Source organism: Bombus vosnesenskii, unplaced genomic scaffold (assembly GCF_011952255.1).
Source record: "Bombus vosnesenskii isolate JDL3184/JDL3185 unplaced genomic scaffold, Bvos_JDL3184-5_v1.1 scf7180000013447, whole genome shotgun sequence".
Taxonomy (NCBI): domain Eukaryota; kingdom Metazoa; phylum Arthropoda; class Insecta; order Hymenoptera; family Apidae; genus Bombus; species Bombus vosnesenskii.
The window spans coordinates 15803-87891 of record NW_022883057.1 but is presented as its reverse complement, the minus strand read 5'-3'; the positions used below and the strand labels follow the sequence as shown (position 1 = coordinate 87891).

Here is a 72089-nt window from a genome sequence, read left to right as displayed (position 1 = left end):
ATTACTTCGCTCACCACTTCCGATAGAGCAACATACTCTGCATACGTCGAGGCTTTTGTCACACACCTTTGTTTTTTAGACTTCCATCCAATTACATTTCCATACAATCTAATTACATACCCAGAAGTCGATTTCCTATCTATATGATCTCCTGCCCAATCAGCGTCCACATAACAATCTATCGTTTCGCACTTTTCATTCCTTTTATAATGTAGCCCTAAATCTCTAGTCCGGTACAAATATTTCAATATTCGCAAGGCATATTTAAAATGTGTCTCGTTACAACAATCTTGAAATCTACTCAGATAATTCACACTATAACTTATATCGGGTCTGGTATTTACACTAATATACAGCAATGCGCCAATTAAATTCTTGTATCCAATGTCCTCTCTATTTATCTCAGCTTTTTCAATTTTTAAGTTGGTCTCCATAGGTGTACAGTACAATTTGCTGTTATGTAATTTATATTTGTTTGCTAATGATTCTATGTATTTCTTTTGGCTTAATCTCATTTCATTTTTTAAATAATCATACTCTATATTTATTCCAAGATATTCTTTTACTTCACCTAAATCTTTCATTTCAAATTTATCAGTTAATAATTTTTTTACACTTTGTATCTTCCCTTTGTTTTTACTACAAATCAACAAATCGTCTACGTATATTAACAAATATACAACATTTTCTCCCTCTCCATAAGTATATAGGCACAGCTCTATATTGTTCTTCTTAAAACCTAATCTCGTCACATACTTATCAAAACACTCATACCAGTCCCTCGGACTTTCTTTTAACCCATAAAGCGCTTTCGATAATTTACAAACTCTATTCGTTCCGTCCGCATATCCCTTTGGTTGATTTACATATACCTCCGAGCTTACTTCACCATTTAAAAAGGCAGTTTCTACATCCATTTGCTCAATTATTAATCCATTTTGACAACAATATGATAGCAATATCTTAAAGGTCTGATTACTCGCCACTGGAGAATATATGTCATCGGCTACGTTTCTTTGTTGAAATCCCCTTACCACTAATCTAGCCTTATACCTGTCCTCTGATTTTTTCGTGTAAACCCATTTTACATCTAATACTTCTTTGCCTTTTACCCTTTCTACCAATTTCCAAGTTTTATTCTTATAGAGACATTCTATTTCCTTATCCATAGCCTGTTTCCAAACTTCATTATTTTCGCAACAAATCGCCTCCTCAAATGTACGAGGGATATCTACTTTACAATAATTTGCATGCATCTCGCAAATATTTTCCTTTTCTGGATACCTTACTGGAGTTTTCTTAATACGTGTAGATCTCCTAGGAGTGTTTGAGCTTTCAATACTACTATTATTTTCATCTTTCCTACCTTCTAACTCTTCCTTATCCATACCGACCAATGAATAGTTATCTTCGCTATCATTTCTATCTGCCTCTGATGAATTTTCCTCAAAACCGATACATTTAGTGTCTGTCTCTATGACCTCTACATGTCTAGCTATTGTTATTTTCCCACCTAATAAGACTCTGTATCCTACTTCACTATATCCTAATAGAATTCCCATATCTGCCTTCTTGTCCCATTTGGAAACTCTTTTTTGTTCTGGCCTTCTTACAAAAACTTTACTTCCATATAGATGTAGATTTTTAACACTTGGTTTTTTCCCGAAGAATATTTCAAAAGGTGTCTTTCTTTCTATAGTATTCGCTAATATTCGATTTTTCAAGTATGCCGCTGTACAAACTATTTCCGGCCAGTACCTTTTATGTACTTTCGCTTCCGCTAACAAGCAACGCGCCATGTCCATCACTGTTCTATTATACCTTTCCGCTGTCCCGTTTAATTCATGTACGTATGTTGGGCAATTATTTATTCTTATACCTTTATCCCTAGCAAATTTATAAATTCGATTATTTAAATATTCTTTACCATTATCGCATCTTAATATTTTTAACCTCTTGCCCGTTAAATTTTCGGCTTCATTTACGAACTGTACGAAAGAATCAAAGACCTCATCTTTTGATTTTATACAATAGATCCTAGCTATTTTACTATAATCATCGATAAATGAAATGAAATATTTTTCTCCATTGAATCCGGTAGTCTTAAAGGGACCACATACGTCCGTATGAATAATTTCCATTATTTCCCTAGCCTTAGTTCGATTATTTTTGAAAGGTAAGTTATGCATTTTGCTTTCTATACACACCCTACATTTCAAAAGTTCCTTTTCAAATTCATTCGGTATGCCAGTCACTAGCTGCTCTTTACCCAAAATCTCTAAATATTTAAAATTTACGTGTCCTAGCATCCTATGCCATCTTTCCTTTTTACTCATACCACTACGTTCGGCGCTGTTTACTAAGTGCTTCTTCCCTTTCAATATACTTTTTATTCTATATGTCCCATTCTCTTTGAACGCTACAGCTGTAAGTTTATTATCCTCATCTATTACTTTCGCAATATTTCCTTTGGAAATAACCGTATTCTTATTGTCTGTTAGTTTACCTAAACTAATCAAATTTGCGGACATTTCTTTCGCGTAAAATACTTTCCTCATATTTATTTCATTTTGTTTTCCGAATGCTTCAAAATAACTTATAACATTCCCAACTTTTGTCGCTTTTATCGGTCTATTATCGCCTAAATATATATTTACCGGTTCTTTTAGGTCGATAGATTTATCGAAATAATTTATATTATTAATTATGTGATCGGTACAACCGCTATCTAATAACCACACTATTTCGTTCTTACTTATTTCATTCGTCTCACTGCTGTTTGCTGCGTGCGCCGTTGCTGTCCATATGCCTGCTCTTGAGTTTCCATGCTCGCCCGTGCCGGTTGTTGATTGACGATGAAAGTTTCCACGTCCTCTGCTCGTATTGCCTTTGTTCCCTCTTCCTCTGTTTCGACCACGTGTTGGCCCATGCCAATAGCCGTTACTGCTTCCCGCTTGGACGCCATTTTGACACTCTCTCGCAAAGTGTCCTAATCTTCCACATCTGAAGCATCCTTCCTTTTTTGCAGAAAAGGCGTTGGTTTGCCTTTCTCCTCGATTGGATTTATTTTTCTTCTCTGCTATCTCTATTTTATTTTTTACATACGCTACCGTTTGATCCTCTTCTTTCAATGCGTCTATTATGTCCGCTATGTAGCTGTATTCTTCGGGTAACGTATTCAGCATGTAATTCAGCTTTTCCCTCTCACTTACTTGTGCGCCCGCACTTTTTAATTCATTGATTAATTTTTCAAAGTCGTTAAAGAATGATGCTGAATCACTGTAGTTCTCCAGTCTTATGTTTTCCAATCTCCTTCTGCATACGATCTGCAGTGCCGTCGACTCTTTCAAGTACATTTCATCGAACCTTTTTATTATATCATACGCCGTTTTTCCTTCCCTAACATACTCCAATTGTCTGTTCGATATTGCACTATAAATTATATTAATTGCCTTCAAGTCCTTTTTGTCCCAGTCTTCATCGTCTCTTTCGTTCTTCATTCTAGTTGTAACAACCTCGCATTCCTTATATTTGAGAAACATCGTGATTCTTTGCTTCCACATTCCATAATCCTCACCATCGAATATAGGTATCATGATTTCCGATCTCTCCATTTTAATTGATTCTTCCTTTTTTTCTTTTCTTACTCAAGCGTTCCTACGTGCTCGAAGTATATTTCTTTTTTTTTCTCTGAAAGTTTTTTTTTCTTTACTGAAAACTCACTCGCAAGATCGTAACCACGCACTAAATATCTTGCAAAACTAGTAACCACGCTCTGCTACCATGTTAAGGAAATCCGAGGATTTGGGAATACAAATTATTTACTATATTTCCCACACAACAGTTATACAACTATATTACTCTCTGAAGAACGTCTTGCACGCACGCTGGTCGCCAACCGACTATCCTCGATTCTTCTGAACATCTGGCAACAGTCTTTTGTCTCCACTAAGACCTTGACGCCCTCTGGCCCTTACACACACACTCTCATGTTCAGAGTAAATGTATCACTTCCCTAACAAACGTATTACGTTTTATAGTACAACGTTATATAACATAACGTTAGATGGTTTTGCGTTAAATCGTATTAGGTATGTCGGAGATGAAAGAACACCGCAGCCTTTGGAATTTTGGATAATCCCGCAACATTGTAACCTAGAGTCTACTATAGCTGTAATTGAACAATTGTAGTTATTCAATCCGATTGTAATTGTTCGAGAGTTGTGATAATGAGCTTGGGCTCGAGGCGACAGTCAGTCGCCGAACGTAGCCGCAGTCACGGGATCAACGCTTTGTCTAACAAAGGTATGGAGTAATTCTATAGTTCTCCTTAAAAGAAATATTCGTGGCGACACGCGACAGTAAACATTCCAACGGTTTCTGTCCCGTGGCTCGCCACACGCAGACCCTATTCTTCGAGTAAGATGATTGCCAGATGTCGATGCGTCTCCGCAGTACATGTTCAGCTAGCTCGAGGGCCCGTTATAAATCTTAAGATTCAGTCAACTAAAGTCCTTCAAACAGACAAACAGTCTTTGTCCCAACTACGGGAAAATAGGTGAGACCTATTTTTCAACGAGTGGCGTCTCCCACTAGCAACTTTCCCTCGAGGGCGGCTAGCATCTTTTTCTAACCACCGATATGGAGATTGACCAATTAGCAGCAACGCCAATTTCCCTTACTTTCTGAACGAAGGCTTTTCTCGACGAATCCGATGATCTCGTGTCCTTAGATACACCCCATTATAGTTTTCCTCTGTGGCATCATCGGGACGGGAAAGGCATTCTCGCTCACGATCTCATTAATGAAAGGAGTAACTCTTTACGACCAGTGAATATTACGCGTCCGACTTAGATTTTGTGAGTGCGTTCATCTATCATCCCGTCGACCGCGGATTCGTTATTGAACCTAGGATCATTGTCATTAGTTTCTCGAGTACCTAACTACCGCGGTTACTTGTCCGGTTCTATAATAATCGTATTTGCACTGGTCAATGTCTTCTCTATTGCATAACGACAACGTGTAACCCAAACGAAGATTCGTTTCACGGCCCTAACCCTAATTCTAATGTAAACCCGACAGGTAAAATAGTATAACCTTATAGCGCATTACGTTATATAGTATAACCTTATTACGTATTACGTTTTATAGTACAACTTTATATAACATAGCGTTATATGGTATAGTGTTAAAACGTATTACGTTATATAGTATAACGTTATACAACATAACGTTATATGTTATTACGTTAAAACGTATGTAGTATCGGGGGAAAGGGCCTAAGAAACATCGAGTTAACTATAGACAATGTCGCGAGAGCCGAGGCGCTGTCGGCTTCATTGATGTGTTACCGGTCCTTCAAATAAATAGTTTCGCCGAAAAGGCCTACGTGAGCCTGGCTGCGAGCGTCCGCGGAACACGTGTGCGGTGGGCCTAGCAAAAGACAAATGAATGCTACAACGGCCAGAGAGTCAGTTGAGAAGCATAGTGTGAGTTGAGCGGACACAGAGTGTGTTTCACGTAAAATAACAAAATAAAAAAGGAATTTGAGGTAAAAAATAAAAAAGAAAACTTTATTTTTTTTCTAACATCAATACACTTTACAATCTACTTCCGAACTCTAGGCGTGACTTTCTAAGACTGACTCTTATGATTTTACTTTCGATCGGATCCGATTACTTTCTTTTGTCATCCCTCAACATCCCCACCATCCATTCATTTGCTAGGCGTCCGCGATCGTTGCCACGTGCTCTTTCTTCTAGAACCTTCGGTGGAAGGACCGTTGGGATGTTGATGGTTCATTAGGCACTTCAGCGATATACATTGTCGCCGAGTGCTTTATCTCTATCGTCAGTCCGTCGGATTTGAAGTATGCCGGTCGTGACATGTGCATCGACGTGCGACGATATTATAATCGGTCCTTTTGTTCTTGAATATCGCTTATTTAAACTACACTAAACTCTATTTATATTCCTTTTGTTATTGAATATCGCTTATTACAATACATTAAACGTTGAACCTACCATCATTACTTGTCCATCAGTTTGTCACGACCGGCATACTTCAAATCCGACGGACTGACGATAGAGATAAAGATGTGGCGACAATGTATATCGCTGAAGTGCCTAATGAACCATCAACATCCCAACGGTCCTTCCACCGAAGGTTCTAGAAGAAAGAGCACGTGGCAACGATCGCGGACGCCTAGCAAATGCATGGACGGTGGGGATGTTGAGGGATGACAAAAGAAAGTAATCGGATCCGATCGAAAGTAAAATCATAAGAGTCAGTCTTAGAAAGTCACGCCTAGAGTTCGGAAGTAAATTGTAAAGTGTATTGATGTTAGAAAAAAAATAAAGTTTTCTTTTCTATTTTTTACCTCAAATTCCTTTTTTTATTTTGTTATTTTACGTGACAAGTTACTACATGTATTGTTGGAAATTTAATATGGAAAATTTTTAATTATTAACGCGTACTACTTAACTTACTAACACGTTGCTGATCTTGATTTATGTTTTAATGTGTATTTTTAGTAGGGTTACAACCCACGTCTCCACAATGTATAAAATAAGACAAACATTTGGACTGGGAACTAAGGAATTATTTAGTGAATCAATTAACGAATCATAGATTTCTTTCCTGAGAACATGCTTTAACGGTGAAGGTAATTCAATAAATACATGAGGTGAAAAAGATGTTTCGATTTTTGGAAATCTAAACGCTTTAAACGATCCACTTTTGAATCAGTAATTTATATAATTGTAAAATGCTTAGTTAAAATAGTTTTTGTAAATACAAATTTCTTTTTTAAATGACGCGACGTATTAGAAGATAGAAGATCTATGAATAATGAAATTGTTGTATTCAAGAGATTCGAACAATGAGTTAATGGGGTTCCTCGGTAAATATAGGCTTATAACTTGTCTTTTATTGTGGTTTATTGGTATTATTGAATGAATATTTAGAAAATGGAGTAACTATTAATCAATTAAGGTATTATCTACTGTAATGTCCAAGCCAATAGCATTCCTTTTGTAATAAATAGCGTTCCTACGGTGACAAAAATGTTTCTATAACATGTCAAATACCTTTTCCATTTCTTCGATGAAATATCATGAATGCTTTCTTCGCTATCATTTCTTACTTCAATTTCAAGTTCGTTTTTTTCGATGAATCTTTATTCACTCGAACAGTTTATAGTGAAATCTTCGACCGAACATTGTACATGAAACTTCGACACGCGAAAGGGATACCTCACCGGAGGGTCTTCGTTTCCGCATAAATTACATTTCTCTTTTAGAGAAAGTAAATCGAAGATCCGTTATTTTTGAAAGTAATTTTCGTCGAATCCTATATAGCTGTCAAAATAGTAGAATATGTTAAGGACCATCATATTCTGCTATCTCCATTTTGTAAAGAAATATTCATTTATCAAACACTCGTATTCTATAATCAACAATCAACATATTTACGAGTATATATACATTTTACAATTAAAAACTCAATAAGTTAGATATTGTATAAACAAAATAGATAAAATACCCGGATATATCAACAAACACATGGTTCAATCTTCAAATTCATGCTCAAGAATTCAGCCAATGGCGAGCTTGCAGTTTATCGTCATGGAAAATGATCAGGAATGGGTTTTTCAATTAGCAAAGCAGAAGTTCGACAAGCAAATTAAAGCGAATGTAACAGCTGTGCCGACGTATTGAGTCACACTAGTGCACCGGCTTGAATTACCACATAACGGGTGGTCATGTAATACAACTCGAAAGTGGCGAACTGGATGACGGAACGACGGACTGAAACGACGGGTGTGTCACGTAAACTTGAGGGTTGGATGATAAAATAAAATAGCTGAGTCGTAACACAACTATCAATTTTGCTTTTATTAGACTTTATTATGAATGCAGCAATCACAATGGAATACACACTGAATTAACACACATAAATCACAATTCACTCCAACAACTTTATGTAACACCTACTTACACGGATACGTTAAGTACGCGACTGATCCAAGGGTAGAAACCGGTAAAGATATGTTGACTATTCTAAGGATACAGAATAGGTAAGTTTTACTGACGATACTGTGTCTGAGGAAAACTATGAGTGGGTGTGTCTAAGGGCACGGGACACCGCTTCCGATTGGATAATAGGAAGGTTGGTGGACCAGGAAGGGTTTTAGCCGTCCTCGAGAGAAAGTTGCTAACGGAAGATACCAAAATTTTGTACGAGATATCTCTGATTTCTGTGTACTTAAAATTATTCATTTCTCAACGTTATATCATTTCCACGTTTTTATAGTTTCCAATTCCACGGCTAGTAAGTTTCGATTCCAATATTTGTATGTAGGATGGTGTGACGTTAGCGAAAGACGTGGCTGATTGTTTATAAACGTTGTTGAGATATGTTAATGTTGTCAAGGAGTGTTGTGAGCGTTACCAAGGTTTGTTAAAGGAAAAGTGAGCGTGGTAATGCTGTCAGAGTTGAATTAATCATGGTCGAGAGAAGTTCATCGTGTTGCTGTGACGTAGAAATAGTGTTAAGCGAATTCGTGAAGTGCGATATTATATTCAATTTTGTGAGAGTGTTACAATATTGTGTTTATCATACTGTCCTTTCTGTTAATTAGAATAAACATTCCTACATGTATGTAATATCGTGATATAATATATTTACAAGGAATGGATGATACAGATGTTAATCGGACAGAAAAAGGCGATTGTTGTTCAACCTGAACTATTCACACCAAACGTACAGAAAACAGATCAACTAAATAATTAGATAACGACTCGACTTTCACCAAAATGCAATCAACACTTTCTCGGCAACGCCACTCGCAAACTCTGTTTCTCGACTAACTCTGATCGTTAACTCGTCTTTTTCCCTTAGCGTCCCTTTGCCTATTTTCTTAGCCCCACCACGCACGTGCTCCGCAACCGCTCGTGGCCAGGGTCACGTAGGTCTTTTCTACGAAACTATGCACTTGAAAAGACCGATGACACATTGATGGACCCGACGGCGCCTCGGCTCTCGCGACATTGTTCATGGTTCGCCCGATATCTCTTAGGCTTTTCGTCCACGATACTACATGTATATCCTTTTAATCGCGCTATCTCGTGTTTTCCCAGTTCCCAATTTTTCCATTGCTCTTATTCTTGTTATTATTTCTTCAATCACGAAGGCATTAGTTTGTAATATGAATTCGTCTCGCCTTCTTCGTTTATATGGTAAATATAAAAACAGGACGAATGTATGTTACAATCTAATAATTTCTACCATTTACACATTTTTCAACATTTCAATTTGTATACCGAATACCCAGTTTGGTCGCCAAATAATTACACAGCCATACGATGCAAATCCTCCCGATTCTCCCTCAAATTCTCATTCCCCCCAGTCTTTCTCTGTCCCGAAACTCCTACCTACTTCTACTGTCATCCTTCCAAGGCAAGGGTACTTCAAGGAGATGGTATGCAAGGCCGTGTAGTCCGCTGTAAGTAGACGCAAATATACATGCGTACGCGCAATTACAATGACAATAACAATCTAGCAAAGAGGAAAGAATAACGCGACAAACGGTTCTTCTCGCCACGAAGAATGTTACGCCGGACGACTCTCTGCCTGGCCCAGGTCACACACCGCGGGCCAGACGGACACCAGATGTCTGCTCTTCCGTACGGCGTACCCTCAATAGCCTTAAGCACCCGTCATAAACCCGAGTCACTTGCCTGCTAAGGTCCTTCAGACCCAACAAATGTCTTTTCTAAATCAGTTTCCAAAGACTATTGTTTACTACGGCTTGACACGGGAAAGTTAGTTTTCTCACGTACGATGCTTCCTACTAGCAACTTTCTATCGAGGGCGGTTAAGACCCTTCCTAGTCCACCAACCTTCGTTTGTCCAATCCGAGGCAATGTATACTGCCCTCACTTCCTGACCCCAATCGCGGGGAGACGTAATCGCGAGGAGAGACGTCAACGGGAGTCGTAAATTCCCGTTACGATTATAACAATCGACACCACGAATTGATCGATCCCCTGATTTCCGTTGAGATAATAGGGGTGATTTAGTTTGTAGAACACTGTGATTCACAGAATTATAAATTATATATTTCCAACACTTAGATTACACTGTTGAGCATAGATAAATAGATAATCACTTATCGCACGAAGATAAGATAGATATGTACGTTAGAGCAGGGCTCTTATAATTGGATTTAGTGTATTAGTGGACGTAGCACTATAATATATTTAATAGAGGAGATGTATGCTGGGCAATACCGAGACCCGACAAAAGTTTGCGTGAAGTATGCGACTCTCGCGCTTTGTATAGACTGCCGCGTTAGGCGTTAGTTTTTAGACTGACTGTCGCTCTTTTTCTAATACGGAAGAAAAGTTCGGTGTGGGTGTGCCCCTGTGCCTAAAGAACGCGGATTCGTTGTTCCCACTTTCGTTAGGAAAAGTGAGGGTAACGAACCGCGGTGTCAATTGGTCATGACCTGCACTACTGCTCGAAGGGATGAGTAGGAAGTCTCCTACCATCGTGGTGGATAGATGACTGTGTGCGTGAGGAAAACATAGCTTGTTTTATTAGAGGGCTATTCGGATTTTCCTAATGGGTGCATACCCGCTTTCTCCGTGTTTTAAGTACGCCTAATAAACCCAAGGACCTCTCTAAAAACCGACTGTGTTTCGAGAATATTTTTAAGCTTTAGAAATTCTTCAAGACAAACGGATTGAAGACACATGGCGAAACAATACAGGGAAGTGAAAGTTATGGTGGGTTCTTAGGTTTATTGAGGGTCGAAGTGACGTTACGCAGGCCGGTTGTTGTCCGGTCGCGCGGGCTGGCGTGCAGATGTTTTAGGCGGCGTAACATATAGTATTACGTTATATTATATTACGTCATATCATATTGCGTAATATTATTTTATGTTATATCATTTTATTACTTATACAATGACATAATATAAAGTAATATATTATAACGTTACACAATATAATGTGATATAATATAACGCAATATAATATATCGTAATACAATATATCGTAATGAAATATATCGTAATATATTATGACGTGTTATGATATAATATAAAGCGATATAATATAGCGTAATACTACATCAATATGTGTTATTACCGTGTAATATATTATTGTACTATTTGCTGATGTCGTTAATGTGGTTTTTACATGTCATAAATTTATAGCTTGAATGTCGTAAATTAGTGTTTTAAATGTTCGAAATCAATAGCTTTAATATCGTAAATTAATGTTTTAAATGTTTTAAATTAATGGCTTAAATACTACAAATTAATAGTTTAAATGTTAGAAATTAATACTTTAAATATTGTTTGCATTCATCCACGGCGACCCGTCGTCACACAGGGGCGACGCAGTGAATTTTCGCATAGTTTTCGTTACACGTAGTTAATCTTTTGTGCACGACGAACTTAGAACAGGATCTAAAGAAGCTTCTACAATTCCTTAGAGAGCGAATTAATCCTCCAGAAGGTTGGTGTTTATGGAAAATCTCTGACCCGTACCGCGATAGCCGCGACACTTGCTACGATAATTATTTACAACTAATTAATTAAAGGGAAATTCCTGTCGAAATCGGTGTTGAAATCTTGCCTCCAGTTCGCTGTGGAGTGCCGAAGGGTACAGACGTGTCTCTAGTGCCCAGTGTAGTCCGAAAACAACACGTGTCGCCCAACCGTCGAAAGTGAACACAGCCAAGTGTTTCCTACCCTTTAGGGAGAAGAAAATTCCACGCACCTAACCCCAACCCGAATACTAGCCTCATAGCCTCACGACTAGTTATTCATTTTGAATTAACTAGCTCGATGATGGTCCAGCAATCGCGACCAGGCTCTTCGGAGCAGACTCGCAACTACCCTGCGCTACCTCCTCCGTGGCAGAAGTGTAGCAGAACTCTCAGCACCAACGACGCTAATATTACAAAGAAACGGAAAATAGAAACATCAACACCAGACATGAACGACACGCGGAACGAACAATCAACGATACAAATAAACACCCACAACAGGTTCGCCGTATTGCAATCCACTAACGACGCCATGGAAATCGCAGACCCGCCGCCAAACCTACAGGCACAGAGAATCCCCCCCCCACCAATATTTGTGGATGACGTCATCGACATACAAACAATGATCAAGTCCTTAGAGAGAGATATCTCCAAGGAGGACTACAACTTAAAAATAAATAACAATAAAGTAAAAATACTGCCGAGGAACCCAGAAGCTTACAGAAAACTCACCAAGATACTTAGGACCCTGAGCGCCAACTTCCACACCTACCAACTCAAACATGAAAGGCCTTTCCGGGTGGTCCTACGAAACATCCACCACTCAGCAGACATAGACGAACTCAAATACGAACTCTCAAAACTCGGCCACGAAGTCATCAACGTAAGTAATATAAGGCATAGAGTCTCGAAAGACCCGTTACCCTTATTTTTCATAGATATAAAACAAAAGCCTAACAATAAGGAAATCTACAATATCAGTCTTCTAATGAACGCAATAGTAAAATCCGAACCACCGCTTGTGAAAAAAGAAATAGTGCAATGCAAAAGGTGCCAAAGGTACGGTCATACGCAGAAATACTGCAACCATACTTTCCGCTGCGTTAAATGTGCAGGCACTCACTCCACTGACCAGTGCGCTAAATCACCGGAAACCCCAGCGAAATGCATCCACTGTCAAGGTGACCATCCTGCCAACTACAAAGGCTGCTCAGCCTATAAAACTCTATACACAACCGGTACTCTAAACTCAGAGCAAAAGAGGTAACCAACCAAACAACCAGCCCGCCGAAATACACGACTACCCCAATCCCCTCAACCAACCAAACACCCAGTCCTACCAAATTCATCACCACCTCAACCTCCTATGCCCAAGCAGTACAAGGCATCCAAAATAACCCGAATAGCCAAAGGGATCTTTCCCAAAATAGTGTCCCCAACCCACCTAACACAGACAACTTCTCTAGGCTTGAAAAGCTAATAGAGAAACAATCAGAGCAAATAAATAATTTGCTATCGCTACTAACACTCATCATGGATAAATTAATGCTCCCGACACAAAATAAAACCAAGGCGCGTAGCTCTCTGGAACGCCAACGGTCTAGCGCAACACAAACTTGAACTAGAACTCTTCCTAAAACACCAGCAAATCGACGTAATGCTCGTATCGGAAACCCACTTCACCGACAAAAACTACCTGAAAATAAATGGTTACAAATTCTACCATACCCAACACCCCAGCGGAAAGGCCCACGGTGGCACTGGAATCATAATCAAAACAAGTATTAATCACTTCCATCATTCCAGAAAGACTACCTCCAAGCAACAAACGTAGCAATAGAAGACTGTCATGGCACAATCATCACTTCAGCAGTATACTGCCCTCCCAGACACTCCATCGCCAAAGAAGACTTTGATAACTTCCTGGACACCCTGGGCTATAGATTCATAGCTGGTGGAGACTACAACGCCAAGCACACCCAATGGGGCAGCAGACTGGTTACAGCAAGAGGCAAAAACCTCTTAAACAGCATAACAAACAACAACTTCAACTACCTCACCAGATACGAACCAACATACTGGCCCACTGACGCTAACAAAATACCCGACCTTCTCGACTTCTTCGTAACTAAAAATATCTCATCAAGACACGTTCAAATCAACTCCTCAGCTGATCTCTCCTCTGATCATTCCCCCGTGATAGCAACAGTCAGTTCAACAATTATCGAGAATACACCTAATGGCTCCATTCACAACCAATACACCAACTGGCAGCTCTTTAGAGAAGTCTTTACACACTCAACTTCAGCCTTAATTTCACTAAAAACAAATGAAGATATCGAGGCAGCCAAGGAATACTTAAACACGAGCATAATAAACGCTATCCGCCTCTCCACACCGACAAAGACGTCTATCAGCGAACAAGAATATCCCCAATACATACTAAGAAAAATAGCAGAAAAACGTAGGCTAAGAAGAGTATGGCAGACCCATAGAACACCGGATGACAAACGTAAATTAAACAACGCAACTAGAAAGCTATCCAAAACCATAAAAAATTACAAAACGACTGTTTCCAAAAATACCTCGTCAGCTTATCCCCTATAGCCGACTTCAACTACTCACTATGGAAGGCCTTCAGGAAACTCACACGCCCCCCACAAATAATCCCACCAATCCGCCGTCCGCAAGGTGGATGGGCGCGAAGCCCTATAGAAAAAGCCGACCTGTTTGCTAAATACTTGTCTAAAGTATTCAAACCCCATTCCCCCAAAGCCGCCGCGGACGTTACTGAATACTTGCACATCCCCTTCCAAATGTCCCCTCCTATCGAACTCTTCATTTCTGCAGAGACTATAGAAACAATCAGTCGCCTAAACCCCAAGAAAGCAGCAGGGCACGACCTAATAGGCAATAAAGCAACCAAGGAACTTCCCATAAAAGGGATCGCACTCATCACATCGATTTTTAATGCTATCCTTCGCCTTGAGCACTATCCTAAGGCCTGGAAAATCTCATTGATTACCCTCATCCCTAAATCCGTTAAACCGATATACGAAACCTGCTCCTATCGCCCAATCAGTCTTTTACCTACCCTGTCCAAACTATTCGAGAAGATGCTCACGAACCGACTCCTTCCACTCCTAGAGAACTTGAAAACACTCCCAGATCACCAATTCGGCTTCCGAAAACAACATTCAACAGTAGAGCAAATCCACCGCATAACCCATACGATCAGTCAAACACTCGAAAAGAAAAAATATTGCTCAGCGGTTTTCCTAGACATCCAACAGGCATTCGACAAAGTATGGCATGAAGAGCTACTATACAAGCTTAAAAAGATCCTACCTCACCCCTACTACTCCATCCTAAAATCTTACCTAACCAATAGACAATTCATGGTTAAATACCTAGACGCCACTTCCGCAACATTCCCAATAGAATCCGGCATACCCCAAGGTAGTGTCCTCGGACCTCTACTGTACTCCATCTACACTGTCGACTTACCTATATCAAACGAGATAACAATAGCGACATCTGCAGACGACACAGCGCTATTAGCTACCCACGCAGACCCGGTAATAGCCTCATCCACTCTCCAGCGAAGTCTCGACTCCATGGAAAAGTGGTTTCACAAATGGGGCTTCAAAATTAACGAAAAGAAATCCTCACATGTAACCTTCACGCTCCGAAAACAAACCTGCCCCCAGGTCACCATCAACAATGCAATAGTTCCTAGCAGGGACTCAGTCCGATACCTGGGCATGACCCTGGACAGGAGACTAACGTGGAAGAAACACATCTCAGATAAAACGAAGCAACTAAAGGACAAACTAAAAGTACTCTATTGGCTCACGGGCCGACGTTCCAAACTAAACATACAGAATAAAATTACCCTCTACAAGACCGTAATAAAACCTGTCTGGACCTACGGAATCCAACTATGGGGAACAGCAAGTAACTCCAACATTGAAATACTTCAACGCTTCCAATCGAAAACGCTAAGATCCTTAATAGACGCACTTTGGTATGTTACCAACTAAACCATCCATTGCGACCTCAAGATACCCACAGTCAAAGAGGAAATAGCAAAATATAGCGACAGATATAGCAAAAGAGTCAACAAACACCGAAACCCCCTAATCACTGGACTCCTTGATACGACGGACCAGATTCGCAGGCTGAAGAGGCACTACCCGCTAGACCTAAACGCCTAGTGTTACGTTGCGTAACACTCTACCTAGCCGAGGCCACACACCGCGGGCAATATGGCAGCCAGATGTCTTCGGATACTCGCAGCGTATCCTCCATAGTTCAAGGACCTTCCATAAATTTCATAGATTTCCTAGAAAATGTCCTTCAAACAAAACAAACATCTGGTTCGGAAGATTTTCTTAAGACTATTGTCTACCACGGCGAAAAAGGGAAAGTTAGTTTTTGTCACGTCCACTGCAACTTTCCTCCCACTAACCACTTTCTCTCGAGGGCGGTTAAGACCCTTCGTTTAACCAATTAAAAACGAAGCCTATTCCCTCACTCTCCTAAATAACATCGGCACCAACAAATCCGATGGTCCCGTGCGCTAGACACACACATCCTTAGCTCTCCTCCGAGACAGCATCGTCTCCCAAGAGTACTGTTTTTGCATCCTTCGAACGGCCAACATCCTTCGAGCGGGTATACACACCCGCAGATCACTCAGTCACTCATCTCGTACATACGCACCAGTGTAACTATCCTCGTTATAAGTTGTGGAATAAACGGTGAAATATAACTTACTACTGTGTCATATTCATATCAACCACCTCTGTTATCCTAACCGAAACAGGGGAACGACTACTTCGCGGCGTCGATTCACCGAATCGTAGCGAGAATTTACGCCTCTCGCTGACGCGTTTTCCTCGCGACCGCGTCTCTCCGCGAACGGTCGTAACACCTAGATTCATTTAGTTATCCAAATTAAGCATATGCACTTACTTATAATACTTATATGTCGGAGATGAAAGGAAAGCCGAAGCCTTTCCTTGGAAATTTTGGGAACATCCTCTAGTACCTTAGCCTAGATTTTATTATAGTTGTAATTGCTTAAGATTTGTAATAAGCGAGATTGGGTTCGAGGTGACAATCGGTCGCTGAACGTAGCCACGGTCACGGGATGGATGTTTTATCTAACGGAGGTCTGGAGTGGTTGTATGTGTTTTCTGAGAAATGTAGTTGTGGCGGCATGCGGCCTCGAGAGCGGGCCTAGCCACGCGTGATGTTGCCTCGGAGGTGCCGATGCAATGGGACATACATTGTATTAGTAATCAAAACTCCAGGCAGAAACTGCCTAGCAACGGCGTTTGGAATTTTCTCGATGCTTCCAACGAGTGTGCCTAGCAACGGCGTTTGGAACCTTCTAGATGCTTCCAAACGGGTATAGAAAACAAAATGCAATCGTACAGGGAGAAAAATCTCCACGAGGCTGGCATTCTTGCGATTGCCTTGGAGAGTGATACATCGAGCATTTTCGACGATCGCATTTGCGTCTAAGTTAGTTTCGCTTAGTAAGGAGTTATCCCGGTGACCGTGGATTCGTTTGAACTCAAACATTGCTAATAGTATTATTTAATTTAATTATTCGTAGATCGTATTATTCATTAGGCTTAGTGTTTGTTAGACTTATTATTAGTTGTACTTATTATTTGTTAAGCTTAGTGATAGACCTGTATATACGTGTAAATAAAATCTCGGCTTTGTGAAACGATGGCTAGTCCACATGAAGAGTCGTCGCGCGCCCAAAATTCGAATCGTGATCCGACATATAAATTATACCTATTTATAATAAGTATTAACTTATTGTAAATAAACAGCCATGTCACTGCGCCACGCCAGAAAAATTACTGAAAATTCTCAACGCGAGAATTGATTGTAATTTCAACAAATAAATAAAAAAAAAATCTTGCCAGGAGTTCTACCTTTATCGTACGATCCTAAAAGTTCACGAATTTTGCCAGGGAAAAGAGTAATTAACGAATAATCGTAAAATTAGGGGGAAAAGTATGTCTGTCCTTGTCGCATACTATCGCGCTCCTTGTCTACGAGCGATGCTGCCATCTATCGAAGCCGACTGGAACTGCAGTAAAGTACCAGGAGTATAGTCGCAGAGTTTCGTCGCAAACTACGAACGCAGACGGTCTACCGCAAGCGTCAGATGCTCATAGCGAATCACGTCGTATCTTTTATTATCATATATCTTATCTCATTATCCCATCTTAATGTTTTGAATAAACCTTTTAGCATTTTATACAAATTCCGAACTATATTCCTCTGTAATTTATGAATTTTAGAATATTGTTAAAAAATAACGTAGATCCTACGATGTCTTCTTCGTACTTTGATTTTCGAATGATTGAAATCCCTTGCAAGTAGCAATCGAATTACGATTATCATTATCAGTGCGTTGAATTTTTTCAACAAAATTTAGGATACAACTAGATGGAGCTATAGATGATAAACAAAATTCCTATGAATTTTATTTGGACGTTTGCACTAGCATTTATTTAAAAATGTTAGTTAAGAAAAATTAATTTTACGCCAATGGAGAATTTCTGATAAGCTGCTCGTAAAATTTTGAATCGGTTCAACTAGTGTTCCATTATACTTGAGAATACTTGTTTTATTTAAAAAAAAAAAAAATTGTGCAGTATTCATGGAAGGCAAATTCCATGCTCGATATATTTGAACGGGAATAGCCCTCAAATACATCGATAAATTGAGCTACCGACACTGATATTAAGCTTAGCTTCTTAATTATATAAATGGTTCCGAAAAATAATGTAACAATTATAAACATACGTTATTAGCATGCGTCTGTAATTTCATTTCCGAAACAGACAACTTTTTTCGATTTGCTGTTTTAATTCCAGTTATTATTAGTGTTGCAATGCCACTTTATGTCATATCGATTTTACGTCGATAACAGTGAAATTTACATGAAAATAGCAAGAAAAAGCATTATATAAATCGCGAAAGTTCCATATTCACATAGGTCTTCGATAATACGCATTTAAAACATACATCTCTATTTCGTAATTAAATCCAATAGTCCTGTGTAATATCGACGTAACTTTCCCAGCGATACATTATTCCATAAGCAATCTGATTCTTCGTCCGAAGGGATCACACGTTTCATGTGTCTTACGTACTTCTCGTACGGACATATTTCACCACAATTAGGAATCGCATAAGTCGTTAATTTTTCTTCAACGCCACTCCAGTGTAACATCTATCGATAAAAATTTATAACGTTAGATCTTATATATATGTTACTTATATATATGTTACTGTTAAATAATTTAAATAATTAATTTCATCAGTCTTGAGAGAAATCTTCATTTTGCATAATTTAATAAAACGTACTCTAACAAATTGCTTGCCGGCACAATTTCGCAATTTTTCTACTATAATTGCCGATCCAAAGAAAGGCATTTCAGGTTTAGTTAAATCGTGTGCTTTGGCAAAAGCTGCAACATTCACTTCATGCCCACTATATACGTAAATTTTTGGAGAATTTCTAGTTTTCTTGGCATCCATGTTTTTTATAAATTCCTTTACAAGGAAACCTCCATTCAGTCGTTTCATTATTGTGTTATGAGACTGAATATCGTACTCTAATTTAACAAGTGAGTCCATTTTGCGTTGCACATCTTTAGTTGCCCATTCTGGGAGAGTAATGTTCATACTTTCCTGTAATATTAAAATTCTGCTTTTCATCATTATTACAACAGTCAAATTATAATTACAAATGAATTTCATTGTATAATATTATTCTACGTATTTATCATTTTGCACGAAATGAAATGAATTTATTTACTTATTCGTTAATTTACCTTTAATGAATTTTATATGAAATATATTATACGAAATTAATTGTCATTTTGTAAAAACGTAAAACATATTATGCAGTAAAATTGGATGTTTTTTTATTTTGAAATCTATTTTGCTATACAAAACGAAATGAATTTTCCAAACTACTTTTAATGTTTAATAGATGGGATTTGATAGGCTGTTGATGGACCATGACAAAGGTTGGAATTTCGAGGCACAGGCTGCCGTGCTAACGAAAAAAAAATAAAATTGTATGGCTTGATACAATATACTCCCCCCGTGTGACCATGGACTAGGTAGGAATGCGGTTCTTGGAAAAGTGTGCGATCACTGATTAATCGATACAATTGTATGTATTATCGACGTGCCAATTACCGTGACATGTCGGTATAATTAGCACGTCGATAATAGTTCAAGAGCGACCGCGCTTAGCAATGACCCCAGTGCTTGCCGTCTAATATCGACAGACGATTCCCAAGCAGTTTAATTTATGATTCTTCTTACAATATGCAAGATCTTTTACAGTCTACGACATCGAATGTTATAGTTTTCTTGTCTTGGTTCGTTGGATGTCAGAATCACAATTGATTTTCTTTAGTAAGTATTAAACAGAATGCGAAAGATGAACTTCTTTTACTCTTCAGTTTTGATATATTTCTAAACATTTTGTATTTTTCACTCTCGGTTAAGCTTGAAGTGCTCGGTAGGTACTTCGCTAATATCCATTTTGTAAATATCAACGTTTTACCGATTAACAAGGCCATTATTGTAATAACTATTTACTTTCCTCTATATATTTAAAATATTCAATTCTTCAACACTTTTCACACTTTTTAATTATTAACAAACTAGATTTAATGTTGAGAAACGTTAGGTTGATATGGATTTACGGTGTGGATTGTCACTACATATTTACTCTGTTACGCTTAACAATGCTTCATGTAACATGAAACAAGAAATCTAACGTTTCGCCGGTATTGCAGTTAATGACTATACATGTATATGTGGTATGAGTGCGACAGCCTGGTGAAGCCAGCTGTGATACTAATGAAATTGCTCGGATTTCTTTTCCTTCTCGACAAAACTCTTTTTCGGAAGGCTCAAACAGTGTTAGTATCAGTGTTAAGTGTAACAATGTGAATAACAAAGCAATCATAAATATATCTATGCCGACGATGTAAAATGAAGCGAAACGCCGAAACTAAAAGTAAAATAAAAGGATTTAAGACAAACCTGTGTTGTCAAGAAGTGGTGCAGCTTGTAAGTCGAAAAGATTGGATCCAAGATCATGTCTGATCCGGTGTAATTTGCAAGATACTGGAAAAGTTTTTTGTTCTTCGATATTGTTGCACGAACTGAAGATGAAACTTTAGTCTTGATATATTCCTTTAGGTATCTAAAAGAAACACAGTTTTACCTATTGTAATTAGAACTAAATAAATGGTGCAAAAAGACATCTAGAATACGTAGCACTAGCGTCATAAAGATTGAAAACGTACCAGAAAACTAAACTATCGAATAATTTATTATTTGTTTTACATACAAGTTACATTTCTTATTCTTACTAAAATAATAGATTTAAAAATGACAGCAAGTTTCAATGACCATGTAATCCGTCTATAAATAAAAGAGAAAAATTGTAACTTTTTATCGATGCGATACTATAACCATTGAATTGAATTGAATTCCTGACTTTTGCTTATTTATTATGATTTCCGTTTTGATTATATTAGACTATACATGATTAGCTTGTTAGAAAAATGACACATCTAAAAAATAGTCAGATCTGAGATGTTTGTAGAAAACTTTTAGAAAGAAGATACTGTTATAGAGATGTTATAATTTTTCGATAAATTGTTTCCAATAATTATTTAGCAAGAATAAAAACAATATTTTATTAGAATCCTCCAGAACGCCAAAACTATTATCTAAGTTATAAAAGAATTATTATTAAATAACTGAGTTATTAATAATTTCGTACTTGAAAATTTGTAAATCGATTATGCATACACGATATATATATATAGGTAACTGCCGGCCATAAGTTTTAGAGCACATGCTGATATTTAATACAAATTGTACGCTTTACACTGTTTTTATGAAATATTTTATTATAAATCCGTTATTCCATTCGCACTGTACGTATTTTATGATGTATTTATTTAATGTATTAATTTATTAGAGTTTTTCAATGAATAATTAATTAATAATTAAATAATTAATTGAACAAATAATTGATTAAATAAATAAATGTAAGAAGTAAGTGACTCAATATTGTTGGCCAGCAGTGCACGTATACAGCGTGTATGTATATATATATACGAACATATCTTTGCGAACGTATATTTAGAGTGCTTTATTTTTGGTTGAACAATTGATATAATTTCGTCGATTTTATATGTCGTAAAAGTTAATAGTGGTATTTTTCATAAATATTATAACAGTCAAATGCATAATCCTACATTGTGGCAAATACAATGAATAACGATGTATTTAAATTGATTTATACACTTACGCTGGACAAAGCATTGGAAACATTAGATTGTCTAGAATCAGTGGTACATAATGCGTTGCTATTGGAGATAACTCTAAGTGGCCCTCTTTGTTCAACTTTGGTGGATACAGACCGCCCAGAACTAATTGCAGAGACATTTTTGTTCGATCAATATCCGAACTGTAGGCATAAACGCTACCATATTTATGATGATCACCAAGAAATGCACGATACCGTTTTCTCAATATCGCACCAAGACGAAATTCTCTTATTTTCCCAGCCTAAACGAGAACAAACATATATTATATCGTAGACCTTTATGCTAGGGCTAATTTTATTTCCGTCTTATATTGGATAAGGTTCGTTTTATATCTTCGATAATCTTTATCATTTACCCTGCGGGGGCATTCGATAAATCACTATAACGGAATTTCACAGGTACAACACGTTGATGCTTCTACAATAGAAAGTATCTTTGCAAGAGTTTTAAGTTTAATATAAGCTTTTAAAAATTTTAAGTTTGATATGTATATATATATGTCTTAAAACTGTGTATACACACACACACACACACACACACACACACACACACACATATATATATATATATATATATTTATGTCGGAGATGAAAGAACACCGGAGTCTTTGGAATTTTGATTAATCCCGCAACATTGTAACCTAGAGTCTACTATAGCTGTAATTAAACAATTGTAGTTGTTCAATCCGATTGTAATTGTTCGAGAGTTGTGATAATGAGCTTGGGTTCGAGGCGACAGCCAGTCGCCGAACGTAGCCGCGGTCACGGGATGAACGCTTTGTCTAACAAAGGCATGGAATAATTCTATAGCTCTCCTTGAAAAGGAAATAGTTGTAACACTCGACAGTAAACATTCCAACGGTCTCTGTCCCGTAGCTCGCCACACGCAGACCCTATTCTTCGAGTAAGATGATTGCCAGATGTCGATGCGTCTCCGCAGTACATGTTCAGCTAGCCCGAGGGCCTGTTATAAATCTTAAGATTTAGCCAACTAAAGTCCTTCAAACAGACAAACAGTCTTTGTCCCAACTACGGGAAAATAGGGGAGACCTATTTTTCAACGAGCGGCGTCTCCCACTAGCAACTTTCCCTCGAGGGCGGCTAGCATCTCTTTCTAACCACCGGTATGGAGATTGACCAATTAGCAGCAACGCCAATTTCCGTTACTTTCTGAACTAAGGCTTTTCTCGACGAATCCGATGATCTCGTGTCCTTAGACACACCCCAATATAGTTTTCCTCTGTGACATCATCGGGACGGGAAAGGCATTCTCGCTCGCGATCTCATTGATGAAAGGAGTAACTCTTTACGACCAGTGAATATTACGCGTCCGACTTGGATTTTGTGAGCACGTTCATCTATCATCCCGTCGACCGCGGATTCGTTATTGAACCTAGGATCATTGTCATTAGTTTCTCGAGTATCTAATTACCACGGTTACTTGTCCGGTTCTATGATAATCGTATTTGCACTAGCCAATGTCCTCTCTATTGCATAATGACGACGTGTAATCCAAACAAAGATTCGTTTCACGCCCATATATATAGTTAATATAATTATACCTTTATAATAAGGTGATAAGTGAGAAGGAAGTACATAATGTATATAATATATACGACATAGCAATAAATCGCGAGACTTTTAAGAGAAGATTCCACTCGTTGAAATGATTTTCCGCAAGAAACAGAAATACTTTTCCAGTACTTTGCTGTACATTACGTACGGCTAAAGTTGAATTCAAATTACAATATCTAAATTAGTTTCCAGAAATCGTACCTTACGTAGATAAAGAAAAAGCATAAAAATAAAAAATCTATTACTATATTACTATATTTCATCGAATAAGTCACTTTATGAATTATTAGAATATAATATGTACTTACCTCGGTTAACTGACCATAACCAAGCGAGTCGTAAATAGGATTATAGGCTAACTTTTTATATAATTCTGATTTAGTTGGTGTTCGATCGCCATGTCTAAACACCTGCAAATTTCGTAAAAAAGATTATTGAAACGGATACTAAATGTAAAACATCTGTATATATCAATTTGTTTGTATATCCAAATATTTTTTTATGAAAATTATAATTCCTAATGTATTATAAGTCTTCGATCACTTTTGAAGCGCATTTCGAATCAGCCAGTATTTTGTCAACTTTCTTATTGCATATTACAAATATATTCCATATTTCTATTCACAAGATTAATTAATTAAGCTACTTTTACAACACTTGGCAAGAAGTTATCGATCAGGCACTTCATGTATATAAAGTGATGAGAAAGTAAGGGAGACCTCGTATTAAGTAAATAACAGTAAAATAGCACAAACTTCTTATGTAAGAGAAGCAAGAGGAAAAACATAATATTATACGGAAATCCTAGAAAGAAATTCCAATCAGATTCGTTAATTCTAATTTCTGAGGAAATTATTTCAGTTATTCCTAATTTTTTCCATGATTTCTATAAGTAGCATCCACTTCTTCGCGTAACATTTTGTTCCTTCTCTTGCTTCTCTTTCATAATAAATGGAATTTTCTGTTATTTTGTTGTTATTTACTTTATATTAATTTAATTTAATTTGTCGTTGTTGTATATAATGCAATCGAGACATTTTGAAGTGTAGGAACGGTCCGGAAAAAGCTAGGATAGGCGTGTAGGCTTATAGAAGAAATTTGTTTACTTATTGAAGTTCTATTACAGACTAATGGTAGAAGAAATGGTTGAAGTTGGACAAATTACTGGAGGATTAGACAAAATTGCTTCCGAATTTTGCTCGAATTTTCTGACTTGCCATTTTTTCGAGAAGAAGGGGGGTGGAGAGAATAAGTAGAAGAGGTGAGTACATGTTTCGAAGGAGGAGAATGTTCTCTACGTATAGGTCTCATCGGATAGCGACAGGTTCTGAGGTGACGGCGCTTGACTTTTGAGTGTCCGACTAACGATTCGCAGGCATAATAAAGCGCGCTGACTTTTAAAGAAAGGGGAAAAAAGGAAACAATTTCGCATCATTTCCTTTTTGCCGCTAGATTCATTTAGTTATCCAAATTAAGCATATGCACTTACTTATAATACTTATAAATTATACTTATCTATAATAAGCATTAACTTATTATAAATAAACAGCCATGTCACTGCGCCACGCCAGAAAAATTACTGAAAATTCTCAACGCGAGAATTGACTGTAATTTCAACAAATAAATAAAAAAAAAAATTTCCTTTTTGCTTGTTTCTAAACTGTTGTCGATCACTTAAACTATTTTTGAAAACTCGATGGTATTATAATTGTGTTGTTGCGCTACATCATTAACTATACACGATAATATTTCATTATTTTAAAACATGAATGTTTGGAGCAAATTTTGTATTACTGTGTCTGGTCGGAAACTTTTTGTCAGGGATTGTATAGTGGATCACTCAATTTTTTACCGATTATACTATATGTACATTGCACACGTACGAGAAAAGACGTATGCAATATTCTTCGTTGTTTCGATAAAGATATCTCCTTTCCCATTCTTTTTCTTTTTCTTTTTCTTTTTTTTTTTAATTCAAAGTTCAGTGATTTTAGCATTCTTTGCATAGTTCGAACTGAGTAAGGAAGTTTCAACTTTTTGCGTTACTTTGTCATAGTTATTCTCCCATTTCTCGACTTTAAACATCTTACTCCTTTTTTCAATAAAACCCCTTTTCAAGTCAATAAAAATGTTCTCCTTGCCTAATACCTATTTTTTACCATGTATTTAACGAAGCACACAGGTATTCTTTAACTGTTTGAAACTTTTTCTAAATTTTTATGAAGCTGACAGAGCTCACAAATTTGTTTAATCATTTCAGTTGAACACATTTTTACTGCCAAAAGGAAACTATAACACGTGTATATTGTAATAAAGCGATAAGATATGATTATTCTGAAAACATATTTTCATAATTTACGCAAAGTCGATTAGCTTATCGGCAAGATGTGTCGTTTTGAATCGTCATTTGTTTACTGATTCTTAAATTTCAGACGATATGTCATCTTTTGTTGATCAACGACCTATAATTTACAATTAAATTGTAAATTATACTATCTACATGACAGATGTTACACTGTTTACTTTACATATTTTCCGCCAATTTTTCACGTGATCGACCGACAAGAAACAGTGTCGGCCATTATGAGTATTATACATATTTGAATTACACGCGTTTTGAACGTATTGAACATGTATTTTCTTTTACTTTCTAACAATTTGTTAGGAAATACCTATTTATACAGATACATGAAAATTGTATGAAAATTGTAAGAAAACATGTAAAGAATTTACAAGAAATCTGTTTTATTGTAACATGGTAGTATAGGTTTTGCGATTGATTCTTTACCAATTCCATTTATTCGTGATGGCTTGAATCGAATTTCATAAAATAGTCGGTTCTACATTATTTTACTTGTAGCAATAAAAAGTTATTTATTTATTACTTTTCTTTTAGTATTATCATTGATTAAGTACGCGATAGACCACACATTCGATGCTTTGGTTTGGGGGTCACCTGATTTCCTTATCATTTTCGATACTCATGTGATATTACTGATTCATTACAGCGATGATTTGCGTTGAGACTATGGAATAATCAATAACATATAGAACCAGATATCGTGTATCGATAATTTCTTCAACCGTGTTATGGCACAAGTGACTGGAACAATAGTTTCCTGCATTATCCATTGCTGTATTATATTATGAAATGCTTAAATCATTCTTTATTTGTAACACTATTAACTAAATGAATATGATATTTTCCGCTCTTATTCACGACATTTTAAACCTTTTAATTATAATTTCTTAAATGCAAAGAGCTACTTTTAATATTCGAAACAACATAGAAATCAACTTTTCTTTTCACAATTTTTTAACGAAAACATGTCTGAAAATTTGAAACAATATTATTTTCTTATTTGAATATTGTTTTCATTTTCAATATTATCTTAATTTTGTGATTTGTCAAGCTGTTTTCTTTATCGGAACAAAAAATATTGCATATGTCTTTTCTTGGGCATTGATCAATTTATTCAATACATCAATGTGCCTATAGTATAATCGGTAAGAAATTGTGTCGAACGTTATATATAATATCTTTTACTTAAATTGAAATAAGATGCGGACAATTTACTTGTTGCAGTTTCTACTACTATATAGAATACAAATCTTATATCTTTTAACATTTATCTTGCGACTGATATCTTGTTACACTTAAGTAATAAATGGTATAACGTATAAATGGCATGCTATAAACTATGCAATCTATGTAAATACTCCCTTCAATTGTTGCGAATCTTATTTATGAAACAGAACTTTTTTCTATTTATTTATTATGATAAAAATTAATTATGTGTAAACATGGCGCGCATATTTAACGTCCATTCCTATTGGAGCTATTGAATTTGTTTCGCATTAAATTCAATTCTGAGAAACAAATTTAATACGTTGGAATAATAGTTGAAAGGTTATTAATAAATCGAAAAATCAAAAAATACTTTATTCTAAATACCTAAATTTACTAATAGAGACACGAAACAAATTTCGTTAGAAAACACAGCACTATAAAAGAATATCGTTTAGAAGTATATTAAACAAAATTGGAAATTTTTGTATATTACTATGTAAACTACATATATATCGATGGGTTACATTAAAAATTGGAATTTTCAGAATTTAATATTTTAAGAGTAAAATTAAAAAATGCTAAAACAAATATATACACACATATGTTTCATGATTACACATTATTGCGTTACAGTTATTTTATAAAACATCTCGCAACTGAATTTTAATTAATTATAAAATGTTTAGCTACTTACAACTTGCACCAACTCCACTTCATAATCTTCTTTCTTCGACTTTGTTGACTGCAGGATCAAAAAGAACCAAAATAATTGTACGCATACTTTTATACGAATCATTTTTTGTATAATACAGAGATAACTCTTAAAATGATGTTGATAACAATTAAGGAAGAATATTAGTTTGTTTTTATATGAAAAAAAGTAGGATGGGACAGAATGCTGAGCGGAAGATACTATCTATTTACCGCGAACGCAATCAAATTTATAGTCTATTGCTCCAGGCAACCAATTGTTCAAATAAATGGAAGAGGGAGATAAATCGTCGCAATCTGATAAATTAACATGACATACTTAACCAATTATGAGAGCAAAATTACTTCCGTATCTCAAGTGGAGGCATTTCTGATTGCACTTGAAGGGAAACGTTTGAAAAATTTGATAATTACATAGATAAATGAACACATCATACATCGCAATATTAATTACGAAATCTGATCAAACAGTTTGGTAAATAGATGAACAGATATTCGTCTTTACTCATAACACTCACACAATTAGTTTACAGGATGTCCATGGTTTACATTAATACTGAAAATAATTTTTTGTTGATAATATAACTAATCCTATAAAATGTATTTGCTGATTCTAAAATCCCACGTTGAAACATAAATATATTTCAAATAAATAAATAATTGTTGTAGAGTTTATAGTTTTTAGAATTTATTGAGTTGAATATATTCTGCAGAACTTTTTTCGAAACATATTTCTTGGAATTTTTCCTATATAATTTGTTTGCTAATGATATTAATGGTTTGTCAATCCAGATGTCTGTCTTTATCTGCATACAGTGTGGTGTGACTCATTACTATCTCGATATTTCACTTAACATTCAATAATGAAATATTACCGCTCGTTTTTATGAAAACAGAAAGGATTGACCAATATCTTGTCGTACCTGTCTCTTTCAAATACATTATCCTTATCGGTAAGAGAAAGAATCTATTATCATTAATATCTATCTATGGCAATAATACCTATGTATAACTATTTATCGCATACAGTATCGTGCATTAAATTAACGGTAAGTCAATGTGAATTTATAGACAGATAGAATACACTGTATCATGAAACCCATGATATATTTTACATAGTAGCTGTTACGCCATGCGGCTTACCATAGGTCATATTCTTAACTGTCGATCGCGGCACTATAATGTCGCGGACGGATCGTCGCGGCTGCCCGGCAAACAAACATTGTAGTAGCAAGCGCATGGTTCATTAAGCAGGGCGACCTCCAGAAACGTCGACTCGTGGCCGTTATTTTACCTCGCGTAAAAGAATGGAATCGATCAGTTCGTGGCGTCGACTATTTAATCGTAACGGGAATTTACAACTCTCGTTGACGTGCTACCTTGCGATCGCGTCTCTCCGCGAACGGTCGAAACAGTAGCGGTTATAAATTTCAAACGACAAATTTTTGTTTGGATTATGCGCATGCAATATAAGCGCCATCTTTTCATTCGGTTTGTTGTTTTAAAATAATAAAAATGTATGTTTGGCCTTCTTAATCTCGAGGTTTTGGTCGTCGAATATAAATAAAACACAAATTTTCCAATATTTCTTTCTTCTGAGCTCCTATGGTCAGTGATCGTTAGTTTAAGACGATCGGTCTAACAAATAAACAAATTAGTTTTGACACTACTTCGACGCTGTGGTGCAAAAATATCAAGATCAGTGTATAGTGTCTTTCGTTATCTTAAATTCATTTAAATTTTCAGCGTTATCGAGTGGAAGTTGTAATATTGCGGAAGTAATGCAAGACATTTGCTAAGATAGCAACATTTATTAATAGAACGGAAACAATTTGCACGTCGACCAGGAGCGGCGTCTTGTGCACCTCGTTGCACGATATGGTTTAATCTAGTACGACAAAGCTCGTGAAAGCTCGTAAGATCATAGATGAAAATAAATAGTATACATTAACAGAACATTATGTTATATGATGTATGACACATACGATAAAGTATGAACTGTAGTTGTGTGGCGCAATACGATATAACTTTCCGCACAATATCATTGAAAGAAATTTAGTTACTTATTATTGCTAAATAAATAAACACAAAATAATAAGAAAGAGGAGAGGGGCAATGAGAGAGGATATAAATAAATAAATGATAAATATAATTATTTGTAACCTAACTGGACTATATATACATAAAACATAGTAAATTAATTGCTTTTAATAACAGTAATAAGATAACAAAAATATGTATGAGTATTAACTTCTTTCCTGCTTTTCTCTTTGTCAACGCTTTGGCTAGCCAGGATTACCCAGCCACCAATATTTGTGCAGAACGGAGATTAGATCAATAATTATTTTTACAATAAGTAATTTCTTTACCATAGGATTTTCTAAATACGTGATAAATAATTGGTAAATTATCTTTATCTTGAATCAGACTTATTGAATCAATGTAGATTGTAAATAGTAAACAGTAAATAGTAAAAGATGTCACACGATATATATCCAGGCAAGTCATCAGACATTTACGTTAAAAAAGCCTGATGCGTTCCATTACACTTACAGAGATGTTATACTAGACGTTGGCTTGTAACAAAGTAATTTGGTTTCAAGTAGCAGGCGTAGAATAAGCAGTTATTTTGGTATAAAGGCTTTCATAAATGTCTTTTCAAGCCGGAATTTCGAAATTCAAAACATACTTGTATATTTTAGGTAGATTCAATTGTCCTGCGTAATACAGACGTAACATTTCCTTTGATGTACTATTCCATAAGCAATCTGATTCTTCTTTCGAAGGGATAACATGTTGCATAAGTCTTACGTACTGCTCATATGGACATATTTCACCACATTTGGGAATCGTATAAGTGATCAACTCTTCCGTAACGCCACTCCAGTGTAATATCTGTCAACGAAATTTATAAGATTAGATTTTACATGAATCGTACACGACAAACATTATTTAAGAACAAACACTGGAACTCGAACAGTGCATGACGTTGTATAGAGGGTGACAAGGAGTAAGTGGCCAAATTTTGGTACGGTATTCCACTGTTTCTACGAATAGGAAAAGGTTGTATAAACAATAGTTGAGAAACTCTTCCTTTCCGAGATATACACACTAGAGTAATTGTCAGAGGTAGAATTTCAAATATTGTCATCATTTCTTTCGCTAGAAGTAAATGTGTTAGGGCAAGCTTTTTTTACGTTGATATTGAAGGCAGCGTGTTTTATGGTAGATCAGTGGATATCTAAACGTGTCATAATGTCATAGTGAAGAGGCAAGTACTATCAGAATGATTTATCCTGCTATCGAGTGAGCAGATATTCAGTTTGCATATGGACGAGCTAACGGGAACGCCAGAGAATTTTAGCATCTCCATCAGCAGATTTTTTCTTCGAGACGATGTTCGGTTACAAATACTTTTGCTTTGGAGTATCGTAGACTTAGGGAATCTGCATCTTTTTCGCCTGCTACAATTAACCGAAGGCGAAACAGACAAGTTCGAAGAACTAAAGTTGGAGATCAGATACTTAAACACGTCGAAGTGAATCCAACACTCAGTAGAAAACAAAGTTTTCGTTTAACAAAGTTTAGTTTTTCGTGACACAATATGGCAAATTTTGTGAAAGAATATCACTATATCCTTACCAGATTCAGCAATAATTATAATGTGAACGGTCTTTAAATATGTCGTTAAGGTGAACATTCTGAAGATTCTTTCCTTATACGTGCTACATTCGCTTGGTTTTAGTTTCGAAGATATTAGCAAAAGTTTCTGTTTCGGCGACGGTATGATTTTGATAATCGAATAGCCTCTGTTTTCAATATCATGATTGAAGTGTTTCCGATTTCGAATAACGGTAATATAACATGAAGCTTAATATGAATTGTACCTGTCTTATTGTTTAATACTTCAACTTATTTCACAGTAGCTTCACAGCGCGACGGCTGAATAATTATCTAACCCATTGATTCTTCTCTCTTACGTGAGTTGAAAAGAATTATTGAAAATGAGACAAGTTCGTTTATATAAAAATGAGGAGACCCTGAAGCGTCTGTCTATGACAGAATAAGCAGTAATCGTAACATAAATTGAACTAAAGCTTTTTGCGAATATCTTGGAAACTGAAACTGAACGACTGTAACACGTATAGGGAGAAACTGCCACTGAGGTCGGTAAAGTCATCCACTTTGTAAATATTTACCTATACAAGCGAGGACAAGAACTTCTGCCACCGGATTATCAACTACGAGTGATATTTTGTCAATGATATGTACCTGTAAAAATGAATTTGTAGACACGGTCAAGGTGCTACTGTCGATTTTCATAACCAACATCTATATGGATGAATGCAAATCCACACGCCATTACCAAAAGTGTCCATATCCCGGAAAGGAAGAGTTTTCGAAGTTATACTTGATCTTCTCTTATCCTTAGGAACAGTAGAATACGCCACCAAGGTTTGACCATCTATTTCTTTGTCACCATGTACAATTAATTTCAACACATTTCAAGTAAACTTTTATTTTATATAGTTTAACAAAACGTACCTTAACAAATTTTTGACCAATGCTGTTTCGTAATGTTTCAACCATAATTGCAGATCCAAAACTGGGGATTTCAGGTTTAATTAAATTGTGTGCTCTGGCAAAAGCTGCAATGTTTATTTCATGCCCGCTATATACATAAATCTTCGGAGACCTTATATCTTTCTTCATATCCATGTTTTTAATGAATTCCTTTAGAAGAAAACCTCCATTTAGTCGCTTCAGTAACGTGTTATAAGATTGAATATCATACTCCAATTTTACAAGTGTCATTATTTTCCTTTGTACATCTTCGGTTGCCCACTTGGGGAGGGCAATGTTCATACTTTTCTGTAATTCAAAAATTTTCAGTAATTGGAACCTGTTCGTTACCATTTATACGGCAATAAAATTATGATTATAAAAATGCAATGAATTCTGTATATTTATACTGCGTGATTAATTATTTTATACAAAATTGAATGAAATGTGACATACGAAGACAATTAACAGATTGTAAAAACGTAAAATATATTATGCAGTAAAATTGTATGTGTTGTTATGATAAAATGTAATTTTCTACGAGAAAAAAATACATTTTTCAGATTCTTTTCTCCGAGTAGCTAAGTTTAATACTTAATCGCGAATTTTGTTACAATATGTAAGATCATTTACGATATCGAACATTATTACGATTAATATTAACGTAGGATTAATATATTATTGCTAATGTATTAATATACTATAATAATTTTATAGTTCATATATAATAACATAGACTATAGGATGAACATTACACGGTTTTAGTTGCCTACTTTATTTACGCCTTTTATGTGTATTTTCATATCGGTGAAATTATGAACGCGTATAATTTTTGCGTCATGGTGTAAAAATATTGTGATCGTACTTTTCAGGCGATAAAATAATTAGGAAAAATGTTCATATAAACATTTATGTGACTAATATATAATTGCAAAATTGTACAACTGAAAATAAAATAAACGAATAAATCAAAATTTTAAACTGAAGTTAAGGCATACCTGTGTCGTAAAGAAGATGTGTAGTACATAAGTTGAGTAAATCGGATCTGATGTCATGTTTAAACCAGTGTGCATTGCAAGATACTCAAAAAGTCGTTTGTTCTGCGATATTTTCTTCTGAATCAAAGGTGAATTTTTCGTTTTACGATATTCATCGCGGAAACTGAAACAAACATTTTTTATATTACAATTATAATCAAATGAAAAATTCAAGAAAACATCTTGGATACATAATAATAGCTGCATCTGAAATCTGAAAGTCACATTACAATTTGTTATTTGTTCCCCATACAAAATATCCAAATAAAACAAAATATATATATATATTCATATGATATTCATTCTAAGACTGATACAAGATGTCTAAGATATTTAAGACTGGATATATAAGACATAGATTACGTATGGATATATAAGAAGGGAACTCAGTTCTTAAGAAGTTAAATAACAAGTAAATACGTATTGCCTATTTATTCTGTATTTAATTTCTATCGTTTGTTTAATAACATTAGATATAAATTTTAATTACAAAATATACGCACTATTAAATTCTACAACTTTCTGAATAACTTCAATTATTTTATAATTACCTAGTTTTATAAAATCAAAATTAAGTGCCAGTTTTTGGCAATAAAAGAAAGTATTATAAGTAAAATCAATTGGTTACTAGCATTTCAATTATCGTTTTTATGAGAAACGACTTCTTTCATAATACCGACGTTTTAAAGAATATAATATAACATTAATAATGTTAATTTTAGAAAGAAAATCATACATGAAATTTATCCCCTGCTAACAAAATTTCTTTATGACTAATGTAGACAAAAATTTGATATACAGCAAAGATGTAATTAAACATGAGACTTCAATTTTATTAAAAACACACATCTGCCGCATTCGATGACTTTCTATTTAGAAAGATAGAAATGACCTTGCAATTTCCTCCACCCCTTCACCAACCAAAGAGTCATAATATGCATCCCTTTATCTCAGTTATATGTATAACATTTTGTCACATTGTTTTTCTGTTCGTTGTAATATTATTTCTCCATAGGTATTATAATAGATCAATGTATAATCCTACATTGCGGTAGGCACAAGAACGGGAATAACGATGTGTTTAAATTGATTTATATACTTACGCTGGACACCTTATTGGGAACAGTAGATTGTCTACAATCGTCGGCAAGTAATTCGCTGCTATTGGAGATAACAGTATTCGGCCTTCCTCGCTCAGTGTAGGAGGATACAGACCAGCCAAGACTAGCTGCAGAGACATTTTTGTTCGCTCAACGTCCGAACTGTAAGCGAAAACGCTACCATATTTATGACTACCACCCAGAAATGTACTATACCGTCTTCTCAACATTGCGCCAAGACGAAATTCTCTTATTTTCCCAACCTAGATGAAAACGAACAGAATAAAAATATATTACATCGTAGGACTTTGTACTAAGGCTAATTTTACTTCTAATCCTTGCAATTTATTTAAAGAAATGCCAAGTAATGTGAGTTAATAAAAAACATAACGATTAAAGGACTTTTTGTTCTTGATCGGAGACTCTAAGTTGTAGTAAATATTTCCAAGTAGTAAATTGCTACCAATGTAGTTATGAGACGTACGATCAATGAAAAAACCGCCTGTTTTCATTACGTTTAATAATATTTTGTAATCCTTTGAATCTTATCACAAATCTCTTCGATATCTAAGCTTTGCTTTAGATTAGATATGCAAGGCGATAAAATAATACTGTGGAATATTAATTTTGCATTTTCTTCAAAGTATTCATGTTCATTTCGATAATACGATAAAAATGTGTAGGGGAAAAATTGTTCGGCACGATTGTACGTGAAAAGTCCATTACTATTACTATACTTTATTTTAAAGTCATTTTACATATCATTAAGATATAACGTGTACTTACCTCAGTTAATTGACCATAACCAAGCGATTCGTAAATAGGATTATAGGCTAATGTAGGGTATAATTCTTCTTCACTTGGTGTGCGATCGCCATGTCTAAATACCTAAAAATTGTTAAAAAGGATTATTGAAACGAGTACTAAATGTATTGGCATGAAGTATTTTTATATATTAATTTTCACTTTTATTAAAAACATGTAACTGTTCACTGTATTATGTCTGATAACAAAGAGAGAGAGGGGGGGGAGAGGACACGGAAACGCATTGGACGTAAGTGAAAGCATTGAACTGCACGAATTAAAACATTTATATTTCCTAATGATAATACTTGTTTATACGGATCAAGCACATTTCATCCGACATAACAAATGTTGATTCACAATATTAATTGATAATTGTAACAGGTTCAACGGGAGAATATATCCTACAAGGTGCAAGAGGAATCATCTCGGCTCGTTAATTTGTTTCGGATATAATGCATATAAAAAAACTATAAAAGATAATACCCATCGAATTGAGATACCTTCCTACTTTCCCGAAGTCGATATAAAAATTACAATTATATTATATTGTATAGCGCAATTATTTAGACAATTTAAGACCAACACGATGTAGGTGTTTCAATAGAAACACGAGCGCAATAAATGCAAACGAGTTTCTTTGAAAGCTCATCAGTAAGAAATCGTAATGCAAAGTAAAATCATTTCAAAGTATATCAAACAGTTCCTTTCCTTATATTACTATGTAAATAAGATTTCCTTATATTACTATGTAAATCACATATATGTACAGTATGTCCGTTTTAAATGTGTACTTTTTATAAGTATCAGAAATGTAAAAAAATGAAAAAATGTTTCAGACGAAAGTTGAAAGACGAAACTTGTTTGACATCATAGGGAAAACGTAATAGAATATTTTGATCTTTTTTGTATTCTTATTTCCAAAGTAACTTTTTAAGATGAAACTACATATTTTTGTATACACCATTCGATTCACTTTTCAATTCTCTAGAAAAAAGCTATTAAAGTTGTTGGGCCGAAAAATGGGCAGTTTGAGAGCTATTTTATTTTAACTTTGATCTTATAAAACTTGTTGTATAAAAAACAAGGAAGGACAACGCAGTTGCTTTTATCTTTAAACGTTTAAATCTTTTAAACCAATCATTTTTTCACTTTAAGTACCTAAATACATTTTTGTAGGAGTTAAAAATTCATCGAATGGAGTATAAAAAATGTATAGTTTCACTTGAAAAAATGATTAAGCTTTATACTTACAAAAATAAAGCATGTGTAGACATTTCGAACAGATACACTACATGTATAATGTAAATGCATGGTTGATAAGTTACATTGAAATTGGAATTCTTAGAGTAAACAATTTGTAAGTAAAATTTAACAGTGTTAGATTAGATATTATTATGTTAAACTTATTTTACTAAAACTTCCCGTAATTCAATTTTATCCAAAAAATGTGTTTAAGTACTCACAATTTGAAGCAACTCCAACTCATAATTTGCTTTTGTTGACTGCACGATCAGAGTTAGGAGGAAAAATATTTCTACGTATACTTTTATACGAATCATTTTTTATATGATATAGAACCAATTCTTAAAATGATGTGTAAGGAAAACTATTAGTCTGTTTTTCTGTAATAGTTGAAGAGCAGTGGTAGACTCGCTTGAGTGAAAGATACTGCCAATTTATCACAGACGCAGTAAAATTTATAACTTATAACTGTAGACAATCGACGGTCCAAATAAATGGAAGAGGAGGGATAAGTCATCGCAATCTGACAACTTAATATCTACATGCTTAACGATCTGGAGATTAAAAATGCTTCCGTATCTCAAGTGAAGCAACGTATGATTACGCTTCGAGGGAAGAATTGGATAGTTGCAGAGGTAAATGTATATGAAATGATACTAATTGTCCACATGTGCGTATAACTTTCGGGAGCCTGTTAAATTGTTAGAATTTTCTTAGCATCACTGAGAGCCAGTAGAATATAGTTATAATCTTGTTATAACTAGAATTATACACGTCCCATTTTAAAAATTCTGTTTGATTTTTATTTTTCCAAATGTGAATGTATTATAATCCATACAATCATATTATAACTTTCATTGTTAAAAGAAATATTCATCTCGAAAGAATTAAAACTGTCGTTCGTTTAACAATACAGTAGATCAATAACGATCTGTACGGATGCACATGTTACTTGCACAATAAAGATATCGAATCGATATCGATATGAAATTAGCAACGTACGTATTATAAGAAGAAGATAATATTGAAGAAATGTTTATGCGTAGTGATATAAAATGTATAGTAATGTATAGTAATATAATAATATGTATAATAATAGAAAATTTCTTCGTAGTAACGGACATAATACAAACAGAGAAATACGTTGGGTACGTAGGTGCATACAAATCAAAGAAGGTACGAGTGAACTCCACGTAGAAAAATAATTTAAAAAATAAAAAAAGCATCACGTAGCAAAATAGTTTATACCGAATAAAAATGTTATTGATATGATTATATAGGAAGTTGCCGTACTGATGGTACAAATGATGTGGAGGTGATTTTACACGAGAGAAACAAGTTGCAAACATAAAAGGAATTAATTTTGCTTGAGGCTCCGCGTTCGAGAAAATCAAATTTGAAAATTTGTTCGGTACATGTGAACACGGCCAATTACTGATTGGGTAGGAATATACAATCAACAGAAGGTTGAAAGATAAAGAATATAAGTGAAAAATATACAATACAATTTTTCCGTTTAAGGGCTTATTTTAAAAGTCATTATCAATTTTCGAATTTCACATCTTTTCAGAGACAATTTCGACTTATTGTTACACGCAAAATAATCTCTTATCGATTATTCGCTCCTATCCAGTCTGGAACCAACTAAGTTTAAGTATACTTGAAGAATCTTCAAACTCGGTTGTCTCAGAAACGAAACTTGGAACGAAAAAGATTTATTCTGCATTTTCGACTTATTGTTTCATGTAGAAGCGCTTACCTTATTTGTACCGCCAATACTAGGATACCCTGCGTAAATTTAACTTGTAATTCATCAATCGAAAGAGCTTCATAGGAAAAGCATTTCGACAAAGTTTTAACCGCTTACCTCTATTATTTAAGTAGTTATTGACTTAAACATTACTTTACAAGTTTACTGCTTGATGTCTCATGTTATATTTTATATCTATAAAAAATTTGATGAAAAATCTGGGATAGTATAGCCATGGCGTTACGCCGCTGATACAATTTATTCCTTATCGTGTGCTTGATATATCGCCTGCTAAGATACTCGGCAAAATCTTCGGTGTTCAGCGAGTAAATTCTACGATCAACGATGACAGCTATGAAGATTAGTAGAAGCTAAAAGGATAAAGATTAGTTAAGATATTTAAAAATTCACCATTTAATGAAGATAAAACTATTTATAGTTGCACGTAATATTCTCATATGATATGCCCATTATAGCAATTATATAAATATAGATAGATCAATCTTTTTTTAACTAGGAAGCACCGTCTTGAAAAAACTAAACAGATTATGAGATGATAAATATAACAGGTAAAATCTGTAAAGTCTTCTACTGTAAAATATAAATATCGTCTAACTAAATTTAAATTTAATAACTTCAATAAAAATGTGGCATTTTGAAAGCTAGCTAATTTTTTAAAACAGGTTCTACAATTAAAAAGCCAGAAACGTGACACTATGGCTGCAGTGTCTCAGATTATTTTCGTAATATCTCTTTTCATCTCGATCTTTCAAATACGTTATTCTTATCAATGAGTATAATTGATTATGACAGGCATTTATGGCAATCTATCAAATACCGTGCCATAGAACAAGTTAGTATGAAATGATCGGGTATTATTTATAGACTAAATATGTTATGTATCATGAAATTCGTGATATATTGCAATTACGACCACATTAAAAAAATAATCAAATCTGAAAACGCAACGATTTCAATATCTGCAAATATCAGTAGATTGCAAATCAGCAATACTGCAGCTAATGAGTACACAAAACAGTGTTATAAAATAATTAAATTCCATTAATTTATTACTATCTTACAAATCTTGATACGATCAGAAATTCTCAGTAACAATTATAACAATTATTAGTAACAATTATCTGTGGTTTGATTTCAAAATTTTGTGAATCTGTTTTCTACAATTATAGCTTCAGTTCGGGGTAAAATTATATTAGATTTAATATTTTCGTTTATTTCTGGATATATTTATATTATACGTGATATGTGTGTGTGTGTGTGTGTGTGTGTGTGTGTGTGAAATGCGGTTTATAGAAGTTTTACAGGGAAAGTAAACGCTATACTCTATTTCGTGAGAAGAGTCAGTTAAGGTAAACAGAGATAAGTGACTAGGAGAGATGGAATTCTTGAAATTGGTATGATTGATACAAAAGAGTTTGTGTTAATTGTTTATATATATATATAATATATAAACATATATATATATGTATATATATATATAATATATAAACATATATATATATATATGTATATATATATAATATATAAACATATATATATATATGTATATATATATATAATATATAAACATATATATATACATATATATAAACATATATATATATATAAATAAAATTATATATATATATATAATATATATATATATATATAAACATATATATCGAGTCAGAGGACACACGGATAATTAGCTGCACATTCTTAGCTCGAAAATTGAGGAGACCGGTGAAGAATAGTTATTGTATGCATTTTAATATGTATTTCTTTATTATAAAATACATTTCTGCCATTATAGTTTTACCGTTAAACTGTTGTAATGAATTATCACACCCGACAACATAAAAAATAGAGAAAGATATCCTGCGTCATACTCCGACATTACTGACATGAGATAAAACGGAATACATTGTGGCCGGAACTGCCGCACCACGTGACATGACAGTGATGTCTTTAAGATTGTCATCGAATTAATCTAATGAAGGACTTCAAATGATATGGGTTGGTAATTGTTCGTACTATGTAATTAACAGCTTATTTTTCTGTTTAAGTCTCGCATTAGAAACTTAACAATTATTATTGAGCTTTTATTGTACCTAATAACTATACAAGTTCGTCAAGGCTGATTGCGATAAATACAATATCAATCTTGTTTAATCTAGCTTAATTCTTCAGCATATATTAACAGTAGTAAAACAACGAAGTACATTTATAATAAATTTTTGTATTTAGATCCATAGATTTATATTGTACTTAAAATCTTTCTCGAAATCTAAGTGAAATATTTAAGAAAATAATTAACGAAGAAAGTTATATTTTATAATTACATGAATTATAGAAACATAGATAAAAATGTCATATGTTGGCAATAAGAAAAATATATTTAATTTACATAAACATGAAAAAATTCAATTACATTTCCTTCTATCTATTAGATACAACTATACTATATCAAATTGCAGTAAGTTTCGTAATTGAATACAGGGTATGAATATTTATGTAGTTGTAACAACTTCAGATTCCTTATTTATGGAATTAAAGTAATATTATAAAATAACACTTGCACTTACGTTAGATTTGATAGTAAGTAAAAGATTTCTCGTTTATTTAAATATATTTTAATTAAGCAAAATAAAAGGTCTAGTTAAATATCTTTTGATTATTTTTCATTTCCTTAATACATACTTACTTACTTCATTATACAAAAAGCTGGACATGTTTGTTCATTTGTTCATGATAAACATAACCAGACTGATAACCTTCTCAAGAATTATATTAAGGTATAAAATGTAAAATTTTCCTTCAATTACGGCAAATGATAAACAATTCGGGATGGTGGTGAGTAACAAGAAAATGTCGGAAACTCAGGCCATGTTTTACCCACCTTCGCTAATGCCTGCTTTTATGGGTGCTTATCCTCCGACAAAGTTGAGTCTTTCCTTGTACGAAGGTGGAAGCATTGGTTATTTCCAGAATTACAGAAACGAAACGTTATCGAAATTCTCGGTAAGCTTGTTTCCAATCTATTTAGTTAAAGCGCATGAAGCGCATGATATTTTGCACCTCTGACTTATTAATTTCTGCGGGATGATACCTAGTGTCATTTCTAAATGTCTAACTGTCTGTTACCGTTTTATTAGTTTAACGAATGTTTATTATAACGTGATTATGTGCAATATGAACGACGATTTATTATATTCAGAAAGAGAAACACTTAAAAGTGGTATGTAATAATTGCAATAAAGAATTACATTTTCAAAAATAGAATATTTTAAGCTTCGCTTTCTTTCCCTCGTTTGTAAATATAACAATGAAAGAAACTATTCTATGTTGATATAGCAAATTCCTCTCATACATTTTATTAACCCTTAACGCTCCAAGAGTGCCTTTCAAGCACCACCGATATGCGGCGCTCTACTCCAAACGTATTTTTCGATCGTTATTGGTAATCGTTTACAAATAAAAAATAATACTCCTCAGTCAGTTACAAGCGATCGGTAAAGGCAATCAGATCTGAACCTGTTTTATTTTAAACCCATCTATTTTAATTATGTCGAGAAAAAAATGAATCATCTTTGTGAGGAAAATATAGATAGTGACGATGACAATTTTGATTTTTGCATCTATAATGATGTAACTGTTGACTTAGAAAGCAGTTATAGTGACAGCAGTGATAGTGATATTCTTGCTCCAGGAAAAAGAAGAAAAATGAGAAAACTTTCATCGAGTGACGGAAGTGCAGATGATGGAGAATCACAGGAAGAGAATCTAACTAAGAGTATTTGTAACGTAAGATCTTCTGATTGGCAGGAAATTTTTAACAAAGATATCATTCCACAACAATTTTGTTACGCCACGAGGCTTATCATAGGCCGTGTCCCTAACCGTCGCTCGTGGTACTACAGTGTCGCAGACGGATCGTCTTATAGGACCGGCGAAATATATACAATGTAGCGACAAGCGCATAGTTGTCATCAAGCAGCGAGTTCTAGAAACGTCGATTCGCCTTCGGCCCGTTATTTCATCTACACAAAGAAGGTGGTATTCGTGATCATAGGCGCGAACGGCGACGTGACCCGAGCGTAGTCTCCCAGAGAAGATAAAGAAAAAATCGAAGGGACAATCAGTATCATTTGAGGATTCAAACGGAATGTATCGAGATGTTCAAACGAATAAAATACAGGTCGCTTAGTCTAACCAATACATCGAGAAATATCATAAAGTCTGGTCGAATTATTGTAACAAACTAATTGTATTCATCGTTAAATAATTTGTGACGCGCTCATTATAATATTAAATATTGTTAAATGGACAAGTTTATATTAACCCTGTTAAACTCATCAGTGTTAAAATCATTTGAGCTAATCTGTTACTTAATCGAAAAGATTAAGATTAATTCGCGGCGTCGATTATCGGAATCGTAGCGAGCATTTAAGCCTCTCGTTGACGCGTTTTCCTCGCGAACGCGTCTCTCCGGGAACGGTCGTAACATATTTGAATTTTCGACTGGTACAAAAATTCCTGGTCCGCAGGTACACAATTTATGTGTGCCTATTCAGTACTTTCAATTATGTTTTACTAATGCCGAAAGAGGAAAAGAAAAAGCGTCTTGTTTGTTCACCGAAATGAAGTAATGCGGCAAAAAAAACAAACAGTTTCTACTGTGAAACCTGTGAACGCAAACATGGTTTGCATCCCGATGAATGTTTTAAAAAATTCCATACATTACTCAATTATAATTAATATAAATATTGTAATCAAAATTATATTACTTCTGAGATGAATAAAGATTGTTTTGAATGACTTTAATATTGTTATTTACACGTCATTGTAGCATTTAAGATCTGACATTTAAAAACTTGCAAGTCGAAGTATGATGAGAATAAGTTAGAGCTGCTGGTCGATATTCACAATTAAAGGTCGCAGCGTTAAGGGTTGAAACGCTACATTCTATATTCTATACGTTTGATATTGTTTAAGGTATAAGTGTTATACGTATTTACGTGTATATTGTTTGTAGATGCTACCATACGAGTGGGGAATGCAAAAGACTCCGTATAGTCCACGACCTGATATTGTCGCAGATACAGTGCGACGCAAAATAAATCGTGAGTTAACCGTACTTTCGAATGATATTTCAACAATCGACAATACGCGTATGAAGGAAGTTGATGACCTATTTAAAGTAATACTCTAAATTTCCTTTTTTCACGTTATTTGCATTTCATTTTTTCGAAGAAGACATTTCGCAATTAATTATATTTTCTTTTTAACCAGCTTGGTGCTTTTTTTTATCTTCTTTATAATGTTTTCCGCAATCTGTTTAACTCCTTGTTTATTTTATCATAGTTACATTTGAAAGCCAGAAATACAGTAAGATGATAGAACTTGATCGATAATGTCGTCGGTATCGTTTCTTTAATGTTCTCCGATCGAGGAAGAATTTCGAATACGGTAAAATTGCGTCTATACGAAAGTGACAGGAAACAAGCAGTTCATATAACTGAAACGCATATACTAGAAATTAATTCGTTTTCTCTACTACTTATGAATTCAAATAAATGGAGTATATAGGTATAAACGGAGTTCTACCACAATTCTTCATTACAGTCTTTAATAACAGTACTTAATTTCTGACGTATTTATGAAATCGTGCGAGTCTAAAGTGTTTATTTGCAATACTACTTACTAGTGATTTTAACTGATTGCCTTTATATTGATTTATTTTTAATTTTAGTAATAATGACGTAAAATTATCTACAACAATGAACTCAACTGTGCTATAACCCGACATATATTCTCCAAGGGAAAGGACAAGTCTAAGTTTAGGAAAAACTTGTTTCGTTTAAATAAGATTTAGGAAAAAAGGATGAAACTAAAAATAGACAAAGATAACAGTGGGCGAAGTAAAATCTGAAAGGAGACAGAGACCATTTGCGTCTGCGTGAAATTACAGAGCGTGTGCGTATTTCTAAGTGTACGCGAAATCAAAGAAGAAATCCTTGAAAATAGAATAAAAGGGAAAGGACATGAAACTGGATAGAGAAAGTTTGAGAACGATTTTTTTTTTTTTTTTTTGGACTGGACGCTATTCGGAGTAATTAGTTAGAGTTTGCCGTGGGAGGGGGGGGGGGGTTTTTTTAGTTTTAATTTTTATAGTTTCGAAGAAATTTTGTCAATTTTTCCGTTACTTTGTTCATCCTATGCTAACTTCAAACTCTTTACTGCTTTGCCATATTCTTTTAGGCTTACGTGTTTCTATGTTTTCCTCTTTATGAAATGCGGGTACTCGTGTTTGCTCCTGGACTCCTGATTCAGTAGAACGGATCGCATTCATTATGTTGTTATTTAAACGTTCCACAGCTGCATAAATGTCTTTCGACATTTGAGAGACATTTGACATTGATAGGTTGAAGGCAATTTATAACTTTGTTGCGAACAATTTGGTCGGTCTTCGATAATCGTTGAATTGAATTGTTGCTACAACAGATGAGTGATCTGAAAAGAGTTTTAGAGAAGAGCCGACTTGGGTATATCTTCGTATATAGATGTCCTTGATTATAAAATAGTTTAATAGATCAGGCACTTTACTCGTATCGGTTGGCCAGTATATTGGTTCGTTTGTATTGAGATAATTCAGTCTGTTTGATTTGACGCTTTTAAATATACTCTTGCCACTTGTAATGATTCTGCTGCCCCATTGGGTACGCTTAGCATTGAACTCCCCTCTCACGATGAATTTATTATCGAAGCTAACGAAGAAATTATCAGAATCTTCTTTGGAGATAGTATACTTGGATGGACAGTAGACTGCTGACACAGTAATTGGGCTATGCGATCTTTTATCGCCACGTTCGTTGGTTGAAGATAGTTCGTTTTGTATAATACGATGGAAGTTCATACCGAATCACGGTGGATTTGATAATAATTGCAGTGCCAGCATGATCCCTGCTACTCGAATGTTGTGTGTGACATATTTTATACTCATTTATTTTCAAGTGTTCTTTTCTGGTAATACGAGTTTCAGACATCAGCATTACCTTTATTCCTTGCTTATCTAAGAAGAATTCCAGCTCGTTTTTATACTCAATTGGACTGTTGCCGTTCCAAAGCTATGCGTAAGGGTTCCATCTTGGTACGTTGCTTCTTAACTTGTCTACGACCATTTTTAATAATGGCAACAAGATGCTAATTTCATATAATTTATCATTTTTTGGGTTATACATGCTATTTTGTATAGTGCTATCATACACTTTACTAATATAGTGCTCCACTTTGTTTTAATATTCCTGAGCATAGGAGATTGACGGATTAGTTACTTTACATGATGTGTTAGGTTGGTTGTGTTCTTAATTTAAGATTTAAGAAACCTATTCTTCTACAGTTTGCAGGGTGCTCTTTTTCACAATGAATGCGTTTTGTAGGAACTTTTACTGATTTCGTGCACTGTGCTGTAGGATGAGAGTTTGCACATTCAACGAAGCGACGATTATAATCGCAATATCTCTGTACGTGCCCATATCTTTGACATCTTTTACACCGAACCACCTGCCTTTCCTTCTGAAGTAGCTCGATTTTTACTGCAGAATTCATTAATCGGTTGATGTTGTATACAGCTTGATTGTTAGGTTTTTGTTTCAAGTCGATAAAAAAATAAGGATAGTGGATTTTTTGTTGTACCGTGGCCTATGTTGCTAATATTAATTACTCCGTTACCATATTTCCGGAGTTCAAGTTTTATTTCATTTAGGTTTATTTAGGTTAGGAAAAAATCTTTCTTCCTTAAGCTGATACGTATGAAAGTTCGCTTCTAGGTCTTCAATTAACTTTGTTAATTTCCTATAAGCATCAGGATTAAGCGATAAAATTCTTACGTCGTTGTTGTTAACTTTCAGTTTATATTTCTGTTTATTTACAACACTTGAGAGAGTATTCATTATTGCTTGTATATGGATAAAATTCAAGTAAGATTGGTAAAGAAGAGGATCTTTTTGCGGGTCTTGTCTTGTTGACGTCTCCGATAGAATATAATAATGTGAATCTATTTGAAGTAGTAATATTCTTTTTGTTCGTTTATGATTGCGTTTATGTTACTCTCTGCTTCTATCTTACGTTTCTTACCAATGTTGATATTGTTAGTCAGTTGGGTCGATCTATCTCTCTACCATAGCGATGGTAGATTGTTATGATGCAGCTTCGATCAAGAATACTCGATTGATTTCCTTGAGCCATTTGCGAACCAGCTATTTTCGAATTCAGAACAACTAGTCGAGAGGCATTAAGTAGCTTGTGATTCGGTAATTCTACTCTCTTACAATTTAACTCAATAAAATGTAAGAGAAATTTCATCTGTATTTCTTTTCGCGTAACAAGTTGTCAGTGCGAAAACGTACACTCACAGTGATTGTAAACTTTACGGAACACGATCATACTGTCTACATGTTTCAACAGCAGAATACGAACTCCTCTTCAATAGTGTATGTTCCGAACTTGTATGAGCGTACGACACTATACGAAAATCTACATTTCTGACGCAGTTAACGATTCTGCAATGATAGAATTAAAGAGTATTTGATAAATTCTTTGAATAAACATCTGATCAAACGAAAAATAAAACGAGAAATTGTTTCATTTGAAATCCAAGTAACGAAATAATCTAAAGAAAAGGCATTTGTTCGATCAAATAAACTAATTGTATGATTTTTTCAAATAACATGTTATCTTATTATTATGTTTTTATGTTATTATCTTAACAGTTATTTCTAATCAAAGGATCTTGGTTTAGCATCGCTTGTAGCTACTATATCTACCTAATAATAAACATATTACTTACAGGGAGTACAGATTCATCGCAGTCAATATAAAGATCGCACCGGTAGCTTTCATCCTTTAACTTTCTTTAAACCCGACACCTACATGTATCAGTGTGCACCAGGAATGACGACGTCATATTTCTTGAAATATCCAACGAATTATGTCAAACACAAAATGCCAATAGTTTTACCTCTCACTTATGAAAGGAGGATGCAGACACCATACATTCCAGATTTATCTCTGTCTGGGATATATAATAAATCAAGTTGTATTGCTTACAAACGATAGCTTATTATACGTGTTAATGCTGCTATAAACTGCTGCAAGGTATTAGTCGAAAAATAATTTAAAAGTAAATTAAAAATTGTATAAAATTAAAAGAAATGAGATATTTAGGTAAATTATTTGAAATATAACAAAATTTGTTATTTAGGATGAATAATTTTAGAAATTTTAAAATTTGTAGTTGTTAAACGTTGTTTTCAAATATACTCTGGTGGTAATTCTACTGCTTTAAAACAGATTTCCTTGACGATGAAATTTTTTTTACTGCCGATGGGAGTGTGTGACTTAACTTGATCATGAATTATTTCTTGCGAGTATTATTATTTATCAAGTACGAATTTTTAAGGACAGTTAGGTAAACCACGAGCGAAACGATAGAATGAATTAGAAGAAATGTCAAATAAATTTTTTTTAGAAAAATAATTCTTTCGGCGAAAAATAAAATAAATTTTTTAATGAGATATAGTATCGTTAATAAAAAAGAGGATAGAATTTACCCAATATTTAAAGGAGAGTGGAAAATATTTTAGTTTTAATATAAAATGATTATTTCTTGTATGTATATTTTATATCCTCGAGAAAAATATTTTTTTCTAATATTAAGCAACTTCGTTGGTTTCATATTTCTAAAAAAATAATTTCTACATAATATAAAATAGGTACTCCTTGTACACTCGGAAAATATTTGTTTAAAATGTGAAATAAGTATTTATTTCATACTTGGAAAAAATATTCTTTTGCTAAATATTGTATGTATATTTAATTATTAGAAAAAGATTGGATCTCTTTTTAGTAGCAGTTTAATTTACTGATTCCCCTATGAGGTTACAAGGCAAGCAAATCTACAAATTTCTACAATACTTGCCTGCTCTGTTCCGCAACAAATTCTCTCTCTTTCTCTCGTTCTCTCTCATCCTTATACATACATACCATAAATTCCTTTACAATATTATATCTATTGATAATATGTGACATTTCTGTTATATGGTTGTTGGATTGGTGGGAAATAAATCGCTGTTTAGAACGTGCGGTTATAATGTCAATTGTCTATCATTTCTAATTATCTTTATTAGTTAGTTGTATATACGTGCATATATATCGCTGTAAATGCTATAAAGTTGAAATATGAATTTGTTTATGTATGTATGCCTCATCTGTTGTTATATTTTGGAGAAAATTAAATAATTTCATAAGGTAGAATGCTCCGGTAAATTGATAGATATTTTTAAAAAAAGAAAATGTTAAGGTAGTCTCATAAATAGTTGATAACCGTGATTATTTACTAAAAAATTAATAATAAGTAAGATTGTATATTTTGGTAATGAATTAAAAATGTAAATACCGATGGGCCATTTATTTTCCACCAATCTAATGTAATCGATACCATTATTATTCTACATATCCTTCTAAGAAATGAACTCTTCTTATCAAATAAATGACAATAAGTATATCGACCTGCATATAATAAAATTTTCGTTTAGGATATCGACAATTTCTATGTAGGAGATACGATCTAATAATTGAAACATTAATTATATCGCTAAGGTTACAAAATCGATAATTATGCGTATTTAAAAGCATACCCCCGACAGTGCTATAAATTTGTATTACCATGTACAATAATATAATAGTAACCATGAATAATAACATTTTTCAGTTGTAAAGTAACATGCAATTGAATATATTATGTGAAATTCAATGCAAAGCACATCTATGCGCGTCTTTTTCCTTACGAAGTGGTCGATAATTCCATTCCAATGAAATTAATTTGTGAAAATGCCTTTTTGAGAAAATTATATAATTATTACTTAATTATGTAATGATATGCATGCACATGAATTTGGAGTACAAAGTCGTACATTTGCTCCAATATGCATATCAAAGTTACAGAAATAATTACCATAATATGAGCATAATTAAACATTAAAATGAAAGGAGAATGTTGACGAGAATTCTGCAATTCTCGAAGCGAAACGTATAAATTCTTCGAAGGAAATGCTTCCCTGTTGGGTGAACACCATCTCTTGAAGTATCTAATGAAGTTGAAAAAGAAACGTTAGTAAAAAAGCTTATATTATATTATATATAGAATCTTTGCATACAAAATATTCTTTTATCGTAATAGATTTTAAGGAGAATCTATATATACATTCATATTTCTGTTTCAAGAAACATTACTTGTAACCTTAAAGTAACTTTTAGAATTATTTTATTTTCGGCTGTGTAATTGAATCAAATCGGATTTCAAGTTTACATATGTTTACACTTCGATACATATAGCTAAGTATAATAAACGTTTTTAGAATTTGATGTTATGTTATTCTCGGGGAAAATAGTCTAGAAAATAAAAAATGTTATATTACGATTTTGAATCTGACTATTACTTTATTTACTTATTTATTGTCTTGCGTTAGCGGCAGTAAGACTTCCTTTTTACAGAAAATAATTCCGGTATAATTTGTAATAACGAAACATTAATCATAGTGTAGATTTCAATATTAGAAATAACTTGATTCGTTTACAACTAAATTAAATATGAGAAAAAAATATGTGGCTTAGCGTGCGACAATGTTTTAAAAGAAAAGTCTAATGCTGTTAAAATATTACATGTAGAAATAAAGTAGTAAAATAAAAAAAAAAACTCATAAATGGAATTTCCTTGCTATACTTTAGAAGAGAAATAAACTTCATATTGGTAGGAGAGAATATACTTTATATTAGTATATAAAGTATACTTCTACTTTCTATGTTTCAGAAAGAAGTTAAAAAACATATTGCGCATAATGAATATAAACGGGCGATATATGATACAATAATTCAGTACATAATTCAACTCTTTCAAAGGACATATTTAGGAAATTAATCAAATGTTTTTTGTTGCTGTAATACTCTACGTTATTGGTTTTACGAAATAATGCAAATCACCGATCGCTTCAAACTGGAAATTAGTAATTTATTACAATTTTCTTATTTTCAGTTAAGTAGAATAGTGTATTGACAAATTTTATTTAAAAAGAGGTACGGTTTAATGGATTTCCGCTCAATCAATGCCACGTACGTTTAAAATCAATCTTTATCAACCTGACAAATTAATAGAGACCTGTATTTTGAATAGATACCGAAGTTTATTTGAAAGGCAAGATTATGAAATTGATCTCATAAATTATCTAAATAGATTATTAGGATTTCATATTTTACGTTCAAAAATAACTATACGAGGCAATTGCATAATTTATTGACATATTTAAAAATAACCATGTCAATATTAATAGCATCAATGAACTTTTTGTAGTATATTTTTTATGACTAGAATTTTGAATTAATGACTTTTATTGCTAGAATTTCTATTTGTAGGATTTTCTCAAATAGCATTTGTGTTTGCTGTTCCCTTTTTCTTCTAAAGAAAGAAATTGCGATATTAAAACTAATAAATTTTATACGATTTGACTTTCGAACGGTTCAAGTACATACCAGTGCAAGTGTTACTTGATCACTTCGGCATATCTTCGACATATGTACCGTGTGGGAGAAGTTGCTTGACCAGGAAGCTATAGAACTAAGCTTCGCTCAGATAACGTAAAAGCTGACCAACAAATGAAAAGTTACGGTACATCGTATATTACAATATTCCCAAGCAGAGAACGCATATGGACCTCCACCTATGTTGAGAAACTGTTATTTATGTGTGCAACGAAAGGGACAGGTTTTCTGAACAGGGTATGATTTCTGATACGCATCTTACCTGTGAAGCTACAGCTTTAGAGATAGTGGCGCGAATTCGCCGCACGCGACTTGCAGAAAGCACAGCATCGCCTACTTCCAACGCAAACACATCGAAGGACAGAATTTTGGCTAAACGCGCGTGACAACGTATAATCAACGGATAATGAAAAATATAGTCGCTAGATGAAAGAGCATCATATGAGCAGGTGTATGGGCAGCTATAAAGGTTGAAACAAAAGTTGGTATGGCATCGAAAGTTGATGGAAGGGAGAAAATGCGAAACGCAGTGGCATACCCCCGTTCCTGCTTTACAGCGTTATCAGCCGTAGGAGCACTGATCGGCGGTGCAGCCGTAGTGGCGAAGGCTGTAAATGATGCGTAGACGGCACAAAAACAGCTGAAAGAAGCGTAACGTCGTAATCGTGCGATGGAATCTATTACCTTATAAGCGCGAAATCGGTTTGAAAAGGAAGAAAGAACTAAATGCTAAAATTGAAAAAGAATATCGGGAAATAGGAACGATAAATCGTGACTATACTTCGTATAGTTGGTTCAACTGAAAAAGTGGTGTAAGGAATCACGGTACTTTCGCGGAGTGTTTATGCGCGATGATTTACCGAGGAAATCTCGACCAAGCAAATGCTTGAACATCGTGAATTTCGATAAAGACAACAGTCCGAACACGCATTGAGTGGCATATGCAAAGCGAGGATCCACGGCTAAATATTCTGACAACATTGCGGAGTCCGACCACCGGGAAAACTCATCGATTGTTTCGGGAATAACACGAGAATTACGTACAACTGCACACAATGTCAAATTTCAGTGAGAGCTTATGTGGACAATTGTGCGTAAAATTTCTTCATGAATATCTGACATAAATCTAAACTACACTCGTAATGTATCTCATTTTTCGCCAGACATTCATGATAGCACGACGACGAACATGTCATTCACCTTTGCTTTAACGGGCAGGAGTAACGTGCTCTCGGCGAAATATTTTCCACTGATCGATCTGACGGATGGCGAGTACGAGCTTGGTCTTGTATATTTCGAGACGTGTAGCACGATTCCCAACGTCAAGCGTAGCAACGATAAATTTTATTTTCGCGATAAAGACGATGAGATCGCGGTTCAGTTTGTCGGACGGTTCGCACGAATTAGAAGCGGTAAATAAATTTCTGAGGCGAAGGATAACAAACATGTATCCTTGGAAGACCAGATCAATGATCAAGGACGACGACGATGAATATCCTATCGTTTTGCGAACAAATAACAACAGCATGCCAAGCTAAACTCTCAGTTCGTACAGAGTTAACTTCACGAAATCGAACAACGTGGGATCTCGTTAGGATTTTCTGCGGATCCTATCCTATCGCCCAATACGTCGCACGTGTCAGATAAGCCTGCAAATATCATAAATGTAAAGGTGATTCAAATAGAATGCAACGTAATCACCGGTTCGTACAGTAACTACAAGTTTGTACTCGGAGGGTGCCTCCAGGACATAGGATATAGGAAACGCTGCAACGAATCATTTACCTAGCGATCGTCGTGCGAGAAATAGATGATTCGATTGTTCGACTTCATTCGATTAGAGTCCGATCAGAGTGCGTAAGACTTTCGGGGAGAAGAGATAACGGTGCGAATACACATACGTTGACTTAGAATACGCTTAGCTTGCGATCGATAAGAACGAAATAGTATCCTTATCTGCAGCAGCAGCAACAATAACAACACTGGCAGTAACGCAACGCAAATACCTATCTCATCGACTACCTGTAAACCTTTCGACCTCTTGATTGGAGAAAAGAAAAGGGTAAAGACGACCAAATTGAACGTGCGAAACGTGAGATCCCCACAGTTGCTGGGACTAGCGGTGATCTGGTGGTAGAAAAGAAGAAGAACAAGAAATTGTATAACGAAGATAGAAGTACATGCTATAATCCACACGCTAACGCCACGTTGAAAAACAGCGATGGAATAAGAATGCCTATATCACAGCCGGACCTCTATGTACTAAAACGTAGATGTTTTCTGTACGTCAAGGGGAAACTGAGTTTATTGGAAGGGGAGTCGAAGGATACCATTGGAGATGCAATTTTGGATACTAATAGAGTCGCGTTTACATTCGACGAAATTCGTTACGAATTGAACGGTGTTGAGATCCCCTCGGAAGTCTCGATATAACAATTGCACTGAAGAATTACTCGAGTCTATCCAGAGAGGGAAGTAGGGCACTAGAGAACGCAGCTTGGAAGTATGTAAATTATACAAAAAGTGTTCACAAAGCAACAACAGATTTCAATTTCTGTGTACCGCTCGACGCGTTGTTGGGCTTCTGCGAAGATTACAAACGTGTCCTGATAAACGCATGCCACAAACTCGTTTTAATTCGCGCACGCGATGATACGAACGCGTTGTACTCAGCCGCTGCTTTGAAATCTAAATTGAAATTACATAAAGTTCAATGGAGCGTACCGCGCGTTACGTTGAAGCAAAAGTTGGCGTGTTGCGTATTCTCTACAGCAGCGAATCGATCGGCATGGGTTTTCGATTCTAGAATCTCCACGAATATCCGTTATTGCAAACAACTACGAATTTATTTATATATATTTATTTATTTATATATATTTATTTATTTATATTTGCCTGATAAAAGCAGCGGCGCAATTAGAAAAGCCGAGATACGTAATATTTGCTATGTAAACGTCCCGAAAGGACGCTACTTTTTTTAACTTTTGTATGTCGACGAACGTTTGACTTTATTTAAACTTTGCAATGTATCCATACGACGATCCGAATCTCGACTCTGATCGACGCAAATATGCCGTACTTTACGATATATACGCAAAGTTTGACGAATCTTATTACGGATACGAAAGACTGCTGCTCGATATCACGGACTTTCTACTTCGTCGTCCGTTCTCGGCAAACCGAATCTCTAAAGACTGTAAAGCAGCGGTTGACGCGAGAATCGATTCTAAATGTTGAGATAACATGTCTCCAAACATCACCGCGTACTGTTTAAGATAGTCCACGATCGCAACGTCGAGTACAGTCCTTCGACGAACGTCCCTGAAGAAACCTTTTTGAGAGAAAAAGGAAACAATGAAGATGGCTATCGTCAGCATCCAAGGATTTGAGCGGAAGGAAGAATTCATGATAAAAGTCATACTTGGCGATAACGAACGATTAGTACGCTATATCTTCGAACCGCCGTTTCCATGGTTGAACTTGGACGACAAGGACAGACGTCTATAGCTCAACTGGTATAACAGCTGGGACATCAGCAACGTTCCACATAAGTAAACCAAAACGTTATTTGTAAAACGTATAGCGCGCAAAACACGTTCATCCGAAACGCTATACAGCACTTGCAACATTGTTAGAAACAAAATGCATAACGCGCAAAGACGTTTCTCTGAAAAGTTACGCGGCAGACGCTACATTCTTCAATGTTCAGACTATTTCGGACTGAGGTGAGGGGCGGGGACCCCAGTTCTATAGTGTTTATTCCATAAAACGAAGTTCTTTATCATCATACGCCCTCTCTCCCCTTCACCATTATATTATAGATATGTGTAAGGATCGAGACGCGTTATGCTACGTTAACTATTACTATTAAACCTCCTATTCCTGCAAAAAGGAAATTCCAGGAAAAACCCACTACGTTGGAGTCGGAACGATCGTTGAATCCTCATACGATACCTACTCTTGTAATTGTAATATTAACTTTTTAACATAGTACACAATTTTGCTGGATATTCATTTACTCGAAAACTCAGTATCATCGGTTGCATGCAAAATTGAGTCGGTTACAGATGCAAAGTAGAATAAATAAAAACATGCTGAGATAATCGATTCATTTTGATGTATTATACGTATTTCATGAAAGCACGGAATTCTTGCCCAGTTACCATATATTGAATTTTCTCGTTGCTGACAGAAGCATGTGGACGAGCATAATGGAGTTCTTCGTAAATCAACTGGCTTTGGTGATCGATTACTACTGGCGACAGCTGACCTAATTAATAACGTTTCTGCGTTATCGTAACGAGTGGAGCAGAGAAGCGGTTTTATAATATGTTATGTTGGGACGGTTTAAAAGCAACTCCTCTCGTATTTACGCTGTACAATTTACATTTTTCTATTTCGACGGAATTAAATAATATGTAATAATAATAATAATCGAACTAAAATTTCGTTTATATAAATGGAGTTTGTATAAACGGAACTCCACCGTAGCTACGTGTAACTAATTGTAGGTATAAATGAATCGATTAGACTAGGAAATGTAGAGCAACAAACTATTGCAACGTATGTTATAATCAATTCGAAAATAAGAGTAGAAATAAGCGGTCAAAAACCGGATGATTCCAATATTTGACTAGTAATACAAACACACATCGCTTCGCGCATTTTTTATTATGCAGCTACACATTTTTGTACTGTTCATTGTGAAAATATTTATTATTCTACGAAAAATAGAAACGCACAGCGTTTTATGAAAAAAGTGAGAAGGTAGCTATATGCAGATTACCCGAAAATCTTTAAAAGTCCTAATAAGGAAACAAATTTGGCAATTATTTACAAAGTGGACGTCTCGCCGATTTGAATGAGCTTGAAATATGTTATCAAGGTTAACATTTTTAACAACGTTTCCTTACGCATGTTACTTTAGTTTCCAAGATATTCGCAAAAGATTCCATTTCTCATAATTTTCTTTTTCAATATCGTGGTTGAAGTATCTTCAATTTCGAATAACAATAATATAATATAAAGCTTAATACGAATTGTATCTGTCTTATTATCCCATACCTTAGCTTATTGCACAGTTGGCGTTATAGTTATGTAAACCAAACTTAACTCACTGATTTTTCATGCGAGTTGAAAATGATTATCGAAATTTAGTTCGGTTGGATTATAGAAAAGTATGGACGCTATGAGGAAGCTAAGTCCGAACGACAGTAATATATGTATAAGGAAAAGTTGTTCAGAATGTCGATCTTCGCAACATATTTCAAGGTTATTCGAATCAGTGAGGTTATCGGCTTTGCAAGTAATTGCCAAAAATTTATTACTACATTATGGTCCGCATTGTAGCATGCAAATTATCTTCTTGTATCTTTAAATGATTTCTGATTTAACATAACTACATTGCAAATTTTAATTAATCGTTAAATTTTAGGTGGCAAATGTGAAAATAGAGGTAGAAACTCTACTATTATGTAATAAAATTTTGTTATTATAGAGATAAGAGTTATTATTGCAAGATTTAAGACAACAGATCTGTTTCTATTCTTCGGAATATGTTCATTGTATTGGTGAAATAAAAGTAACGATTATACGGATAATACGTAGCGGTAATATTTATCGTTGTTAATTGAATGAAACGTTTGCTGCGCTACGTTGTTCGTTTATCTGCAAAATCAACTCATAGAAGTAAATATTATCAAAACTTGCCATTCGCGCGACGTGTTCCGCTGTCGCCGAATCAATGGTTTCATGTTCGTCCTGGTCGCACCGTGTCAATCTGTGCACAGTTTCGATCAAATCGTCCACTGAGATTTGATTGTCGCCGTCGAAGTCTGGAAATGAAGGTATTAACGGTGCCGTTGTTCGTATAGAGTTATCTGACTCTATTTTACGTATCGTTCGAACAGTTCAGTAACCTAATATACATTTCTCTATACAAGACGCGGAAACGGAATGAAACGGAAATACGTTGAATTTACCTAAATTGAGTCGTCATTGCGTTATCCAATGTAGATTAACGCAACAACACCCTCTTTAGTTCTGTTTTATTCCGATGCGTGGTTCGTTTCAGGCTTTTGATCCTCGTGATGAGTAGAATATGATGCAATAGAAAATAAATTTATATTTATCTTGACCTTGCACATATTTCAATTAATTTTAATTAAGTTAGCGATTCTACATCAATCTATAAATATAAATATAAATTTGTTGCTATTCGTATATATCTAATTTGAACGATTATAAAATTCTTTTGGTTTCTTTACATTTAGTAACTTAATAAACATGCAATTAACCGTTTATTCATTTTCAATCAGATTTTCATCACACAATTATTAAGTATTTGAATAATTATTTGTATCAATATTCGAAACACTTAGAACCTTAGAAATCTTAAAACATTAAAATTTTAAACATGTTTTAATTTACTTATCCACTGACATTTTTATTATGTATTTGCTCCTGCATGTTTCTCAACTCTAAACTTAATAAATGCCCACTCGTTTTTCTTATTGCTTCTTTATTCGTCTTTCTACCTTCTTTTCCAATTCGGCTGACTTTGTTCTTCCTCTTGTCCGCCTGTATTCTCATTCCTTTCACGTAGCTACGTATGCAGCTATTCTCGACTCTCGCTCAGCCCTATTATTTCTCTGCTTTCACGAGCATTGACGCGATATCGTATGCACCGTGAAATTAAACGATCCCGATTAACGAAATCGAGCGAACTCCTGATGCGCCTGTAATATCGGATAGGCATTTGCGATCGAAGAGGATTATAAGTCGTTTCTGTCTTCCCCTTGTTTAACTTCATGTTTTAATACGTTCTGTTTCAAATCAATTTTGTCCTCAGACAAGTCCAAAGAAAGGAAGTTAGATATTTCATAATTTAATCCATAGCGATCGACACCTTTACCTTTCTATATGAATTCTACTGTTTACGATTCGATCAAAAATAGTTACCTACTTAGGGATGCACTTAGATTCTCGACTAACGTGAAAACAACGCATACGCAAAGAGATTGATCAAATCACAGAAAATAATAAAATATATATAAGTGAAAAATAAAATAAAGAAAATAATTTCTATTCAAAAGTGTACTAAAAGGAGGAAAATAAGTTTCTTAACCTGGCGTCATTAAGTAATTCGATGTAATAATGATACACGAGGTAACCTGTATATGTTGAGCACATGCGGGAATCGTACACACGATAGAATATCACTCGATTCTTGAATACATATTATTAAAAATAAAAACCTGGTGGACTGGTTGTATTAACCTTGCAATGTATCCTTCAACACTTCTTCTGTCTTCTTGGATGAAGCTAATGACGGCAACAAAGGCGATTTTCTAATGATTACGAGGTGAAAATGGAAGGATATTTGATTCGAATCACGAGCCCGAGATTTATTTAATCAAATAGAGAGTCTTTGTAAGTGTTGAAATACTGGAAACTTTGGAACTAAACTAATACAAGTCCGCCAGTTTTTTATTTTTGGCAATATTTGTTCAATGATGTGATTATTAGTGCATTCAATTATTTTCTTCTCTTTTTATACTGTATTATTATTGACATGTTACATTGTATGGTTATGCTGTACTTGATTGAAATCTCGCTTGCAAGATTACACCCAGGCAGACAAACAAACAGGAAAGTAAGCTAAATAAGAACCATTAAAATATTAACTCATTAGCACACTGGCAAAATTAAGTGTACATAATAAACTTGTCGTCTACAAAACAATCGTTAAACTCATTTGAGCGTAAGATATTGTGCTGTGGGGGAGGGGGGATGACTGCTAAAAGGCAGATCGCTAAATTAGAAGCTTTACTACGATCTATTGTGCTCAGGACCACAGTAAACGCACCGTGGTATGTGCGAAATGACGAACTCCGTGAAGATCTGAGAATCAGTTTAGTCGTGGAGGAAATTATACACTCGAGTGGCAAATACAAAACCAGATTAGACAATCATCCTAACGACCTAACTACCAAACTCTACACAGTGAATCTACCTAGAAGACTACACAGAAGACATACTAATCATCCTCTGTCGCAGTAATAAAACGATACTTTTGCTCACAAATTGACTACGCTTAAAATTGTTGTACATACGGATGCCCTGTCAAACAAGGAAACATCTACGTGCTACATTTACAAAAACTAAAAAAGTTAAAATTAAAAAATTAAAAAGTTAAAAAAATTTACCAAATTTACCAAATATGTCAATATGCTTTCAGTTCGTCTTAACAAGCGATAATAAGTAATAACTTTCTAAATGTAACAAAGAATTGTTTAAAATTCATGCGATTTATTACCAATTAATATTTAATTTCCCTGGCAAAGTGGGGTTGCGAATAGGAAAAGTTTAAAAAGCGCTGGTACAAAGAAATACAAAATACTATCAAACGTATATTAAGTTGTTAAATTAACGTTTTATCTTAAAAAGAATTTGAATTTTAAGTTATAAATAGTGTCTTACCAAAAATGTAAAATGCCCAAGCAGCACGAACTTTCGAAGGACAATGTTTAGAGAAGGCAGAACATAAATCCAATATGTCTTCTAAACTTAAATGATTGTCTTTTTGTGAAGAAAATACTCGATATATCGAATCACGAAATGGGCTGCACTAAAATAAATTAGTATTACAATATTGAAAATTAAACAGTATCGAACGATATGATTTATCTGCACTACATTATTAACTATGTATTATTATTTATTATTATTAACTATACAGAAAGAGGAAATATCAATTTTACTATCTAACAGGCGGCATTCGCTTGCAAGTTCTAAGAATGTCACTCATATGTCATGAAATAAATGATGTAAAACTTCAACTCACTTCGACATAATTAGGAAATTTGCTATGTGTAACATATTTCGTTCCTAATTAATAAATTTCGAAAATTTGTGTTCTATGCACAAACTACCAATGAAACGTTATGTAAAATTGCATACAATTATCGCGGATTAATGTTCTATCAATCCTAGTTGGCTAATTTCAGTGCGATAAAATGAAATATTGTATTTCATCAACGAACAAGATGTGTATATTATATACACGTATACGTCGTTCTTATCAAAATGATAGGTGAAAGATGATTCATTATTATAAAAGTGTTCATAAACTGTCATTACTTCAGTCAGATCTTAAATACTAAATGTTAACACTAATATATCATAAATACAAATATTTGCAGTTTTCTATTTACTACTATAGTTAGCCGAAATATGGAGTAATAGTTGACTTACTCGAATTTGTGGCAATATGGTTTCGACTTCGTCAATAGTGAAACGATGCTGAATATTTTCACAAAGTTTTCCTGGATTTACATTGTCAAGTATTTTAACAATACTGAAAATATGAATTTAGAATTTTAGTCACGAACTACAATAAAAAGACTTTGTAGAATAATGAAATTTTGTTCTCCTTTGTTGATATCTTGTATTTACAATTAAATTTACAAATTATGTGTTTCCTTAGTTATAATTATGACAATGAAAGCTTAGATTTTGTTTAGGGCATTAATGTAACTTTAATACATAGTACTTGGCATGTATGTAACATTATTATATATTGAAATGATATTATCGAGAAAGAGTATTGAAAAAATTATGAATCTTCACTTTCGCATTTGGTTCCATTCTGTTACTAATTTTAAATGAAATTCCTTTGTGATAATGTTATGCTTTTAACTTTTCAATGCACTATGCAATAACAAAACTTATGCGCTTTATACATAATTCGAACATTTTTGTTTTTTTTTGTTACTCACTACTGTATTTCGTTCTTTTTTAAGTATGTTAATTCCACATAAGTGACAAGTGTTTCTTCAGGAAGAATATAGTTGGTTGACAGATAATTCCCCATAGCAATACACGGATGTGGAAGAATTCAAACAAACTGACGCCCTGTTAATCAAACAATGTGCTGTTTGGTTATCAATGCGTCGATAACGTGTTATCTCTTTCCGAGGGTTTCTTTAGATACGTCACAGACGATGTTAACAATCAAACTTCAAATACCGATAATACGATCCATTAACATGAAAGCAATTTTCAAAGTTCCAGACAATACATTGTTGAACACAATTTTCTATTTGTAGGAGTGATCGTAAATTAATGATTGGACGAATGAATCTAGTGGATTTGGCGAATCTGAAGCGAGTGGACTTAGCCGTTCATGAATGTGTTTGCGAGGGAAAAAAATACCTGAAGGGAGTAAAATTTCACCGAAATCGGTCGATACGGAAACAAGTGACAGGCATGGAAAGACATAACGATCTCGATATTAGGCCGAGAGTCGCGAAAAAATGCGATTTTCGTCATTTTTAACCCCGTTTTCAGCATGTGCGTACTGACATAAATGTGCAAAACCTAATTCATTAAGTTCGAATAACAAGATTGTAAAAAGTGATCTTTGCTATCATCTTCGCAATTCCGACCAATTGCAATTTTCTCGAAATTTACTTCGCGCATCATCTATTTAGTAAACTAATCTTTTTAACTTCTCAAAAGAGCTGAAATCATTTGGTACGGGTTTAGAAACAAGTTATTCTGTTTCAAAGAATGTGCCAATATTAATGTAAATACTTTATCCTTACACTAATAATATCTTTCTAATTGTTGATAATATCAATTTTATGTTAATCATAAACTGAATGTTTCAGAACAACGAATGAAATAATTATATCGGACAATGTAAAAAAGTTGGTTAATATATGTATAGCTTGCCTTATGTAAGACGTTGAGGCCCGAAGATCTTCGCATTTTATTATTCTCCTTTCGAATAATTTTGTACGTTTGAAATGTTTCATTGTATCATAAATTTGAAGATATAAAAAAAACATATAATATTTAGTCCTTTATGTTGTTAATCTTCAAGCTTCGACATTGAAATTTGATTTGAAGCAAAACATTGAATGTGATGTTTAGTACGCATCTAGTGAAAGAATTGAAAATGGATAATAATAAGATCGGAGTTAAATTCAAGTGGCGTGGTCAATATTTTTTCAATCGATGTTTTAATCGATGTTTAGCCTGTATAACTACCGTTGCGTGCTTTTCTATATCGTGACAAGCCATTAGCCTGTCTTAAAAGAAATGCATATTCATGAAATAATAAATAAGTGTAACAGATTTATATTCAACGAGCGTACGCACCGGGTACATAGAGCTTCAAGGATTCGCTTAGAATTAAGCAGCGTATACTGCAGCGCGTAAATGATTAAACCGATTACACCTGGAATGCAGAGAATTTCGATAGATGGGGAAGAGGTTTAATTAGACCGTCAATGAGTGAGCTTACTGATTGGAAAACGGTCGTATCGCGCGATTTGTACGTTCGTCGAGAATGATGTACTTCAGCTCGAGGATTGGCTGCTATCGATTCGGTTAAACTTGTAAGGTACATTCAAATTGCAATAAATTCGTTTCGTGATTATCGATTTAATGGTATCACTGTATGAAACTTATGTTCGTTGATATCTTTGCGAATAACTTTAAGCTGTATTTGAAAATAATTCGAAAACGAAGAATAATCGATCGACCGACAGGATGCAAAGTCCGAAAGAATCGGCAACAAGGAAAACCGTACAAAAATCGTCATCGCGCTCTTTCTCCCACAAATCAAAGATACTATCGACCGCATTATCAAAATCTTAAAAAGGAGCGATATTAGAATATAGTTTTTAAACTAGACAGTGAAATGGTCCAAATCCTTATCTTCTCCAAGGTTCTATTGTCGCCTTTATCAACTCCAGGAGTATATAAGGTACCGTGTATTTGTGGCAAAGTCTACATCGGAGAAACCGGGAGGAGCGTAAACACACGTCTTAAAGAACATGAGAGGCGAACCAGATTGAAATACGGTACAGCCAGTCATAGCCGAACATCATTAAACTACTGGACACCGCATCAATTTCGACCAAACCACAATGCTGGCTAAATATTACACTATATACCAATAGTCAGTTCCAATACGTTTTTAGACCTTGGAGAATCTAGCTGCAATCCTGGCGAGACTTTGCTCCCGTAAGAAATTTCTTTTAGACACGACTTTTACCCGAACCCCACAGATCTGTTGTTTGATATTGTTAAGAAAATGTTTTCAACTCTTTCGCTACCACGTGTCACACGTATGTGACGCATTAGTTACTTTCCATAGTCCAGTGTCACATGTGTGACACATCTTATTTATTTTCATTGAAGATGATATATCGATATTCTTCTGTATATTATAGACAACGACAAATTATTACTGGTCCGGCATTGTCGGACATTGTGTCATAGCAGTGTCATATGACGTACACATATACGACGAATTCTCAAAGCCGTTTGAAACGTTTACTTGATATTTTTTATTGTTATATATGTAAAAATACACGTCATATTATGTAAAATAATATCGAGTTGAAAATACGTAACTTGAGTTGAAAACAGTGATTTTTTTCTGAAACTGCGGTAGCAAAGGGGTTAAAGATAGGAAGGATGGGAACATTGTTGTATAAGTACTAAAGTTTGATTAGATTTTCTTATTCCCTTTTTATTACAGTTCTCCACATCGTTTCCATATATCTTTTCTGTCTTATCTACATCACACAATTGTATCCTTAAAAGCTATTCTGGCCAACATGAAAATTTACTTGAAATGACAATTTATACTTTCTTATCATAAATTTTCTACAAATTCTTTACGAGCCTCCTTTCAAAAATTGTGAATCTCTAAAAGAAGGTAATAACATGTCGGAAGGATATAGTTGCTAAAGAGTACAGTTAAAGGGCGCTAATATTGTCGAAGTACGCTATGGTTTAATTTTTTGTGCATTCTATTAATGTCATCATATAATAAATCTCAAATAAATGAGGACAATATTGTTACTTTACTGTTCATGTTGGCTGTCATCCAGCTGTTTCGTGCTTCATGTAATTTTCAGACAGTTTATGCACGTATATTTCATTGCGTCATACGAGTCACGTTTTATTGTTAATTGTCCTCGCGTTATCTTTTCACTGAAATCCTACAAATTTCGAATTTAATTAAGTAATTATATTTTACAGAAAATATCCCATTTCGTTTCATCGCTTGATTTTCCGCTTTATCATTATTCGATATATCATATCGATATATCGTAGCTTTATTTCTGAAAACGTTACGCATACTATTTCAGTATCTATAGGAAATTGCATACAGCCTATACAGGAGCACGCGTACCTTGTTTATCAACTTGTAAAATAGAAAAGAGTTGCATATTTTCGAAAGAGCAGTTAGTGATAATGGTATTGTTTATTTTAAATCGTTGTCAAACCTTGATAACGTCGATAAGACTGATAATGAATCATCGAGAATAATGACTTTGTTTGAATAAGAATGATGAAATTGCTGTCGCCTAAGCTTTACGTGACAGTTAAGTTTAATTATAAGCTTAAAACGAAAAGTATTGAAAAGGCTGAAATTAAACTTGTAAATTTAACTAATTATATTCATTTAGTTGTAAGACTTGTTTTGCCTCTTTATGGTTGTCTCATTGTATACTTATAATTCTCGTCAATTATATTTGTATTTCTGCTATAAATATATTACATCCTTTGTATGACGCTGTTCACTAAACGCAATATTTACCAATCGTAATTGCCCGGTCATTTAACGGCTTGAGGTTGCCGCTTATTTAACAGCAGAGCATAAGTTCAACCAAGCTCAATTATCCACAATGCTATTTGTCGCATACCTAACATATCGACGTTCATAATATCACATCGACACAACATTAGCAATATGTCGGCACACTCTACGAAGAGAATAGGAGAGCAGAATCAGAATTTGGTATCGAAGAAACGAGTGTACGTTTGTTTATATTTACGAAAATCAAGATGATGATAAAACCAAATTATTTGGTGAAATAAAAGAGGTATTGAATATACATAAAAATCTGCAATGGAGAGCGATTGAATATGAATTTCACACGTCATACATACAGTCAATCATATCACGATGAACAAAAGTTTTATCGATATCATTATATAAAAATAAATATTGACGGATAAACTCCATTAATTTTTTCATTATTTATCATGCGGGAGACAAACAGTTATCGATTATCTGCGAATAACCATCTCTTTGTCGTCGTACGAGTATCGTACAACCGACTATCATACAACCGATCGTCACCTGATTGGCAAAATATTCATGACGAAAATGTCGCTTCTGTCGAGGGGACGCAGTATAAGACAAGGCGGGAATTGTGTCACAGTTTCAAACATAAGATTCGAGCCATCGAAATATGTCAGTGACACGAAACAGAATTTTTTAAACGGCTGATGTCGAATTATATGTTAAATTGCAGTTCTTGCACAAAAGAATCAAGAGAATCGAAGAAAATCATAGTTTTCGAAAGGGCACGTGTAAAATTTCAGTGCACAAGGCAAACAAGTGTGCAAAGTTCATTGAGATTGTGAGTTTCTTCGCAAGAAACGCGAAATACAAAAGTTTCTTAATCAATTCGGATATTGTTTCCAATACATGTATACATACATGCAATTATTTCCTCTCCTTTTTCGTTGTAATCTGTACTTTTACAACTCTGTATTTCATGATTCCTCAGAGCAATGAAAAATATAGATACTTATATTTACGAATTAATAAAATCTATTATTTATTTCAACTAAATTTAGAATGGCTTCTTTCGATATACGAAAGTAGGATGTAGAAAGTATGATAGTATAATAGTATCGATATTTACTACGTAAAATCACAGGTGATGGCCAAAATACACAGCTATTCCTTGCGATGACTATCTATACATATTGCTGTTCCAAATAATTATTAGGCAGTGATTGTGACAAAATGCTGGCGCTGATAACTAAAGGGGGTAAAAGGGTGAACCCGAAAACCGGCCAATAATTATTACACGACTCTACGAAGCGGTTATTGTCCTAAATTGGGGGTCGCTTTGCGAATAATGGCTCTGCTCGAGAGGTCATGTGAGCCTGACATTCCAGCATGTCAACAGCAACTATGCATCATCGGATGTCTGGCGCACGTAAACGCCTGTTCCCTTCCTACCTTGTTTCTCTCTCCTTCCTTTTCTCCAGTTTCTCTCTCGCCAACGGTTATGCTTTATCTTCCACCATCTATCTATTTCCCTCACTAGCTTTGCATCCCATTTTATTTCATCTTCGATCTTCTAGCCCCATTGCGGAAATCCTAAACCGAATCTCTTCTTTTCCCAGCATTATCTTTCTTGTTTTCTCTCGTTCCTAACAACTAATTCCTTCTCCGTTACTCGTCCTTCTTTGTCTCTCACTGCTTTACCTCTCTATTTTCCTTTTTTCCTTTTGGTCCTTTTTTCCACGTTATCTGTGCAATTCTATTTTTTTTCTTTTTTTGATATAAATAGTAAATCTTACCTGATCCTGATAATGTCCTGTGGTGACATTTTATAATACTTCGTATTCATCTCCGCTATTTTCTGATCCATACACGATTTGACACCTCTTCAATACCAAAGAAAAAGTTTTAAGTGGATAATAAATTCACGAAGAAAGAGGTTTGTTTTAACTTGCACAATTAGTTTTAAATTACCTAATAATAAATAAATAATACTGGACAATAATAAATTGTATATCGTAGATATGTATACTCTCCCTAGTTACGGATCGCAGATGTATGATTATTAGCTTTTTGTAATGCAAATACAACGCGGAATTTGCAAATTTGTTGAATTCTTTTCGAACTAATTTTCTATGCAAATATTCTTTATACGTTATAAAGACAAGTATAATATCGTAGCTAAAGGATATTCTATAGTATATTCTCTGCAGTTACTTATGTTGGAAAAATTATGTGACCTGGCAAAAAAATATGAGACCCATAAATGTTTCAAGAATCTGTCTGCCTGCACGTTTATAATTTTATACCTCTAAATCGTTTTCTGCGGAGAAAACAGAAAAATATTAAAGAACGCGTTAGAATCACATCTGTTGATATTGGCCAATAAATTATAAATAAGGCTACAATATTGTTCTACAATAAATGTAATTAAATTAATTACAATTAAATTTTATCATTTGTTCATTCTATTAAAAAATGTTAAGTATTGCCTTTAACGATTAGTTGTACACTAATGTATACATTTTACTAATTACGCTGTTACAAATCGGCTAAAGTGTTCCGATATTTATGTGTGTATGCGTGACTTTCTGAAGTGCAATCTTGTAAGAAAACGTTTTGGCACTTATCCTTTCTATTTTAATGATAGCTGATATCAATAATCACAAATAATATCAAAAATGCAACTGTATGTAACATAATTATGAATATAAACTTCAGGTCATAAAACTTTAATTTTAAAAAATTATAGCGAAATTCAATAGAAGAGTTTAATATCAGATTGTTTAATATTGTACCTATATTATTGCTGTATATAAATGTTATGAATGTTATTAACCAGAAAATTCACTATCATTTCTATGAATATACCATCACTTAATCCAAGAAATTTTAGGATACCGTGCACAGTGTACAGTTTAGTCACGTGCTGACACGGAAGGAAATCACGTCATGAATGAAAATGCATTAGTATTCAGCGACAACCTAATATCTGTCTAAAGTAAATATCTATACACACAAGTCTCACAAACCTGTATTTTAAATAAATCGAGTAAACAACAACTAGTCTGAACCGCAATGACATCTGACAGAATTTGGTAATCCTTTTCAACACAATGTTTACGAAATTGGTTATTCTATTAAATTTAATATGTAACAGATAATGTAAGAGCGAATGAAGATAGAGAATTGATTAAACTTTGATTTTGTTTGGAAATGATATAAAATTTATTTTAGTACTAGAATTTTACTGATTATTCGCGTGGCTTATGGGGTTCTAAAGGTTTCCGATTACCTTTCTTACAAACGACGCCAAACGATAATTTGTAGCAACCTATGCTCACTTAAACTAACTTAAACTTAAATTTATTTTAGAAACGTTTTACGTTTCTTTACCCTCGTAAAATGTATTCAAACGATCGTACGACGGCAAATTTCATACATGCTTCCAGATTTTTGGTTACCGATTTCTTTATTCTTTCATCTTGTGTTAGCAAAATATATAGTACTCCATCGCAATCTCAACTGCTATTTTTAACATATTCACCAATGTGAAATATTAACGATTACTTGCAAATAGATACTATTGTAGATAGATAGACGATATTCATCGTTCCTTTTCAATCAGGTGATCATTTATATGGTCACTTTCGCCTTCAAAACACGTGTATCATACAAAATCTCCTTTAATTTTCAACGGATGGTACGTTCATAGATATAATCACGTGCAAATTCGATCAAAAACCAAATATCGATAACGTCATAGCATTTTAACATATGCAGAAAACTACTTTCTTAATTGTTATACAGGGTGGTTGATAACTGGTGGTACAAGCGGAAAGGGGGTGATTCTACGTGAAAAAAGAAGTCGAAAATATAGAATAAAAATTTTTTTTGTAATTTTTTTTTTTTAATTTTTCCATCGGTACAACGATCTACAGTGAGATCCGTTATAACGAGACGCGATAAAGTGCACGCGTACCGAGCGAAGATTCAAAGTCGATTTTCTCGAAAACAAAGCCTCGAACGAAAAATTTTTATTTTATATTTTCGACTTCTTTCTTCGCGTAGAATCACCCCCTTTCCGCTTGTACCACCAGTTACCAACCACCCTGTATATTTGCACTCGCAGAAAAAATATTATCGTGAATATGTAGTTTACTTCGAATTATTCATCCTTTTCCTTCTTCACTTTTTCCTGATACTTGTCGTTTGGGAGAAGAACGCTGGAAACTGATAGCGTGATCACCCCGGGATGTATTTCATTTACTTTCACTACTTACGTTCCTGTGAAATGTCAAAATTTAGTATTGAATTCAAACATATAATATGCATGTATCTATGTATCTTTGAAACAGATATGTACGTGCATAAGCAATTTAGAACAAAGTAGATAGACATTTTTTGTTTGAAGCCAAATCGTAAGAGGAGAAACGAAAAGGTAATTACCTTTTTATTTCGTATTAATTAAATAACGGAAATAAAATGTATCCTCAAGTAATATTCCCAAATGTTAATATACAGAAATAAACTTTTAAACATTTCCTGCACACTCCTTCTTGACTTTAATTTTACCGGGTTTATAGATTCTTTGGAAATCCTGAAATAAGTAGTCTGCATCTAAATATTATGCAATAGGTATGTAATTGTTTGGGACAGGATACATAAGATATCGTTACAACACATAATATGAACGTGTAAATGTTTGTTTGTAAATTAAATTTTAAAGTTCTGAATGTTCTGGAATTTTCTGGTTCTGTTATCGATTAAACGCGTATTTGTAGGAGTCTCCGCCTGATATCGTATGTAAAGATTGCGTAAGAAAAATATTTAATTTTTTTAATCTATCTTTAATCTAAGAATAGAACTCTATTGAATGAAACAATGTAAGTAAAACACTTTGTACACATTGCATAACATAAACAAACATGTATAGCTCCATATATTTATATCGGCGGTTTTATAAATTATGCTAAAGACACGAATTAGCATGTCAGCGAACGGTAAATAGTTTCTTTATTTTCTATCGATACATCGTACAACCACTAATTTTACGACCACTAAATGCGTACAGGATGTGCATCAAAGTTGGAGGGAAACTTTGGGAACGTATAGTAATCATCGAAACAAGCGAGAAAGGTCTTGATAAATATGGATTAAAAAGCATTAGTTTCTGAGTTACGAGGTCAGTTTCTTGTCAGTAAGACACTATCTTTGACTGCATGTGCGCAATATGTCCTCTGTTCATTTAAACACACGCTTTGCCACATTTTCTCATAGAAGCACGCGCACGTTGAAACATTCCCGGCGTTTCTGTTATCTCTTGGCAACAATTTTCGATTCTTTGTACCTTTATACAGTATTATGCACTAGACGTCTCGTAACCCCGAAAGTGGCTTTTTAATGATGTTTGCACGCTTGTTTATGAAGACATTTTTGTTTGATTCGACGATATTTTTATTACATGCTGACAAAGTTCGGTATTGCCGGAGGAATTCCTCAATCTGTCAACTGCGGAGTTTGGCTTAAAAAATCCCTTACGGGGTGCGTAGTTGCAATCAAGCAATGACGAGTATACGCGTCGGACGCAGGGCAATTTATTATAAATTTTACGAAAAAGATGAAGCAAAACGAGGAAGAATTACTTTTTTTCAATAAAAAATTAACAATTCACTGTTGAAAAAGGTATTGCTATTAAAAACTCAAAAATTGCCAAAAAATAACAAAGTAAAATACACGAAACAATTCGTAAAATAGCCGATATACGCGGGAAAGTTCACAAATAGGGAGATGCATGAGGGAAAATAATCAACTCCATTTATAAAAAGCAATAAATTATACGGAGCATAACCGATAGATCAAAGATAATAATCAAATGATCAGACTATTTTTTATAAAATACGTAATAGGTTTACTGGAAGTATAAGGGAAATATACCAGTAAATGTAATTTATATTACCTTTTACTAAAATTTTGGGTTTTTATAGTAAATGGTAACTTTTTACTTCGCACGAATGCGAAGTATTCGCATCAAACACGCCGAAATATAGTTTTGGATTGACGTGTATACAGATCGACTGCGGTTAACTGGTTGTGAGAAGAGGTTACTCCTATTGCCAGTGTCACTCTTGACACAATCATAAAGATAAGCTGGCGTATTGGCGTAAAATTCACATATGCATATAAGATGATATTCTGTATATATATATATATATATATATATATGATATGACCCTAGTTATACTCATATAGTTATATATATATTCGTTTTGTCTGTACCTATTCCTTTTCGTACTATCATACTAGTTATAGGTATAATCATCTACTTACCAGTACACTACAGATTGGTAGTGTTAGCTTTAAAGAAGCTATTTCTGTGCAGTCGATGAATTCGAATTATAAAACATGTCATTTGCCAGGCTACAATGTCAAATAATCTCTTCATTCGTTTCACTTTGAACTCATTCGTATCCTTGCGGAAGTCGTACTATAGACACACTGGTAGGTATGTGTAACGTTCCAATAGATGTATGCAGCGTGCGCAGCAAGTGCAGGATCGAGCTAGCTGCATATCTCCAGCCTAGGAATTGGAGTGGATGGCGAACGTGGGTACAATAGTTCGCATTGTATTGGATCTCTCCGAGTGATAGGCACTGCCCCTCTGTGTTCCCTGGCGTCTATCTATTTCTGTCTGTCCCGTTCACTCTGTTTCACTCTTCCACGTGGTTCCCTGCCGTCTCCTTCCCACGCCTCGTTGCCTACTGTCGTATCTCATTTTACGAAGGCCTGGAGCGCGCGTTATTATGCGCGTTATGCCAGAGCCTCACTATTCTATCGCCATTGCGGCCAACTGCATCGCATCTGCCCGTTTTGTGCTCTTCCGGTTTCAGCTACGGCATCTGGCCCGCGCACTCTACTACCCACCAACTTTCGAAACCGTACAAACTCGTTGAACAAATCGATCCTTCCTATCCATTTCGATTATTATACGATGAAACTTCATCGTAAAACTTTCTTTGTTTCGTTCGTCGATAACTGTCTGTGAAAGAACTAAACATATTTCTCTGTCTATACATCTCCCGATAGAGAGATTTGCGATCAGTATGAAATCTCCGATTCTCCAACAAATACTATTTTTCCTGCACAAGCGTGTAAACATTTTTGAAACATAAATGTGTCGATATTTCTGAAGCAGTTGATAAATTTGAAGTAACGTTATATTTTTAAAAATATTGAAATTATTATTACTTTGATCGTTTTAGTTTATTTCACCCATGAAATTATTTCAGTTTCGAGATCTGAAGCGATCTTCGTTTCTTTTTAAATTGAACTATATGTTTCCGTTTAGCCAGATATATAGTCCATTTCGAAGCAACTTTGTTCACATATGTTAAAGTTCATTCGTAGAACGTTCTTGAAATTGTCCCTCATCTCCTGTATTTCGCACGTAATGAGGGGATGACCTTGGGCATCGATACAGTGATTTATTCTATCTCTAAACGCGATAGTGCCAACCTCGCGATAGTTGCTCAAATTATTGCCCTAATGCAAGCTTTCGTATTGCCGCAT

General features: G+C 34.5%; 3 protein-coding genes and 1 long non-coding RNA gene across 7 annotated transcripts; 1 reads left to right on the top strand and 3 right to left on the bottom strand.

Annotated features, from left to right (window-relative positions):
• Window positions 1–18393: 18393 nt before the first annotated feature.
• On the bottom strand, window positions 18394–36902 carry LOC117238305. Its single transcript, XM_033503117.1, has 12 exons — window positions 36789–36902; window positions 35305–35406; window positions 34522–34781; window positions 33380–33542; window positions 32364–32690; window positions 30483–30713; window positions 27802–28023; window positions 23845–23946; window positions 21944–22203; window positions 20662–20824; window positions 18961–19287; window positions 18394–18826 (listed from the first exon to the last, which is right to left on the bottom strand). Exons 1-12 carry the CDS (start codon window positions 36882–36884, stop codon window positions 18623–18625), a joined length of 2457 nt encoding a protein of 818 aa, XP_033359008.1. The 5' UTR covers window positions 36885–36902; the 3' UTR covers window positions 18394–18622.
• A 4195-nt stretch (window positions 36903–41097) lies between these two features.
• Window positions 41098–47547, top strand: LOC117238304 (protein FAM166C-like). Of its 3 annotated transcripts, none has more exons than XM_033503116.1 (3): window positions 41098–41338; window positions 43353–43517; window positions 47168–47547. In XM_033503116.1, exons 1-3 carry the CDS (start codon window positions 41165–41167, stop codon window positions 47432–47434), a joined length of 606 nt encoding a protein of 201 aa, XP_033359007.1. In that variant the 5' UTR covers window positions 41098–41164; the 3' UTR covers window positions 47435–47547. The 3 variants fall into 3 exon arrangements, 1 of the variants encoding a protein (XP_033359007.1); XR_004494168.1 differs by lacking the exon at window positions 41098–41338 and adding an exon at window positions 42474–42515 and having other exon boundaries at window positions 43353–43440; window positions 47168–47304; XR_004494169.1 differs by lacking the exons at window positions 41098–41338; window positions 47168–47547 and adding exons at window positions 45757–46082; window positions 46147–46185 and having other exon boundaries at window positions 43362–43440.
• A 1219-nt stretch (window positions 47548–48766) lies between these two features.
• On the bottom strand, window positions 48767–60813 carry LOC117238303 (calcium and integrin-binding family member 3-like). Of its 2 annotated transcripts, none has more exons than XM_033503114.1 (5): window positions 60691–60813; window positions 60167–60269; window positions 59393–59540; window positions 56621–56745; window positions 48767–49464 (listed from the first exon to the last, which is right to left on the bottom strand). In XM_033503114.1, exons 1-5 carry the CDS (start codon window positions 60783–60785, stop codon window positions 49348–49350), a joined length of 588 nt encoding a protein of 195 aa, XP_033359005.1. In that variant the 5' UTR covers window positions 60786–60813; the 3' UTR covers window positions 48767–49347. The 2 variants fall into 2 exon arrangements, with proteins under 2 accessions (XP_033359005.1, XP_033359006.1); XM_033503115.1 differs by lacking the exon at window positions 48767–49464 and adding an exon at window positions 54873–55181.
• Window positions 60814–68641: 7828 nt separating this feature from the next.
• LOC117238302 lies at window positions 68642–71464 on the bottom strand. Its single transcript, XR_004494167.1, has 3 exons — window positions 70851–71464; window positions 68970–69120; window positions 68642–68807 (listed from the first exon to the last, which is right to left on the bottom strand). It is a non-coding gene; the product is annotated as an uncharacterized LOC117238302 (long non-coding RNA).
• Between the last annotated feature and the right edge of the window lie 625 nt (window positions 71465–72089).

Bases quoted from the DNA above. Each gene is read 5' to 3' on its own strand.
- LOC117238305 (XM_033503117.1), bottom strand. From the start codon at position 36,884: ATGATTCGTATAAAAGTATACGTAGAAATATTTTTCCTCCTAACTCTG. The intron at 33,543-34,521 runs GTAAGTATATAA...TGTTTGTTTCAG, and splicing joins TTCCCAATAAGGTGTCCAGC to TTTCCGCGATGAATATCGTA. The intron at 28,024-30,482 runs GCTTGAAAAGAC...CGCGGTAAATAG, and splicing joins TTTTGAATTTCGAAATTCCG to ATAGTATCTTCCGCTCAGCA.
- LOC117238304 (XM_033503116.1), top strand. From the start codon at position 41,165: ATGGTGGTGAGTAACAAGAAAATGTCGGAAACTCAGGCCATGTTTTAC. The intron at 41,339-43,352 runs GTAAGCTTGTTT...TATTGTTTGTAG, and splicing joins AAACGTTATCGAAATTCTCG to ATGCTACCATACGAGTGGGG. The intron at 43,518-47,167 runs GTAATACTCTAA...TATTACTTACAG, and splicing joins AAGTTGATGACCTATTTAAA to GGAGTACAGATTCATCGCAG.
- LOC117238303 (XM_033503114.1), bottom strand. From the start codon at position 60,785: ATGGGGAATTATCTGTCAACCAACTATATTCTTCCTGAAGAAACACTT. The intron at 60,270-60,690 runs GTGAGTAACAAA...TCATATTTTCAG, and splicing joins AAAAAGAACGAAATACAGTA to TATTGTTAAAATACTTGACA. The intron at 59,541-60,166 runs GTAAGTCAACTA...AATTTATTTTAG, and splicing joins CCATATTGCCACAAATTCGA to TGCAGCCCATTTCGTGATTC.